Source organism: Cryptomeria japonica, chromosome 1 (genome assembly GCF_030272615.1).
Source record: "Cryptomeria japonica chromosome 1, Sugi_1.0, whole genome shotgun sequence".
Classification (NCBI taxonomy): domain Eukaryota; kingdom Viridiplantae; phylum Streptophyta; class Pinopsida; order Cupressales; family Cupressaceae; genus Cryptomeria; species Cryptomeria japonica.
The window spans coordinates 69025332-69097420 of record NC_081405.1 but is presented as its reverse complement, the minus strand read 5'-3'; the positions used below and the strand labels follow the sequence as shown (position 1 = coordinate 69097420).

The following is a 72089-nucleotide window of genomic DNA, read 5'->3' as shown; positions in this document are numbered from 1 at the left end:
TAATTTAAGTGTAAAGTGATGAGTTGATTACTTCCCCATTAAAGCACACCAATCAAGATAAGACTGAAGAAGCTAAGGCTCATAGACATTACCCATGTTAAATGGTATCAAAGAGATATAATGTTGTGCACCTTTCCACAATGAAAAGTAGCTAAAATCTTTAAGGAGTGCATAAAAAATAGATTATAGGAGACTATGTGTCCTTGGAATGGAAAACAACACTAGGAGAAGAAATATGGATGATTGGAGACCACAAAAGACAAATGCCAAACTATAGAATTTTTTTTTGCATGCAGGAGACCAATCAATTTTTGGAGAGAATTATTCTTTGTAGTTACAAACATCTGATACTTAAGAATAGACCTACCAGACACAATCATGTCTAGAATTGCTTCTAAATGGATGTTGAATAATTGCAAATTGATGCAAAAGCAAAGATGCTAGCTCTATTTGTCTGTAGGAAGATGATCTCTCAAATGTAGCACCCCTATTTTTTTCGAACCAATGATTTCAGAAAAGAATGTAATAATATCAAAAGCATATTGGTACCTGTTGTCATTTTATGACACCTTGGTCCATCGGCAAGAACCGATCAGAGATACATTCTATGGACTAGCATTGCTCCAAAATTGGTCAAGAGAGGACGATGGAATCATGAGGTTTGAAGTGTTGCCTTGTCAGAAGTTACTAGGCCCTCTTTTTCTCTTCCCCCAAAACTCCGGAGCCCCAAGGTTCCGAAGTTTTTTGCCCTTGTCTCCTTGCTTTCCTTCCTTTCCCAAAACTTTGGAACACCGAGGTTCCGAAGTTCTTTTCCCTTGTCTCCTTGTTTTCCTTCCTTTCTCGGAACTCCGGAACCCCGAGGTTTCAAAGTTATTTACCTTAGCCACTTTATTTTCTGCTCCGGAAATCCGGAACCCTAAGGTTCTGAAGTTCCCTTCCTTCCCTTAGCTTTTCTCCAATTTCTCCATAACTCCGAAACCCCAAGGTTCCAAATTTATTCTTCCTTCCCCTTTCCTTCCCTTGCCTCCCTCGGGACTCTAGAACCTGAGGTTCTGAAGTTCCCTCCTAGCCTTTCTTCCTTCTTTTCTTCGAAACCCCAAGGTTCTGAAGTCTTTCCCTTGTCTTCCTCACTTTGGGAGTCCAAGCTTTCGAGATCCCTGAACTTCCTTCCGACTGGCAACACTTCTGGATGGCATGATCGACACTCAAGGCTTTAAATGCTCTGACAGTTTTGGTGACTTGAGCACTTCTTGTGTGGAGCCACAATGGTACATTTAATATTTTTGGCAGGATTTCCATCAAGGGAGGTACGAGGCCATACTTGGTGACTTGTGTCATGACTACATACTCTGACTTTGGAAGGTCAGTCAACCCACCTTGTCAGGATTGCCACTTGTGGGTATGGCTAGGTTGCTTTCATGTACAAGTCAAGTGCATGTACTTCCCTGCACTTCCAGACTAACATGCAGAGGTCATGATCACCCTTGTAACCATTTTTTCTATATAAAGGCTATTAAGCCTTATTGTAAAACGTTCTCTCCTTACTGCCTTGAGCTTTCCTATGCTCTTTCTCTTCTCTTGAAGATTTGTAATTATTTTTCCATTTCTACAACTGTAAGTTTGGCCTTTGTCATTTGAATGAATTGAAATTACATTCCTTACCTTCATCATAAGTGTATGTTTTGTGGCTCTTCTCTCCATATATAGTGTGTTAACTTGTTTTTCTGAGTGTGACTTGTGGTAATCCTTCTCTCCTCTTGACACTTAGAAAATTCTAACCTCCATACATGTGTTTGGGTCACTCATGCAACTGAAGTTTGTGCATCTCTTGGGTATTTTAGTTGACTCCCCGTGCCATTTCGGGTGGGGAGAGGAACAATCTCTTATCTTGGTGCATCACCTCCTTTCATTTTAAGCATTTCTCTCTTCTCATTTCCTCTGCAAGTTGTTAGGATAGGTTTAGAAGTAAGATTTGGAGTATTGAGTTGGTTCAACACCTGCACTTGGATTGAGAAGGAAGTGAACCTTCTCCGAAGATTCAACCCCCTTGCACAAGGTCCCACACTTTGGGGTTGTTTCCATGTTTCACAATGTTGCTAAGTTGATAGCTCAACAAGGGTGCAAGCTTTTGTGACAACAATACCTAATTGTATTGAGTCCTAACCATGTAAATGAACACCTTGAAGCTTTGTGTAAGTTAACATTATCTATATTTGATGGATCTAATAAGAGTATTGCTTATGCATGGGTGTAGAAACTAGATACATACCTGTCATTGAAACCAATGATCGAGGATGATGCCATCAAATTTACAACCTTACAATATGAAGGGAAAGCATACATGGTGGTACTTCTTGTCATTTCATGCCCTCTTCCATTTCTCATCAATTCCATATAAGAAATTCTAAATGGGCCATCTTGCTTAAAATTGTTCCTTTGTATGTTTTATTAATCCTCCTTTCATGTTTTGGCTAAATACCCATGTTGAAAAAACCAAAATTGGTAAAGTGTTGAGTTTTTCAGGATTTCAAAATTTTGGGCTTTGTTCATATCTTCATACCTTGCCTTCTAATCCCAACTCTTTGCTCCAATCCTTTCAAAAATTGGCTAGGTGTTTTTAATTACGAGAAAAAAAGGTTTTGAAGGGATCCCGAAACCCTTTACAAAAGATCCTTAAAAGATAATAGCATTAAGAAATAAGAAAAGACATTCTGCAAAAAAACTAGCACAGTTCTGGGAAAAAACCAGCATAAAAGCCCAACAAAACTAGCAACATCCAGCCATAATAGAAAAAAGACAAAAGACAAATTACTTAATGTTTTTAAGGGCATTAGCCAAATTTCCGCTAATCCCTTGCAAATCTTTAATATTATCTTTGAGCATAGGGATTTCCTTGGAAGAGGCCAAAGCAACTTTTTTCATACTCACCCTAGTCATTTTTGTCGCACCACCAGGAGTACTTTCCACATTCCCTGCCTCAATAGCATCCTCGTCAACATCTAGGTCCACAACAGGTTTGGAAGTGCTGGTGCCATCAAGGAACTTGGCAATTTCCTCCATATTCCTGGTCACAGAGGTAAGGATATCTAGAATCATAACCAAAAAGTTCTTCATGGTTATTTTTCCTTCCTCCAATTTACTAATTTGAGCTTCCAGCTTCTCCACTTTTTCCTCCATAACCTTTTTCCACTACTCCTGGTTATTTTCATCTTTCTTTCCCCGCTCTTCCTGTTGCTTATCAATTTTTTCCAGATTCTTGATTCTTTCATAGACCCACCTATCAAAACACATTCGAGCCTCATATTGGTTTTTGATTTTATCTAGAATAATCCCATCTCCATCTTTACCTTGTTCCCTACTCGTTTCCTCCTTATCCTTCTCCCACTCAGTTTCCATTTCCCTTTCCTCCTTATTAATCTGATTATCCTACTCCTCCATAGGTTGGCTGTTAACATTACCAATACCCACGCTGTGGGTAGGGCTATTCTGATCAGAAACATCCTCTGCTCCTCCTTCCTCTTCCCCCACTTCCTCTTCTTTCCATCTCTCCTCTTCGTCAGACTCATCGATCTCCATCTCACTTCCATCTTTTCCCATGTCCTCAGAATCAACCTCTGTATCCTTTTGTTTACCCATGTCCTCTTGAATTTTCTCCACAGTGGCTTTTTTACCCTTTTTTCTCTATATCAACTAATCCTTATTGGGCCCACATTCCTCAATCTTCCTCTTTCCTTTCCCCGATGACACCGACAACCTCTTGTTTTCCTAGATAGCCAGAATCTTGCAAAGCTCATAAATGAGCAAAATAAGGCCGTAATGAAGCACAGGTGAAGAAGGGCTCTTGCTATGCTTGTTCAGAGACCGCGACAGAGACATGAAAAGGTAATAGGGCAGAGAAATCCTCTTCTCATGTCTAAAGTGATTTAGAAGCACAAAATGGTATGTGTGGACCCTGGTGAAATGACCCTCCACAGTAATATATTCCATAATTGCAGTAATATATTTCAAAATTGGCTAGGTGTTGTTTTGTCAAAGTGTTAGAGTTTTGGAGGTATCCATCCTTACATGCCTTTCCTATCACTCTTAAAACCTCGCTTAGAAGCCTTGCAAAATTTCCTATGTGTTATGTTTGTTGGCTTTTTGGACTATCGGGGTATACTTCCCATGCACAACCTTTTTTTTAGTCATTCCCAAGCCTTGAAGCTTGAAAGCCTTTAAAATCCTAAGTCCTTTGCATTCATTGGACTTATTCATCCATCAATCCTTTGGTACCTATTTCCCTAAATCCTTGATTACCTGGAGCTCTGATCTTTTGCATGCCATATGAGTTTCTCTTTGATCCTCGAAGCTAAAAAGTCTTAAAATGCTTACGTCCTTTATCTATCATAATTTCCTCATCCATCCATCCCTATCAGACTTGTCATCCTGGTTGCCCCTTCTTTAAAAGTCCAATTTCTTGTCATTTTCTTTAGTCCACTCCAAAATTCATTTGTCTTTTAGACTTTTATCCATTCCCCATTTTGACATCTCTTTCCATCCATCCCCAAAAGCTCAAAAATTAACTTGTTGAGTGCATTAACTTGCCCACCTACTTGTGTCTATTTGCCTTCCAACTTGCCCCTCCTTTTTTTGAGCGGAATTAATGCTAGAGGCGATGCTTGTGGATGGAAAATGGTCTCTTATATTCCTTGGGAACACCAAACACATGATTCTTGATGACTCTAACAAGAATACATGGCCACTATTTGTAGTTGCAGAAGATTGCTTATTATCAAGGCCCTTTGTGCTAGTTTGCACATTTCCTTTTCTGGGCACTTGCAAAATGCTATATAGATTTTCTCTCTTTTTCTGATCAGCAAAGTACTGTACACTCAGCATGTATATAGGGAAATTTTTTTTTGGGTATTTTTGTTGATGAAAACCGACATTGTAATAAAACCCTAAAAAGGTCGACTTTATTTGTTGCCCTAAAAATGCATGTTATAAGCGGTTGAGATGCTTAAGGCATTGTAAGGTTGATGTACTATTTTTGCTGGATAATAAGAAAGATTGGATGGTTGTGTATGGTGGACGTAACCCATTCTAGGTGAACCACGTTAAATCTCTATGTTATCTGTGTCCTATTTTATTTCTTTATCTTTTGTATTTAAATCTGCATATAATTGTTAGTTCATATTTGCTTCGGATCTGCTTGAAACCCTAACAGTTTGCACATTTCCTTTTCTGGGCACTTGCAAAATGCTATATAGAGTTTTTCTCTTTTTTTTTAAAATGGGGTTCCTTCTCAATTTATTTTTAGATACTTGCATCCTCTTCAACTATGCTGCAGTAAATAGGCTCAACGCTTTTGAATCAATAAAATTGCTTCTTTCACCTATTCTTAGTTTTGATATGTTTTATAAATTTTGTTTACTTTCATGTTTGAATGAGTTTTGTTGGATTTTTGGAGATATGTGATATGCAACAATGGTTTTCACGAACTATCAATGGGTTATCTCTTTCCTCGTAGTGAGTGTTGAATCCCTTACCTCGATATCTACTTGTAGGAGCTGCTAAAAGGAGATTTGTGTGACTTTTGGTGATTTTGTTGGCCCTCTGCACTGTTGTGAGCAAGGAGGAAACTCATTAAATCTTTGTGCATTACCTTTTTACCCTTTGTTGCTTTCTTTCTCCCCACTTTCTTTGTCAAATCAGTAGAATAGGATTAGATTTAGGTTTTATTTGTGTTGATATGGATCAACATATTGCATCTAGGTTTGAAATGAACTAGTCTTCTCTAGAAGTTTGATTCAATTTCAAGTGACAATTGTACCTTGGTTTGGCTACCTAAGGTCATAAACTAATAAAATGCTTGCAGCTTGAAACACTTTCGGATGGTGTGATCGACACTCAAAGCTTTAAATGCTCCGACAACTTTGGTGACTTATGTACCTTCTTTTGTGGAGCCATAGGGGTGCATTTAATGTTTTTGGCAGGATTTCCATCAAGGGAGGTACGAGGCCATGCTTGTCGTGGTGACTTATGTCATGTCTACATACTCTAACTATGGAAGGTCAGTCAATCCACCCTTCTTAGAATTTCCTTTTGTGGGTATGGCTAGGTTGCTTGCATGTACAAGTCAAGTGCATGCACTTCCCTACACTCCCAAACTAACATACATGGGTCATGATCACTCTTGAAACTATTTTTCTATATAAGGTTGTTAAGCCTCATTGTAAAGGGTTCTCTCCCTGTTGGCTTGAGCTATTCCATGTTCTCCCACTTCTCTTGTATTTATCTTGCATTTGTGCAACTGTAAGTTTGGCCATTGGCCTTATAATTAATTGAAATCACCATTCTTGCCTACTTTCAACTTATGTATGTTGTGTATGTTTCCTTATCTTCATCATAGGTGTATGTTTTGTGGTTCTTCTCTCGTATATGTTGTGCTAAACTTATTTATGAGTGTGACTTGTGGGAAACCTTCTCCCCTCTTGGCATTCAGTGAATTCTAACCTTCATACATGCATTGGGATCACTCATACAATTGAAGTTTGTGCATCTCTTGGGTGTTTAAGTTGATTTTTTGTGTCATTTCGAGTAGGGAGAGGAACAATATCTTCTTGGTGCATCACCTCCTTTTATTTCAAGCATTTATCTCTTCCCTTTACCTCTGCAATTTGTTAGGATAGGCCTAGGAGTTAGTTTTAAAGTGTTGAGTTGGTTCAACACCTACACCTGGATTGATAAGGAAGTCGGCCTTCTCCGGAGATTCAACCCCCTTGCGCAAGGTTCCACACTTCAGGGTTGTTTTCCGTGTTTCTCAAGGTTGTTGAGTTGATAGCTTAGCAAGGGTGCAAACTTTTGTGATAACATAACCCAAGGATGAAGAGGATTCAAGCAAGGTCAGCAAGCCTCCCCCCTTCCATCTCTCCTTAATCATAGGAGATAACTTGGTTCACAACTGCATGATAGATTCAGGAGCTAGTAGCTCAGTCATGCCTAATAAGGTATCTGATCTTCTTGGCATAGAATATGAACCTGTAACTAAAGGGGTGGTCCAATTGGATGACACTTCTATTAAGATAGTTGGGGTTGTTAAAAATTTAAAGTTGACCTTGCATGCATGCCCTGGTTGCACTGTCCTGCAAGACGTATCAATCATCGACCTCCCTGTTTTCTTTGCCATCTTCCTGTCTAGAGACTTCACCGCCAAAATAAGTGGGTGCCTGTCTTGTGATTGGTCCCACATGCTATTTTGAACAAGATATGGTACCAAGGTTACCATAAGGGCAGAGCCCATTGCCCAAAACCATATTGAACCCTACACCCCCAGCCCTATAAACATGAACTGCACTTTGCACGAAGAGGGGGAGGAGTGTATTGTCCATGAACCTACTACTCTTTTGCAAGAGGTCCCTGATTGCTTGTTGGACGAATTGGCCAATGCTTTTCAGTTTGATCCATTAGCTGAGACTGAAGAGACTGGGCTTGGCACCTATTGTATCCATGAAGAGGATACTCATATCCCTAACCTCATCAAGGCACAAGGAGACTCAGAGGGGTTATGGAGAATATCTTTTAATGGTTCAAGAAACAAGAATGGTGTAGGTGTTGATGTGATGCTTGTTTTTCCTAAGCAGGAGAAATATTTCTTCTCTTTTAGGATTCAATTTGGTTGCACCAACAATGTCGTTGAGTATGAAGCCTTGATCCAAGGTCTCTAATTTGCACAAAGCAGAAAGATCATATCCTTGCAAGTATTTGGAGATAGTGAGTTGGTTGTTAGCCACATCGGAGCTCAAAGTGTAGCAAAAAACAACCTACTCAAATCATACAAACACAGGGTTTGGGATTTGATTGAAGGATTTGAGGCCTTCAATATCTAGAACATTCCTAGAGGTTAGAACAAGCATGATGATAGACTTACAACGGTTGGTGCTCAATTCGACATACCAACGCATGTTGCAAATGAGAAGGAGCAACACATCAGGCTTGTTATGAGGCCTGTTGTCCCAGACAATCAGGTAAGTTGGCAAGTGTTCGAAAGTGATCAACAAATCATCAACTTCTTGCAAAATGAAGCAAATTTTTTTGCTTAAAATCAATCTAAGCTGCAAGACCAGTATAGAGATCAAATCATGCAACTCAACTCCAACAAGGTGCCCAAAGGACTAGTTACCTTGGAAGGCATTTTCAACTCGGATGATCAGTTGAAGAAGAAGATGAACTTGGCTGCAAAGAGGGGTGATTACAATCCAGTTGTTGTCGCTAAGAGTAGGTCTCTAAACTTGGGCAAGGTGTGTTCCTCAATCGAACAAGAGGCCTTTGTTGAGGTTTGCCAAAAATATGATGACATAGTTGCTTGGACATATGAAGACTTGAAGGGTTTTGACCCTAGCTTAGCCCAACATACCATAGAGCTAAACTCGGATGCAAAGCCAGTTAGACAAAAGCAAAGGCCAATAAACCCCAAGATTGAGCCCACTAATGAGGAAGGAGTTGACCAAGCTCATAGAAGCCAATATCATCTTCCATGTCAAGCACTCCTCCTTGGTGGCCAACCTTGACTCTGTAAGAAAGAAGAATGGGGAAATTAGACCATGTGTTGACTTCAGGGATCTCAATAGAGCCTCCCACAAGGATCACTATCCCCTTCCCTCTATGGAGCAGATTCTCCAAAAGGTCAGTGACTCGAAAAGATTTTCATACTTGGATGGGTATTCAGGCTACAATCAGATTTTGGTCCAAGAATCAGACCAATACAAGATTGCATTTACTACTGAGTGGGGTACCTATGCTTATTGAAAAATTCCCTTTGGGCTAACCAATGTAGGTGTCACGTTTCAAAGAGCAATGGACATCCTAACTATGAAAGGGATTTTATCCTCTATACCTTTGGAGGAGAATCCACCATCTCAGCTGTCCTAACACAGTTGAATGATGATAATTTGGAACAACCTATTGCTTTCTTTAGTGAGGGGTTGAAGGACTATGAGCTTAAGTATAGCTATGTAGAGAAGTAAGTCCTCACTGTTGTAAGGGCATTAAAAAAGTTTAGACACGTGTTGTCTAACAACAAGATCCAACTCTTAGTGCCACATGTAAGTGTTAAAGATTTCCTTCTAAACAAGGACATCGGTGAGAAAAAGGTTGGGTGGATAACCAAGGTCATGGAATATGACATCAACATCAAGATCACCAAGCTTGTGAGAGGCAGGGGCCTATGTGAACAACTTGTCTCATCTTCTGAGACTACTTCAAAGGTCGCCCTTGTGTTACAAGAGGATCAACCAACTGACAACAACACTCAATTCAGTTGGGTAAGTGACATGACCACCTTCTTGATGGAAGGTAGATACCCCCGAGGTTTGGACCAAACCAAAAGAAGGCATTTCAGGTTGTAGTCCATTCCCTATGTCTTAGTGAATGACACTCTTTTTCAAAAAGAATCCAATGGAGTCTTACTAAGATATATCGAGCAAAACCAAGTCAACAGATTGTTAGAGGAATTTCATGATGGCTCTTTAAGGAGCCACTTCTCTGTGAGGACTACGACTATCAAAATAATGAGGGTTGGTTATTACTGGCCATCCTTATTCAGTGACTCACATAGATGGGTGAAGAATTGCAAGAAATGTGCTCTCTTCTCTGGGAAGCAAAGACTAGCTGCCCTACCTCTTCACCCCATCCAAGTAGATCAATAGTTCACCCAATGGGGTTTAGACTTCATTGGCATGATAAACTGACCTTCTAGTGTTTTCCATAAGTGGATCTTGGTTGCAACAAATTACTTCACTAGGTGGACAGAGGCAGTTGCATTAAGGTGTGCCTTAGTGTTGGAATTCCTTGAGGGAATTGTGACAACATTTAGTGTCCCTTCCACCATCATATCAGACAACGTCAGGGCATTTGTTGGAACCCAAATTAGTTCTTGGGCAGTTAAGCATGGTGTATAGTTGAAGACATCATCCAACTATTACCCTCAGGGTAATGGCTTAGCTGAATCTTCCAACAAGAACCTCATCAGGATAATTAAAAGGATGATTGAAGACAATCAGAGGGCATGGCATACTAAGTTGAGGACAACCTTATGGGTTGACAGGATCACACCCAAGAGGGTGATTGGTAACTCCCCTTTCATGCTAGTATATGGGAAGGAAGCAAGACTCCCAACTTCCCTGGAGTTACCCTCTCTTGAACTAGCATATCAACTAGAATTGATAGAGAATGATGCCATGACAGTAAGGCTAGCTGAGCTGATGGAGCTGGAAGAGGTTAGAAGTCAGGCTATGCATACACTTGAGACTCATCAAGAGCAGGTCAAGAAAGTTTTTGACAAAAAGGGGACTAATAGAGTCTTCAAAGAGGGAGACCTAGTTCTAAAGTGGGATGCAGAAAGAGCCAAGGCTAGGTGACACTCCAAATTTGATGCTATTTGGAGTGGTCCATATGTCATCACTAGTTGCAAGAAGGCCAATTCATTTCATCTCTCCAGGCTTGATGATGAAGTTCTTCCAATCCCAGTGAATGGGATTCATCTCAAGCCCTGCTTCTGAAGAGGGTGTTGATGACTATGTAAATATTAGACTAGAAGTTGTTTTGATTTCATAAGTGCTGGTGCACCTACAACATTTTTCTTAAGAGGGTGTGCATTCTAGTTTCTAGTTTTCCTCCAAGGTATGGAGCACACATGTTTTGGGTCTTTCAATGACTAAGTGCCCAATGGATGCTCAAGGCTTCTGGACTTCATGCTGAGCAGGCAAGCATCCTGCAGAAATTGACAAAAATGTTGTCATTTTATGACACCCTTAGTCCATCAATAAGAACCGATCAAAGATATGATCCATGGACCAACACTACCCTAGTTGATCAAAGAGAAAGTAGAAGAATCATGAAGTGTGAGTTGTTGCCTTGTCCAGAGGAAGTTCCTCCCTTAGAATTTTCTTCCTTCCCCGGAACTCCGGAACCCCGAGGTTCCAAAGTTCCTTCTCTTTGCCATCTCTCATTTTCCTTCTTCCGAAGTTCCCTCTTCATTTTCTTCTTTCCCGGAACTCCGGAATCCTGAGGTTTTCGAAGTTCCTCCCTTTCTTTCCCCTCCTCTTCTGTTCCCCGGAACTCTGGAATGCTGAGCATATGAAGTTCCTTTCTCTTCTTCTTCCCTTTCTTGGAACTCCGGGGTTCCGAGGTTCCTTTTCTAAGTCCCGCCTTTCTCTTGCCTCCTTCTCAGTTCCGCAGAACTCTAGAACCCCGAGGTTCCAAAGTTCCTTTCCCTTGCTTTCTTTGGAACCCTGGAACCCCGGAACCCCAAGGTTCTGAAGTTCCCTCCTAGTCTTTCTTCCTTCCTTTCTCCGAAACTCCGAAACCTTGAGGTTATGAAGTTCTCTTCCTTTGCTTCCCTTCTTCTTTCCCAAAACTCCGGAACCCTGAGGTTCTGAAGTTCCTTCCTTAGCCCTTTTTTTTAGTTCTTCGGACTCTGGAACCCCGAGGTTCCAAAGTTCCCTGCTTCTCTCCCTTCTCCTTCCCGGAACCCTAGAATACCAAGGTTCCAAAGTTCTTTCCTTGTCTTCCCCACTTCAGGAAACCCGAGTTTTCAAAGTGCCCAGACTTCTTTCCAATTGACAACACTTCTGGATGGCATGATCAACACTCAAAGATTTAAATACTCTGACAACTTTTGTGACTTATGCACCTTCTTTTGTGGAGCCACAAGGGTGCATTTAATGTTTTTGGCAGGATTTCCACCAGGACAGGTAAGAGGCCATGCTTGTTGCGGTGACTTATGTCATGTCTGCATGCTCTAACTTTGGAAGGTCATTCAATCCACCCTTCTTAGGGTTGCCTTTTCAGAGTATGGCAAGGTTGCTAGCATGTGCATAAGTTAAGTGCATGCACTTCCCTGCACTCCCAGACTGACATACAGGGGTCATGATCACTCTTGTAACCATTTTTCTATATAAAGGTTGTTAAGCCTCATTATAAAGGGTTGTCTCCTTGTTGGCTTGAGCTATTCTATGCTCTCTCACTTCTCTTGTATTCTTCTGTATTTTGCAACTGTAAGTTGGCCATTGGCCTTATAATTAATTGAAATCACTATTCTTGCCTTCTTTCAACTTATGTATGTTGTGTATGTTTCCTTACCTTCATCATAGGTGTATGTTTCGTGGTTCTTCTCTCATATATGTTGTGTTAAATTTATTTCTGAGTGTGACTTGTGGGAAACCTTCTCCCCTCTTGACATTCAGCGAATTCTAACCTCCATACATGCATTGGGGTCACTCATACAACTGAAGTTTGTGCATCTCTTGGGTGTTTTAGTTGATTCTTTGTGTCATTTCGGGTAGGGAGAGAAAAAATCTCTTCTTGGTGCATCACCTCCTTTTACTTTAAGCATTTCTCCCTTCCCTTTACCTCTGCAAGTTGTTAGAATAGGCTTAGGAGTAAGTTTTGGAGTGTTGAGTTGGTTCAACACCTGCACATAGATTGAGAAGGAAGCCAACCTTCTCTGAAGATTCAAACCCCTTGCACAAGGTCCCACACTTCAGGTTTGTTTCCATCTTCCACAAGGTTGCTGAGTTGATAGCTCAGCAAGGGTGCGAGCTTTTGTGATAATAGTAAGATTTGCCAATAAATGCTCCTCCAATTTTCTGTTAGGTCTTTAGTAAATATGCTCAATAAATTCTTTTCCAATACCCGACAACAAACTGAAATCTCTGAACACATAACTCTAGCATAGTTTCTAAATGAAACCACTAGCAAACCCACTGGGAAAGATCTTTCACTTTCGAAGTGGATGTCCCTTATGAAGGTTTTCCTCCTCAAAATCTCTTGGAAGAACTTTTCCAAAACATGAATACTAAAAATGAGCTCAAAAGGTCTATCTAATTCCTCTCCAAATCCCATGCCAAGCTTGGGAAGAAGAAACTTTATTTTATTATTTATAATTCCCTTACGTTTCCAATGTAGACGTCCCCCTTAAAAGGCCATTTCAATTTACTCTTAAAATGTTTCCTTATGTCCCCTAGATGCCATTAATAAAGTCACTAAAATATATTAAATAATGTTAAGTTAAATATTTAACTTACTTAAAACATTGACATTATTTAAAAATAATTCTCTTGATCACCAAATATTGCCAATAAAAATCAACATTAAATGTAACCACCAACCAACCAAAGTGTAACCACTGCAAACTGACCAAGTTGATGCCCAACCTATCATTTAATAAAATAGTAAAAATGAACAAATTATTTGAAACTGCTCTAGAAAGTGTTAGAATGCGAATCATACAAATTGAGCTCACAACAACACCTGTTAATGCCAAATTTGCTAGATTGAATGGTCTCCAAGTGCCCAAAAGTTCCCTAACCAAAACTCGTTAGTCTACGTGAACCGATTGAACAGGCTAACAGTCACCAAGCTGTCAGTGCTTAGGAAGGGGACATTACATGCAAAGTGAAGAAGTTGGTAGATTGAGTCACTCCAATTGCACAAGCTCCTTGCCATTCAACTGTTCTCCCATCAAACAGATGTCCTAGGTATGGTGGTAGATAAATTTAGTAATTTTTCTAGCATTTTAAATTATATTTTTGACCCATTTAATCTTTCCAATGTCTTCAAGTGTCAAATCCAAGCAAATGTGCAACAAAAGGACTCCAACAAATAGTGGGATGCTATATTTACAATAAGTTTCCCCGCTGCAAAATATGATGTTCCCTTGTTTGTGACTATTTGGACATTTTCTATCCAACCTCTTGGATCACCCCTCCAACATCTTTGATTTCATGTGAATACCAATGTGCTGCTTGAAGCTATTAAAAAGTTAAAGAGAATCATCATTTTCTTGTAATCTGCCTATCCATCTCATAAAATATTCTAGCTTGTTCTTTGCCATACTTTCCTTTGATCATCAATTACAAGCTGTCCATTTTTTATGGCTTCCTCTAGCAATTACATACCTTTGTCAAATGTACTCTAAACTCAATTCTATCTTCAAATATGCTTTCCAATCACTATTCTTAGCTTGTTTTGTACATTTGGGAGACCCAATTAGTAAAAAAAGGTGAATCATTTCACTATCTGGGTGTGTAGCTTTATGTTTTTCATGCAACTGAGTTTGACTTAAAAAATTTCTAGTCCAATTGAGAAACTTAGGTGCATTTTTTACGAAACTCAATGAAGTTGCGTTGAGTATACAAAACTGACAAGAGGTGTGAGTCTTTGTAATGTCCCCCTTTTTGTCGACCTTTGAAATTAATGAAATAATTAAATTACAGTTGTCGAAAATTAATAAATATTAATGATGACTTAATTTAATTATTTAACAAGGTAGAAAAAGTGACTTTAATATCAATTTAAAAATTAAAAGGGTCACTTTATTGATATTATTTCCCATTTGCAAAGGTTAAAGTATTATGTGACTTGAGCGGCTTCCTTAGGAAGGCAATATAATTAATTTATGCAATTATAAAGAAGTTAATGAAGCCTGACTTATACTTAATAGGGAGCAACGATTTTAACATGGAAATATTTTTATTATAAGATGCTTGCCCTTCACGGCAAGTGGTGGGTACAATTTCATTAATATTAAATGTTGTGCATAGATCTCATTAATTTTTTAGGGTTAAAAAAACATTACCTTGCATTTAGTATTTGTTGCTCTAAAGAAGATTTGGTTGAAAGCATTCCTGTAATCAGGCACTCTGGAAACAACATTGTAGAGAGGGAAACGAATTGATTTATCCAGGCGAGTTTCTAGAAAATTTCATGGTCTTAAGATGAAATGTTATCTGCAATTTTTCTCTCTATTTTCTGATGATCCAAATTCGCAGTGTTGCTTGAGTTTGTTTGTTTTGACCACAATTTTGTCCATTGTACCTTGCATCCGTTTGCTGACAAACAAACCTGTGAGGGCAGACTAATCCTAGTTTGCAATAGTTCCATGGCGGCGTGGATAAGCGGGAAACTCAAAATTAAAGAGGGGTCACAGCCAAAATATCTGACAAAAAGGGCTACTGTCGAATCTTCCGCAGCTATTCTGCCAAGAATAAAGTTTAAGGGCTAACTATATAATAGCATTGGAAAATCCTGAATGTATGCAGGGTCTTAAAAAACCATGTAATAACAAAGCAAAAAGGCGTAGGAACATAGAATCTGTGAAATAGAAAGTCGTTGTTGAACATCCAGAATGGACCGGGCGGACTTCATGAGACTAAGGTTCTCCTCCTCTGTCAAGTGGATATTAACAACACCTAGCACACGTCCTCTTCCCAGTTGCGTAGGTAGGATAAGAAGACCTCTTCTTCAATACTATGAAAACCCTTGGTCAGAACAGAAATCGGGTGGCTCTTTCTCTGGTTACGCAGCAAACTCCTGGCCAAATTAGTCATCGAGTACATTACAGTATCTGAATTTTTAGGGTGAAGGTGTATTAAATTCAATATGCAATGGTGGTTTATTTTTATTAGCTGGCTATGTTTTTCAATTTATAAAATGCCCAAGGAGAATGCCTGTATGGAATTTAGGATTTTAATTACTCTTTATTGTATTCTATACATTGGCTAAGCAGATTACTATAAGAAAATAAGACTCTTTTATTGACAAGAACTTCACAGGTCCAGATGTTCATTTTTATCCCTTTAAAGTGTCTTTGAGTTTACATGATTCATTTGTCATTTTCTGAATGCCTTTCCAGATTATTTAAAATAAATCTATTCTGTGCATATACTACAATCATCGCAGTTTATGAGTAATATTTCTTGGCGGCATTCTATCAAACAGTTCACTGTGCCCTGAGGCAGGGAGGATGTTGGCAAAGGTTGTGCAATTTGGCTTTACACCTGCCGATTGCATTTTCTTGAAATTTTCTAAAGAGTTTTCAAGGAATGCATTATGTGCGTATCGTGCGATCATGGCATTCCATAAGACCACATTTCTTTTAGGCATTTTGTCAAACAGTTAGCATTCAGAAGGCTACACTTAATTTCTCTCCAGAATCTCTTCTGGGGCCTGATTGGCCTTGTCGTGGTTTGCTCACAATGTCAGAAGCTGCGAATATTATTTCCAATATCTTGCTTCTGCACTCACGCATCATTTATAGTTCAATTAGGGGTCCATATTGATGGATATGGCATCTCTGAATGACACATTTACTGAAGTTTATAGAATGGTTAGGGGAATCTGTGTTTTCATTTTAAAGATAGTTTTTTTGTCTTCTTAGCAAAACATTTCTTCTGACGGATGAGTTCAGTATAATTTATCACTATTTTCCTTTTCTGATAATTTCACATCCCAGAAAAAGTATTGCATTGTAAAACTTTAAATCTTTTTTATAAATATCACTTATGTTATTCTTCATTGAAAAATTTGGGAGTAACACTTATTAATTATTTTAGACAAGCCTATATCAGGTAAGAACCTGATAAAGAAAGTGGTATGAATACAATTGTTTTGATGTTTTCAATTATATATTTATCAAAATTATGAACTTCTGAAAAGAATTCAAATAAATCTTAACACTTATTTTTTTGGAAAAGTTATCATGATTAGATTTTTGTATTGTATTGAAATTCCAGTATTGTGCTTGTAATGATTATTTTTCTTTTGTTGAGATCCTAGCTTGCATTTGAGGTTATAAGTATTTTAACAATAACTGAGACAACAGAGAGAAAAGGATGACTTAATAGTCAAATGTTTCATTACAATTTCCATAGATGCAAAACTTAAGTCTCTTAATCCATGATCATAGATTACCCATTTGTCCATGCTGATTACTTCATCGATTAATTTATCACTCCTATTCAACACTTTCTTCATGTACATTGGTAGCAGCTTACAGGGCCTTCATCTTAGTAGTTGCGCACGTGACAGAGATGGATTTCTATGCATTCAAAGCTTTGGTGGAAATTTGACTGCAACGTTTTTTTTGTTTTTGAGTCAAATTATATGTGTGATATGAATACTAGATCAATATTTGTCAATTAGGAAATTTTCATTCATCATGGAAACAAGTTTTTGAAATCATTTGAGATAAATGTTTCATAAATTTGGATGATTCAGGTCTAATATAACAGTAATTCATTATATTTTTGCATAATTTAATGGTGACCTAACATCACAGAAGCAACAATCATTCAAACCATCGTCAAGTTCAGAATTTCGCTCATTATGGACTATATTTTTAGAAACGAGTGAATGCTCTAATACTGAGCTTAAATAGTACCATTATGAAAAAAAAACTTCCAAAAGAAGGATTACAGAAGCAAACATTTGAGTTCATGAAATGCACTAACCATGCATTTGTTTGCTTGTAGAACAGAAAATATATGCTTCAAAATCATTCTTGATCCCTAATCAAACTCAAACAGGTAATATTGAGAAGAACCACTTTCCCTAGCTGCCAAATTGGTGGGGTATCCTCTCTTACTCTTCATCCATCATTTGCTGCTATATATGGATCATTTTGAATAATATGATGTTTTATATATGCTTGCATGTCTGCAATCTCCCTAGGTTATCATATCCTAGTTCCTCTGTATTCCTGTTAGCTGCATTTCTTATAAAAAAAGAACATTCAAGTTATAACCTTTTCAATTTCCTTCCAAATAAGATCTCAAAATCATAAGTGTCTTCCTTTCTTCCCATCTTGATTCTTTGGTTGGTAGAATAAAATTCTAACCTTGCATCTAAATCATTTGACAAAGGCAAAAAGGGACATGCTAGATAATTTTATAAATTTCAAGTAACAGAATACTTAATAATTTTAACAAACACATTTGGGATGATAAATAAGTCACATTATTTTGATTCAACTTTCAATAGTTTTACTTCAATATTATTGAATTATGATTGTGTTTTTAAGCATTTATTTAGTTAAAAAAATTATAATGTTGATTTGAGTTGTAATTGTATAATATAAATATAAGATAATTAATTAAAAATGAAAATATTATTTTTTTTTCAAGAAAATAATCAAATATGAGAGCTAGTTCTTTAATTTAATCTTTTATATTTTATATCTTGAAAGGGTGTTTTAAATAACTAAATTTATGCATATACTTCTATCTATTTAGTGTTTTACTGTTTTATAAGTTTTATTAGCATTTCATGTTCACATGAAAATGAATAAAATAACATCTTGTATAGAATTTAAGTTGTTTTGAATTTTATAGGTTTGTTTTTTATTTTACTTAATTTTTGAGGGTGCTGTTGAAAAGGATTTTAGAAATTTGTTGTGTTAACTGGGAAGATTTGAAATTCTGATTTTTAAGCAAAAACAAATATTTTAAGATGAATTGACAATGTAATTGTGCTTCTGTTTTGCAGGCTATCTTTTGCACAGGGCAACGTTCAAGTTTCCACACACTTATTGCTCAAGGTGAGTAATGAATTCTTAAAGTTGTTCCTTGTTTAGTTCTTCAAACATAACTGCTTTGTTCTTTGTGCATCCATCTGTGGGCTTTCTTGCTCATCTTCATCTCCTTTGATTGCGATTGTCACATTCAACCTATTCAAAAGAGCTATATTTCCGCTACTATATATGGATCATTTTGGGGAAGATTTGAAATTCTGATTTTTAAGTAAAAACAAATATTTCCAGATGGATTGACAATATAATTGTGCTTTTGTTTTGCAGGCTATCTTTTGCGCAGGGCAACGTTCTAGTTTCCACACACTTACTGCTCAAGGTGAGTAATGAATTCTTAAAGTTGTTCCTTGTTTATTTCTTCAAACATAATTGCTTTCCTCTTTGTGTACATTCCATATTTCTAAGTTGGCACTACTACAAATACAAAGTTTCTTAGATTGGTTAACTAGTTTAGTAAAATGCTTGCAAACACTAGTCCAAACAAACAAAATGCGTCAGATAACCCAATTATAGTAGAAACATACAAATCACATGACCAACAAAATATGATATCAATTGATGAGGCTTTAGACAAGGTACATTATTTTTGAATTGATTCATTAAACTACAAAGTTGGTGACTGCTTATTCGACACAATACATGTCTTGCTTCATTGTAGATATACACCTAATGAACTACGTAATGGTCTTGTGGACCATTTCTTACATTGTCTTCACGAAGGTTGTCCTGTAGCTTTGAAGTCTTTTAAACATGAATTACATCCAACAATACTATATGATTTGCATAATATACATGACAAAAATACATATCTATGTAGCATGAGGCTTTCGGCAACAGAAATCAATGCCAATGGTGAAATTGGACTTTGGGGTGACACATTTTGTGTCCACTGGTTAGCATGTTGGTTAAATATGCCCATATGCATTTGGTCCTTGAAACGCAAAAAAAGATATTTGTATTTCAATATCAATTCTTTTCCATGACACAAATCCAGCTGCTGGACATTATGAGCCTATCTTTTCAAGGATAAGCACATACAATTGCAAATTGCAGAGTGTATAAAATAAGTTTGCCATTTCCAACAAGATCTTCATTCACTACGCACTACTCCTCAAGGTAATGCTAACTTTCCCAAACACATCCATATATCTTGTACTCCTATCATCCTAATTTCTTTATATACCAAACTGAGTTATTTTATCAGTTTCTAATGAATTGCTCAATTGAATCGGTTTTTTTCTACTCATCTTATAACAATGTTATTACGATATTTTATATTTCTCATTGCCATGTCTCAAAGAATTTAGTTCTACCATGGGTATAGCAATACAGAAACTACTGCTTGATACTTTTTACACCGCCATGACGTATGCAAATGTACATATATTTCTGCAAGCTATTGTTTTATGTGTCTTAAAATGTGATTTTCTGAAATTCTCTCTTGTACTACAGCTCATAGCATTTACAACATGATTGTCCACGATGATTCTAATCAAAGAGATAGGTGCATAACAAGACTCAAAATTTTTACTTTACAGACTTATAAAACAGTTTATTAACTTTCTTTTTGATGCTTCAACTATTAATACGATGCTGATTTCAATTTTCAAAGCTGGTACATGGTTCCATAATCAGAAGAGCTAAATTTTCTTATATGACTTGTGTTGACATGGCAGAAAATACTTACATAGATTAATACTGTTATTTTGTTCATCTTGCTAACCATAAAATAGACATTTCATGCTGAAGAACAGAACTGCAACGTCATTTTTGTTCCTTCAATTTAGTTTGAACAGCTCCATCCAACTCCTTATTGTCATGATAATTAGAAGGGAAAGCGAGAGGATTAATCTTCAATAAGCTTCTTGAATCCCTTTTCGACAATGTACACATCAGATTGAAGTTCTGTTGGAAGGAATAATATAAATTTTATATTTTTAGAGGATTATTTCTGTATATGCTTAATGATTCTTATTGTTTTGCTTTATGGTATTTTCAATCGGAAGGGTTTGATAAAATAATGTAATGTAACTTGACATAGGAATAATGTCTACAATGCATATTAAAAATAAATAAAAAAATATCTACAATGCATATGTGATATCAGCATTGTTCATGTACATTTGCACATTTCACTTGCTCTCCAACTTTAATAATTAATATCTTTATTTTGTTAATTTTACAGGTTCCTGTTGTGACGTATTCACACATCGCCCCATTGCAAATGGTGACCCCTACTTTTTTTGCTTTCTAGGGTTTGTTTTCTAGGTCTTTTAGGGTTTTGTCTGTTAGCCTTTGCAGGATGAGTGCCGTCGAGGGGATCGTTGGATTACAGGCTTTGCTTGAGCCAGGGTGAGTCCGCAGGGTCCCAAAATTAGGGTTTCCTTGAGAATCTTCCTTAGGGCCTGGTTTTGCTCTTGTTGTTAATTGTGTCTTGCTTGGTGAGTGAGTATCGTTCTTGGAGGTCCGAGCTAGGTCAAGCTGGTGAGTGATAAAGTCTGGAATGTCATCCCGATCTTCAAATGCCCTGAAATTTGGCTAAGTCTGGAATGTCCTGATCCTGAAATTTGACTAAGTCTGGAAAACCGAAGAATCCTCCAAAAAATAGATTTTGCAATATAACTCCTGGAGGTCCAAAACCACTCTCAAACATCGTGAAAGTATATATGGAATATAACTTAAAGTATGTCACTTATACTTAAATGTTATATTTCATAAAATGATCCTGACGGAGAGTTCAAAAAGTCAAATTTCGCTCCTAACCCTTTCAAAGGGTCCAAAGCGAATTTCGCTCCTGACCCTTCCAAAGGGTCCAGAGCGAAATTTTCCATAGGACATTCTACTTTGACCAAAACCTAGAGCTAATGCATTCCCAGGCTTGAATGAAGGTAAAAAACGCTTGTTTGAATGAAGAAATGTGAAAATGAAGTCAGGATCTTGGCCAAGAAAGAATTTTGGTTCCTGACCCTTCCAAAGGGTCCAGAGCGAAAATCTTTATAACTCTTGTTTTCCTCCTTATTTTGGCTAGGCGTTGGCTTGATGGGAGATGAATGGGTATGTTTTGCCTTGAGAGGGAGTTTGATTGATTTTGAAGAACAAGATTTTGGCCAAGAAAGAATTTTCGCTCCTGACCCTTCCAAAGGGTCCTGGGCGAAATTCCCAAAAGGCTCTTATTTTGCAATGAAGAAGGTCAAGTTTTTGACATGAAGGGAAGAAGAATCGCTTGTTTTTGCCTCCTAAAGAAGTTTCAACTTTGAAGGATGAAGGATTTTGCTTAAAACCTAATTTTCGCTCCTGACCCTTCCAAAGGGTCCAGAGCGAAAATCTCTATGAGGGATATTTCTTGCCTTGTTTGGTCAAATTGAGGAGTCTAAGGCATCATGAAAGGAAGAATGAGCATATTCAAACCCTTAGGCATGTTTAGAAGTCATGAAAATGAAGGATTCTGGCCAGGAAAGGCAATTTCGCTCTTGACCCTTCCAAAGGGTCCAGAGCGAAATTCCTTATAAACACATTTTTGAGCCTTTCTTGGACATGAAATTCTATTCCTAGCACAATGAAAGATGAAATCCCACTTGGCAAAGAGGTTTCAAGGTGAAAAATGAAGGATTTTGGTCAAGATGGTGAATTTTGCTCCTGACCCTTCCAAAGGGTCCAGAGCGAAATTCCTAAAAGCACCTATTTCCTTGCAAGGTCAAAGCAAATTTTTAGTTTTTATGGCTTGGATGGGTGTGAGGAAGAGTGTTTTGCATTTTGAAGATAATTGAAATTGTCAAGAAGAAGCAATCAAGACTAGAACATGATTTTCGCTCCTGACCCTTCCAGAGGGTCTAGGGTGGAAATCCTAAAACCTATCTTTTCTTCCAAAGATTGGACTAGACCAAGCTTAGACATGGGTGTGAGAAGACATTTGAATTGCCTTGAAGTGGAATTGGAATGCTAAGAATGCAAATGTTGAAGCCAAGAGGGAAATTCACTCCTGACCCTTCCAGAGGGTCCAGGGTGAAATTCTTGAAAACACCTATTATTCACCTTGTTTAGGCTAAGTTGAAGGCAAAATGCAAAATTGTGATGGCAAACCTAGGTTGTGAAGATTTTGATTCATGAAGCAAACTAGCCTAGATGAGAATTCAAACAAGTCTTGAAATAATTTAGGCCTTCATCACTTTGGATATTTAAGTGCCTAAGAAGCAAAGAGCCTTCATTAAGCCTTGATCAAACCTTGATATTCCTCAATTTTCACTAAATTAGCCAAATTCAAGACATTTGGGGAGTCTAAATCAAGTTCGCATGAATTAAGGCATTTGCAATTTAATTAATTAAATTCTAGGCCTTGAAATAATTTAAAAAATCTACCTTTGAGCTTTGGAATTAATTTAAAAATTAAAAAATTATGCTTGAGCGCTCAAAAATCATTATTGTGCCTCTACAAACCATAGTTGAAAAACTCGGACTCGCCACGGACTCGGAAAACCAAAAATTTGGACTCGGACTCGGACTCGTGAAAGACTCGTGAAAGACTCGGCAAGGACTCGGCAAAAAAAAAAAACCGTAGTTTTACAAAAAAACATAAAGAAATTAATGCATTTAGAGAACATAAGAGCCATAATTGAAACATTACACATGTCACATACTCATAGTTTCAAACTTCCAACTCTAAAATGTATAATACCAAGATTTCTTCAATGCTAATTATGCTTTTATATGGAACCTAATCAGACTCGGAGGTTAAATTTTCCCTACTTCCATCGGCGCAATTTCCCCCTATATTTTTTGACGGGGGTTTGGGGGCAACGCCCCCAAGTTGGGGTCAAGGGGCATCGCCAAAGGATCCTGAAATTTGACTAAGTCTGGAAAATTGAAGAATCCTCCAAAAACTAGATTTTGCATTATAACTCCTGGAGGTCCGAAACCACTCTCAAACATCCTGACAGTATATATGGAATATAACTTAAAGTTTGGAATGTCATCCTGATCTTCAAATGCCCTGAAATTTGGCTAAGTCTAGAATGTCTTCCTGATCCTGAAATGTGACTAAGTCTGGAAAATTGAAGAATCCTCCAAAAACTAGATTTTGCATTATAACTCCTGGAGGTCCGAAACCACTCTCAAACATCCTGACAGTATATATATGGAGTATAACTTAAAGTATAAGTTTCTTCTTTCTTATACTTAAATGTTATATTCCATATATGAATCCTGACGGAGAGACCAAATTTTTTCACATGTTAAACTCAATTTTAAAGCTTGCATGACATTTTTTCTGGGTCGCACGAGTCCATTTGAAAGACTCGCGAGTCCTTGCAAAAGACTCGCGAGTCTTTCAGATGGACTCGCCAGGACTCGCCTCGCGAGTCCTTGGCGAGTCGACTCGTGGCTCCCATGGACTCGCGAGTCCGTGGCGAGTCCGTGAGTTTTAAAACTATGCTACAAACAAGTCGGCCATCTTTTGAGCGAGTCTTGGCGAGTCGACTCGTGGCTCCCATGGACTCGCGAGTCCGTGGCGAGTCCGCGAGTTTTAAAACTATGCTACAAACAAGTCGGCCATCTTTTGAGAGGAGTTTTATTTTATTTTATTCCCTATTTGCCAAGTCGGCCTTGAGGGAAATCAAGGTGAGCGCCCTATATAAGGGAGGTGTATTGTAGCATATTCAAATCATTCTTTCATTATCTCTCATGCGAACTTGAAGAGCATATTTGGAGGTGCGAAATTGAGCAAGTTGGAGGATAATTTCCAGATTTTGGAAGGTGTTTGAAGGCGAATTTCCAGATTTTGAGAAACTAGTGGAAGGCGAAGCTTTTTGAAGGCTAATTGAGGCGTAATTCATCCAAAGGAAGACCACAATTCAATCCTTATCCAGCAAAATCTGATCTTCTTTCTTCATTTTTCAAGGTTCATAGTTAGGCTTTCAAAGGAGAAGGTATGAAGAATCCTTTTTGAAGTTCTTATTCAAGACTTGTTTTGATTTCATAGCAGTCTTTTAAAATCTAATTTCTATTCATAATTAATTTGAAAATTTAGAACTTTTGAATTTATTTTGTCAATTTCAAATTAAAGTCTAATATGCTCCCTTGAAAGGTCTTAGATCCTATGCTATAAAATATTATACTCAAAGACTAACTTTAATCTTTTGTGTAGGCATCAAATGATGACCCCCAAAGCCGGAGGATCAACTACTTGGCAGACCCTCATCAAAGAAGATCAAGTCAGGACAAGGACGATCTCCCCCAGTCCAACATCATTAAGGACGACCTTCTCTATCTATCTTCCAGTCCAGCATTTCAAGGAAGGCATTACCAAATTGGCATCAACCAAGTGTTTGACAAGGTGGCATCCCAATCATCACTCCTCCATTCGGATTGGTCCACCTCAGCGTGTCCAGATTCAATGTACCCGATTCATCAAGAGATGGCACTAACTTCGATGTACCTACCCCGACTATCCATTGGTCGAATATTCCAGAGAAGACATGTGTCCAAATAATGCAATTATTTTATTGGTCAGAATTAAGTTTGTTGTAACAAACCCTAATTAGGGTTTTCATTGTAAAATCTCGGTCATTGATCTCAAGTTGATCTGAGCCATTGAATTGTATTGAGGGCACTATATAAGCCCTAGCTCTTCATTTGTAAAGGCTAATAGTTAGTCAATAGTCAGGGACTAGTTAGTCAATAGTCATAGAATAGTTAGTCAATAGTTGATAGGAGGTGAATAGTTAGAAATAGTGAATAGTCAATTGATAGAATAGCAATTAGAGTAGAATAGAAAGAGAAGGCAAAGATTGTTGCCAAGATGTTGTTGTAAAAGGCTTGTAAAACTTCATTGAAGAAATGGTGAAATCTATGGGTCGATTCAACAATTTGCATGGTCTCTATATTTCTCAGATTTGATTTCATGTTATTAGATGAGTGGAAGAAATGTGTTTGATTGATGGTGAAATTTGTATATCCATACTACTAGCAGTTTGTTGATTGCAGACTTGCCTTGTGTAGTCAACTGGAATCATTCAGCTTGAGCTTAACTTCAATTGTCGCTTCTTCATTGACATGCATTAGCCTGATGGTGTCTATGCCTGTAGTGATGATTTGAACATCATAAAGCTTTCCTCCAAAGATCGCACTAACCTTGTGGAGATGGTCCTGGGATGTCAAAACAAGACTTAGTTAGAATTTCATCAAAGGTCATTCATTGCTCTTACATTCTTAGTGTCAGAATTAGATCCTTTCCTCGCCCTCATCCTTTTTTCTTTTTTCAAAATCTAGGCTAGTGAAATCCTGTGTTCCAGCAATATTCAAAGCAAATCAGACGTTTAGGTCGTCAAGTGTAAGTCCCCTTGTGATTCCAGCAAAATCACATCATACCACAAAGAGCTTATCCACGAGTAGAGATCCTACATAACAGGAACCTTGAAGCTTCATCAACAGTTCCCAAATGATTGCTACAAACATTTGACGCCATGCTTGCTTTTTGTAAGTATAAATCTTGTCCAATCTTTACCTGTATCTAGAACAGGCACAACATTGCCTATGATACTTTTCAAATTGCCATTTAATAGTACTTTTCAAGACTCGTTCATAGCAAACTACAACTAGTTATCATTTTTGTACCCAGTATCCACTTTCAACTATTTTCCAAATTATAATATATAAATACAAAAACCTTTACGATGTCAAATCCATAGCTTGTTTTAATACTATATAATTTATGTTACAGATTATGCATGTATACTCTATTCTTTTAATATTTCAAATGTTTACTGTGCAATTTATTGTTTCACTTTTCTCCACTGTATAATGTTCACTTAATGATTTAAGATTTGGCGAAATGTTCACTATATTTGAATTTGACACACGCAATTCTTAGTTTTGACCATCTCTAGCACCTCTGGGTGCTGTCAGCTATAAAATTCTAATAAATAATAAACTGAACACATTCAGAACATGCACAAAATACCTGTACGCTACCCCTAAGTAATTAATATTACATTTTATAAATCAGTGATTGTGTATTGTAAGTTTCATTGAACTCCAATATCCCTATATCAAAGACTTAATTGAACCACAAAATGCACATTATTGCCTTTATTTTCCACTCTCTCCTGCAAAGTCTTTACTCTCCATTCTCTATCTTCCATTCTCAAATCCTTTTTAAACATTTTGATCAGCCAAACATAAAAAATGTCCAGTGAACAAATATACATTTCAAGTACACGACACATAAACATGATAATTTTTTTCTTTTCATGATATAATATAATTTCAAAAACAGTTTACAAGTGAAATTCGTTGTAAAAATGATAAGTGGTTGTAGTGCTCTAAGAACGGGTTTTCAAAACTAGCATAAAGTGATAGTTTGGAAAATATGTTTGTCTAATACAATGTTTGTTCTGAATGTATCTGAAGAGTGCACAAAATTTGCATTTTCAAAAAGAAAGGATAATATCGAATGTTTGTTGTAAAAGACAGTTAACTAATTATTTAAAAAACAAAAATAAGATCAAAAATTATAGGTATGTGAATAGTATTTCAAGCTGTCTAGTAGTTGAACCCGCTTTTGATTGTTTTCAACTTCTCTTTTATGAACCTGTAGAATAAAGAAAATTAAAATGTTAATTATAGAAGTTTGAGAGTAGTGTAAGGAAATGATGAGGAAAAATCCAGAAAAAGAAAAATAGAATTAAAAAAAATAGGAATGACATTTAATTGACAACTTGTAAATGCAATTAAGGTACCCTCCTATTAGTTGGGATCAAATTGAGATAAAGTGATCACTGCCTCAAACTATTATTAATAACAATGTGATTAAAATTAAAATTAAAAAATTCAATCAAAAACAACCTGTAGTTGGCTTATTTCTTCTGCGATTTAAATAAATTCAAAGATCAAGCTCTGAATGCTTTATTCCTTTACTAAACTAAACTTGAATTCAGATACATAAGAAGAAAGTACATGTAATTTAAAGTAAATTGCTATTGAACTTGTGCAGAAAAGTTATTATTAAATAGTCTTCAAACATTTTACATGAGTCGCAAACAAACATTACAATAGGTGTTAAGCTATTAACTATTTACCTAACCAACAAACTTTGGTTTACAGAGGTGTTTATTGAAATTAATATCTAACTCCTAACTTATTTACTAAGAGGGTGTCTTGACCAGAAGCATCACCTTGCAAAATTTTATTGCTAGCTTTATATATTCTGATTTCTGTTATCCAAATTGACTTGTGTTGATCTATCTATTGCATTGCTAACATAGTTTGCACTCACCAAGATTTTTTAGGGCTGAGTTTTTGTGAGTTTAACTCCTTGATTTTTGTGCCAAGTTTTTGATAGAGTTTGGTGAGTTTTCTGGTAAGTACTTGTTGAGTTTTCACCAAGTTCAAAAGTTTAACTTGTGCCACAAATATGCCGCAAATGCGAAAAGAAAAGGTGGAAAAACACATAGAAATGTGGAGTTTATCCTTTATGAGCCCTATTAGGCCATGTTGAACACACAACACAACATTAGAGCATTCTATAGCAAATTGGAAGGATTTTATAGGCGATTTGAAGAAATATATTATGGAATTTTGGATTTGCACTAGGTTAAGCATCATATAAATTTCATTGATAAGTTGAATTGAAGATCAAGATCTATGAGATTTCTTTCAGCTGCAAGGCAACTAATATAACTGTCTTGTACAAGACTGCTTAACTAGAAAATACCAATCTACATAAATTACATTTGAGTGCTGATCTGAAAAACTATTGTGTTAATGTTTACATCTTTTTGAAGAATTCAGGTGCTCCAAATAAAGAGCTTTCATACAAATAGATTTTGACATTGAAATAGTTGCATAATACTCTAATTTCATGACATTAGTGGTGAAGATTAAGTATTCATGTCCCTTTGTTGTGCCAGTTATTCATGTCCCTTTGTATAGGATATGTCATGCTAATTATCAAGCTATCTTTAACAAGTGAATTCTCAAACAAACCTGATGAAATCAATTACCCCTTACAAGAAGATGAGTCCATCCAAAATATTACAAAATGAGAATGTTGATGGTTTTGAAAAGTGGCAAATATTTGAGGAGCATATAGGAGTTTTACAAGAAAATTATTTTAGGCATCGGGACTCTTAGAACATATTAGTACAAAATGTTATTATTACTTGATTTGGTTCGATGAAAGTAAAGGCCAAATATAAGATGATATCGGGGGTTTTTGGAAGGCTTTCTTCATTCACATTATTTTCTTTTTACCGAGATTACTCCTGAAGCGTGACCTGCGTATTTCTCCTAACCCTAGGACGACACCCCTTGGGAACACAAAGGTGCTGCGTTGAAGAGACTTCAGTGAAGGAATCGTGGAAGAGAGAAGGCTCAACGCAGGTTACATTGCCGAGTATTCGTATCTGTGCGTGGGCATATACAACCATTGTGAAGTAGTTAAAAAAGCTACGAGATGAGTTTAGTCATCACAGCTTGGCATTGACAGCAGAGTGAATGGCGAATGTGGCATCATCATTCAGCTACCACGGCATGGAATGAGATTATGCATTACTTAGGTATCAAGTATTCTGTGAGCAAGGGTTTTTCCAAGAGAGAAGACTGATATCGAACAGCCAAGAGGAGATAGACGAGCTTACCAGGTTCAAAAATTTTAATCCTTATCGCTGTTAATTTGTGCCACTTTATGTCCCTGTATAGGCCATTTATGATGGGGATTTCACGTATTCAATCAGCTTTAGTGGGAGGAGTAAACTTGGATGTTGGAAGCAGCTATTATTGTTTTAATTTCTGATCTGGGTTTGCCTTCTCTTGATATTCAAGCTGTATAATTTATATATATTAGCAAACTGAGACTCATTGGATTGTACACCAAGTGTTTGACATAATTACCATAGGAAATGAATAATAAGTTAACACATTACCTGTGTACTGGCTGCTTTAAGAGGTCAGGAACTCTCATTACACGCCCTATGAATTATTATATGCAATTGTATTTAAGGATTAAATATGCAGTTACAGTTGTGTGCATGTGATGTACTTTTCTCTTGCTATTTCAGTCTGAAAACGTTTATATCAGACCCGGAAACGAATGTACCCAGATCTGATTAGAAGTAATCAAATGGTCTCTCATTGAAATAAGTTGTTGTACATGTTTATGCAATATTGCTCTTTCACTTGTATGCTCCTATCAACATTTGCATCAAAACATAAACCCTCAAACCCCCAATCAGAACTCAGAAAACAAATTCAGACTTTGCGTACAAACTGTTTGACGAAATGCCGATGGGTTAAAACTGAAAAATTTAAGGCAGAATAGGAAGGGGACATTACAGTCTTGGAGGCTTATGCATTGCAAATTCGGACTTGTGAGTCACGTTGAATTGTGGCAAGTCAGTGTGGGCTTTCCAACTATGCATTGAAGTATATTTACAATGCTTTATCAAAGGTTGAAATTATTGGTCTATGATTCTCAACTTCAAAAAAAATAATGCATGGAACAGCAAAAAGACAATTAGAATGTAAGCTAGTGATTCCTGACTATTAAAATCTTGGCTAGTTGGCCCCAGTTATGACAGAAATTGGATTCCAATCTGGCATTACTATATTTGCTTGCAACTTTCCCAATATCAAATTATGCTAAGGATTTCTTCTTGGTTTGTATATGTACTTTTCTAAATCAGTTTGTGAACATTTGTTTGCAAAGCCCATTGTCAAAGCAAATGTCACTCAGACGTTTGGGGCTGGGATCTCAAACATCTCAGGAGTTGATTTGCATGCTCTCTTGGGAAATGGCACAAAGAAGTGGTGAAATACAATGTATTGAATGGGGAATAATACCTTGGTGAATATTTCCAATACCTTTGTTCTCTAAAGATGAATAGAGAACAAACTATACCCATAGGAGGTTGTGCATCTACAACTACGCATCAGATTGGCATTTATTGAAAGATGTTTTCAACAGAAGAGCGCTTTTCAGAAAATGCTTCAAAGCATTCACATTTCCTGCTTTATTTTTTCTTTTTACAATTGGTGCTATAGTTCTTCATGAAAACAGACAATTTGTATCATGGAAAAGTCCACAGATTGAAAAATACAAATTGCTTTTCCAACACTAGATTTCAGAACTGAAGTAAATTTTATGGTATAATCCCAATTTGAGGGATTGGATTTAACGATTGAAAATCTCTTCATTCAGAAGTATCATTTTCCTAATTTATGATGTTATTAGAGGTTTGCATTTATTCCTTGGAACGAGAATGACGAGAATCTGACAAGATGGATGTCTCAGATCTTGAGACAAATGAACAACGTAATTAACGAAGTTGGCTGGCTTGAAATTAGGAATGAATTGTTTATAAATTGTGGAGTTTCAAGATGAAGAATACTGGCACTTCATCCACACTGTGCTGCTTTCTTTCAGATTCTTTGCTGCCAGATTAATGTGTTCGGCTTTGTTTTTGTTGATAACTCAGCCTTTACATCTGTTTTATATCTTTTCCTCTACATCTATGTTATAACTAAACTTTTAGATCTATGTTGATAAAAAGACATAACAGATGAGTCTAGTGCTCTGTTAGGTGACAGATTTAATCAATATTGATTGGGTAGTCTATGGAGATTATTTCAGTAAAGTATATAATAGCATCTGAAAAAAGGGTGCATTATTTTTTGTCATTTAGTAGGAAGAAAGTGAAAGCCAACGCGTAGATCCAATGAACCAAAAGAAACCAAACCAACAGTCAAGGCAGTTTGAAACCAAATCTAGCCAAAGGGCTCTGATGAGGAGCAGGACTGGAATGAATAGTTCTACCGTTTTTTTTTAAGCTTCTGATTTATTTTTTCATTGCAAGGGGAACCACAAACCACAATGGAGTATACCCCCACAGTGGTTTCCATCACCTTCTCACTAGGAGGAGGGTGGTTTCCATCACCTTCTCACTAGGAGGAGGGTGCAACCGAACATGCACCTTGACCTCAAAGGATAGCCCAGGGGCATCCAAAACCTTTCCTTCTTGCCACAACTTGGAGTGCTCTTCAGTCGACGAAGAGGACTCAGAATTGTTTTCATGTTCCCACCATAAACACTCTCACTTCCATAAGCAAGAAGGGAATAACACAATAAATAAAGCCAGAAATTGATTTCTATTGTTGGAAAAATTGTCTTACCAGTAAGACTTCACAATTTTTATAATAGTGAAGCCCAAATTAGGAAGCACTAAGCCAACACCCAGACGATCATTACAAAAGATTCAAGGGAAGAGATAACCTTTACAAGATGAAATTGCAGCCTTTAAAGGTCACTTTGTGGTATTTATATTGATTAAAGACTAAGTTGCCGGTTCAGATATGGGTTCAGGTTTGGGTTAGAGAACCCAGTTTGTTGGTACGGCAAAATTTTGAAAAGGGGTTTGGGTTTGTAGTACAAAAGAAATGTAAAAATTATATATATATTGAGCCTATAAGCATGACTTAAGATTAGAATGTCACATAGCATCATATAAACAACAAAACCACCATAAACTTGTAATCATAGCATCATGATCATACCATCATAGCATTATATACAACAATTTCAATATCTAGATAATAATATCGAGTTCAAGTATAGGATTAACTTGTGTTGACACCTCCTATGCCTTGTGTTACAGCCTTTTCTATGGTCATCTGGCACTACCATTCTGATTTGAATGTTCTTCACCCCAATGTAGTTCTCTGATCATTGTACCGGTAGATTGATGCCCATTCACATTGATTAATAATGCTCCAGTTTGGGATCTTGAGGATATTTTAAAGCCCTTGGTGGTACTCTTTTAACATTTTGGAGTCTCCTCTGTCACTTTTTGTTATATAGTAAGGCAAAGCCGAAAACATGTTATTTGCTTTTGGAGGAATGAGGGTATACAAGATTAACTATAAACCCTGTGGTAAGGAGCAATAAGGTTGTTTTTGTATAAGGGTGCATGTTAATGGTACCCAACACCTTGATCAAACTGTGTGTTTTGTAACTTAAATAGGCAGTTTGCACTTGAACATGATTATGCATGCATCCTTTACAATCCAATCCTCACCACAAATTTAATGCTATCAGTCAAGTCAGAGACATATTTGTAAGATTTTGTGTTACCAATAGATTTCAAGTGGCAGATTGCAAAAAAACAAATGTTTTTGGGCACCCATGCATCCTGGTTCGCCTTGGGTTCTTCCCAGACAAACCGGCTTGCCCAGGCATGAACCATGGTCGAACCCATAGGCGAACCGGATCAGTACCTAAACCGAACCAGACCAGTACTAGGCCCTCAGACCAGCGAACTCTGCAACTTAGATTAAAGATTTAAGAGATAAGATCAGAAGTAGAAGGGTCGACTAAGACTAATTGACCAAGATTCATTGAACAACCAATGCATGAGGGGCCGACTAAGGTTATATAAACTACAAGTTAATCAAGGGGCATCGAGTACTACACTAAACATAATTAATTGCATCGATTCATTAATGAAAGGGCAGCAAGACAAGATGCCACTTCTAAAAGGGTTGTGACCAAATAAAAGACACAACCCTTCACTCCCTCTTGAGGGTTATAAAAACCAGATCAGCGTTTCAAGTAAGGCATCAAGAAACCAAGGAATTTGGATCAGATCATCTCTGATATAAGTAACCTGCATTTTCATACAGCAATCTGGTGTGATAGCAAATATTGTGGTATGCAATATGATAGTATATTTAATACATATATTTTGGTATAGGCAATAATATGAAATGCTATTCAAACTTATTCATAACTTATTCATTAAGTTACTTATTCTCCTACAAACAATCATCTCGAGGTTAGTTAGGATTAGGAAATACAAGGAGGGAGAGCAGAGATGGGATCCCTTTCTAAGTAGACCACCCCATGTTGGAGGCACAAATTTACTACCACTTGTGGGCCAAGGGGTGTTGTATCTTGCCCTTGGGCTTAGATAAGAGGAATCTTCTGGGTGCCCTATTGCGATTTCCTCTCCAACCTCTACAATAGTTGATTGCGGGAAATGAATTAAGAATAGACACAATCATAGGTGGGTTAATAAGGTGACATGATTAAGGAGGGCATAGATGGGCTCCCCCACTAAGTAGACCACCACATGTTGGATGGATGAGGTGCTTGCCACTTGTGGGCCAAGGGGTGTTGTATCTTGCTCTTGGGCTTAGTGTGGGGGATGTTTTGGGCACCCCATAGTGCTCCCCTCCATCAACCCCTATTATGGTTGAATTCTAGAAATGAATTGTAGATTTAAGTATGTGATGTTAATTGCTTATTCACTTTTAAGTTCAGTGGACATTATATGATTTAATTATGGAATGCTATTTAAATTAAGGGATATTGCAAATGATTATATGTGAACATTTGTATACTATCAGATCCCTAATTGGTCTTATGAATTACATTTCAAATATTGGCTAACATTATTGCAGGTTTTACACTATAGTTTATGTTGGAAAGGAAATTGTTAACTAGCAAGTTTGCCTTGAATTTTTTTGATTTTTTGGGCAAAGGTAGTGTTGACGTGTATTTTATACACAATCATACACAGAATAAAATACCAATAGGCATCTTATCCTCTCTTGAGAAAATAGTCTCTAACTGCTGAAGATCTGCAAAAAGGATCAGTTAGATGGACTCCAAGGTTCTTTTAGTGGGGTCTCCACGTGTGGACAAGCTTTTTAGTGGTATGATGTGATTTGCTGTTTCCTCCAAGGCGTCTTACGGATTCCAAAGGCTCGAAGATTCTACTAAACTAAAAAGGAACTTTCAAAAATAGCAAAAGGACAGGGTTTAAGGAAGTCTAATCTAGCCTAACCCTATGAACGACTTAGCATGAATGAGATTTGGCAAGACTCAACCAACTTCAATTTTGCCATAAGATAACAACTCAATTGAAATTAGTGCGATCTTCTAAGGTAATAATGATGTTCAATGCATCAAAGACCAAGGACACTACTACGAAGGTACATATCCTAGATACGAAAATGCTTGAAGGTTAAGGACTCAAAATGTTCTCCAGTCGACCACGCAAGGCGTTCCTACAATCAGCAAGAAGCTAGTGGTTTGGATTGCGAATCCCACCAAATATCAAATCTCACACTTAGTCTTTCAAATTAACAAACTACTTTGATTGAGCGTGATTCAAGTACATCCAACAACCATGAAGATAACTTAAGAAATTTGCAACAAAACACCATAACTTCAATATTTTATTGATTTCCAAGTCATCATATACAACAATTGCTTGAATTTCTCTCTTCAAGACTCAATCTTGCTACAAAATAAAAATTGCTTCTAACTCTAATCTCTCTATTTCACTCTTATCTGACTATTCGACTATTAACTATTATATAATGAAATGAAAAATGGGGGTATAAATAGCATCCCTAGTTACAATGAAAGGTCCAGATTGAAAGTAAATCAACGGACAAGATCATGACACCTAAACCCTAATTAGGGTTTGTTACAAATGACCTCCTTTTTACTGAACAATATTAAATACATAGCCAAATATTAAATTTGGCACAAAAATCTAGGAGGTATCAACCAATGAGAAATAAGATGTCATGTCATCTGTAACAACCTTTCATCTAGAATCTTATTCCCTTTCCAATTCTCTTTCTTAGCATATGCAATGAATTTTGTCACGATTCCTTCGATTTCTGTGATTGGAATCTCGGGAAGATTCTTGATACTCTCTTCTAAGTGGATGACCTGATCGAATGCATCTAGAAGAGCTGCGTCCCAAGTAGGTTCAAGTTCCTTCGTTCTATCAATCAGGAGCATGGTGGCATACATCTGATCATACTGCTCATCTGTAACATCTGCGTCCTTGCGAAAGATGATCTTGATTCTATCCTCAAATTCTTGTATGTCCACATCTGTCTCGACCTCGATCCTTCTGCCAAGAATGGTACGAAGTACCTCAAATACTCTGTCCTGGATCGGATTGATCACCTCCTCAACTTGACCACATCTAACACTGATGTCCTCGAAGAGAACACTCTTTATACGGAGTAAGGTTGACCACTGAAACAAACTGTGAGAATCACCTTCCAAGATCCTCTCCTGCGCTAAAATTCTTCTGGATGTATGTCTTATTACTTTCAAGACAGGAATGACAACGTCCTTGGTATGGGCAAATGCAGCTACTGTTGCCATCAATCTGTGGATTATCTCAAGAACTTGGATAGCCTGATGAATGATCTTCGACGTCCTTGTAACAAATTCTATGGCCACTGTATGAGATCTATCCATCCAACTACATGTACGCTGGACCAGGTTCCTGAATCTTTCTGCTTCATTGATCGATTGAAGGGGCAATGCCTGCACTGGTGACCTAACTGGATCCTGACGTCCCAAAGTTTCATTGATGTGACTGAAATATGTCCTCCATGCACCGACCTCTCTCTCAAGCTTTCTATTCTTTTCCACTTCTTCTCTAAACTTGTCCTTCAATGCCTCAAATGTGTCGGTGGCATCATCTAAAGTCTGCTCTGCTGTGGATGGTCCTAACTCAAAAGTCTGTATATCATAATCCTCTGCTAGGATCTCACCCTCATATTTATCTGCTACCGGTGTAGCTATCTGCAGTTTTCTGAATCCAGTCTCATCTCGAATCATCTTGGACATCTTTGTAGCCTTCTTCTTCTTTGTTATCACATGTGAACGTCCAACAAGGCTCTCTAAATCAATTGCACTGTCCTCGTCCTCAATTACGATCACCTTAGTCAATCTTTCCTTCAACCAATCTGGGATATTTGATCTTGTCTCTTGAACTTGAATTTCTTTATGTACTATTTCTTCTTGTCTGAGAGGAGATGTCATTTCATTATCATTATCTAAATCATAGTCTTGAAGAGATCCATCTGATGAAACATGCTGTGCCTGTCCTTCCTCCTGTCTGTCATTCTGTACCATCGACTCCATGGACTCTTCCACTCGAACTGTTCTATTCTCTGGTCTAGAAGAAGTACCCGGTGTTTGATCTTTGTTGGCACCTTGCTTTTTCTTGGAAGACTCTTTCTTCTCTGATCTTTCTTTTCTCTTCGAACCTCTCGAATGGAGATTGCCCTCACTGGCACATCGAAGGTTACCTTCACCTGAATTCCTAGGATTAGGATTGCCTTCACTAACACTTGCTCCACCTTCGGCTGGCTTTTCTTCCAAAGTAAAAGACATAGCTATGCCTTGTTCTCTCAACTTCTGATGCTGAACGTCTACCCATCTGCGAGTACAAGACAAAACTGGTGCCATTAAATCATCTAAATCCACGGCCTCGGGCTCATTCCAATCCAACCTTATTGTTTTGCTTTCTCTATCATAGGAAGACTGGATGTGCCTGTCGTTGTCCTGAGCTTGGTCGGCCACTCTGTAAATCCTACATTTCCTGATGAAATCCAAAGGCAATCTAGAATGTATCTTTCGTTTCACTTCGAGATCATCTAGGAGATTCATCATAAAATCTTCAATTTGGTGCTCATGTCTAAATCTTCTACCGACCGTCTCCTCTAAATGTCCATATGGATCAAAGCTCTCTCTCCAAGCAAAAGATGAAAAAGAATACAAGGCTAACTCCTTCTCTGCGTCATCCATGGCTAAGACATTAGGACATACCTCAACTGAATTACCCAAAATAATAGGTACCTGGACTCCATTCTGATGCCTGTGTCTGAATGCCTTCACATATGCTGCCAACTGCCTTGTTACTTCAAGTAACACAATTCTGTCTGTCGGGTACCTCGGCAACATGTATGGAGGTAAAGGACATCCATGCACTCTAATGTAAGTGAACTTGGGAAACTGAATGAACCAAGCACCGTACCTCTTGATGAACTCCTGGGCATCCTGAGATAATCTGTTGTGAATTCCACCTTGCAACGTCCTTGTGATGTTCATCGTGAAAGTATCATTGACTAACTTGTAGTTTTTCCCTGGTGGATGATGCAAGTAGGTATAGGATTCACAAGCTCTGACCTCGCCGGGTCCTCTTCCAATCACTCCTCTGTGAGGTAGTCCTGCGTACTCAACGCTCCTGATCAAAGCATAGATGACGTATGAACTCATGTGGAAGGACTTAGTAGCCCTGAGTCTCCTCAACTGTACGTCTAAGCAATGGCTAATTATCCTAGCCCAATGTATTGTGCCCTTTCCTTGAACAATCACCTGGATGAAGTAAAACATCCATTTCTCAAAATAGAAGGCATGAGGTGCTCCTGTAACTCTGTTGAGCATGGTAATCAAATCTCTGTACTCCTCCTAGAAATCAATCCTGTGCGGTGTGTTCGGTACTTTGCTCAGACGGGGACGACTCTTAAGTAGCCAGTTCTTGTTAATTATGCTTAGGCAAGCATCTGGATCATCATCGTACATTGATCTGGCTCCTTCAATGCTCTTGTATATCATGTCCCTGTGCTCTGGAAGATGGAAAGCTTCACTTATGGCTTCCTCTGAAAGGTACACCAAAGTGTTTCCCTCATTGGACACAATTGTCCTGGACTGTGGATTATAGTGACGGGCACACTCGATCATCAACTCGTGGCACTGAATAGCTGGAGGAAAACCGGCCGCCTTGATGATGCCACTCTCTATTATTCTCCGGGCGACAGGTGATGGCTTGCCGATGTAAGGGACCTCTCGGAACTTCTTCGTGCTAAAGTTCCCCAAGTTGGTATCTCCAATGTTGCTCCACTTCGATACGATCTTGGTCTCCACTTCTTCGGTCTTCTGATCTTCTTTCATGAGAGCCGAGCGGCTGGTGGATGCTCCCGCCTTTGGGGTCGCCATACCTACACAACATTTCATTATAAGAAATAGATTTTGCAATAAATAACGTTGATTAGAGAGATAAGGTTTTTAGGAAACCTCATGATAAGTCTCTAGAGTTATCATTTCCTAAAAAACAACGATTGAGCTGAGAAATTCAAAATTCAAAATTTCAAAATTTGAAATACGACGATGAATGAATAAAGCAATAATAATTAAATCGCCATACCTCGATAGGGAGCTAACTCTAGAATGCAAAAACAAAATTCGCCTAGGCAAAATTGGAGGAATAAAGTAGTCTTCAACGTGGTCTCCTCAAAATCGACTTCGCCACCTTTGGAGTGAACGTGATCTTCAAGTATCGCCTTTGACCTTGTCTTAAATGGATCTTCAAATTCGCCCTTGACAAATCGCTCAAACAAATCCTCCAAGTCTTTAGCAAATTCGCCTTAATGTATCCTCAAGTTCACATTTGGTGTGGTCTTCAAATTCGCACCACCTTTTGATAACTAAGCGTCACCCTTGGTTTGAATTCGCACCACCTTCGAACACACTTCGCACTATATTCGTCTCTCCTCAATATCGTATGAAGGATAAAAATAATGATGTGAAAATGAACATTTCACTCCCCTTATATATATAGCGCTCACACCTTTTCATCCCCTAGGCCGACTTGATAAATAAAACCATTTTTAAAAATGATTTTAAATGATTTGCAATAAAATAACAAGGCCGACTTGCTTAATTGAGCGCTCCAAATCGATTTTTATTAATTAATTAATTAATTATTAATGCCTTGCGTTTTTTAAATGTGAATTTCGATAAAGGCAAAAAATAATTAATAAAAGATAACGCCATATTAAATGCTAAATAAAAATGGATTCTCAATTTTTTAATCGATTTAGCATTTAAGGAAATTTAAATTTGTTTATTTGGCGCCAAAATTGGAAGACAAAGGGACGTACCTCATCGCTCTGGTCCCTTGGAGAGGGACAGGAGCGATTCAACATTTTTGTCCTGATTTTGCATTTTTTCACGATCAACTCCTTCATCTCCACGTTAAAAATCGATCATCTTGATAGGTTCTTCGCATTTGATCATCTTGCATGTGTGCTTAAGTGCCTTTTGAGTGTACATCGCCCTGGTCCTTGTCCAAAGGACAGGAGCGATCTTCTTGTTTCTACGTCCATCTTGCATCTTTTAACTTCGATCTTTTATTGTTGGCGAATAACATCCTTTGTTCGTGTCTTTTGCGCTTATTCCATTTGCTCGCATGAAGTTTTGGGTGTATTAAAGGGATCATCGCCCTTGTCCCTAGGAGAGGGACAGGAGCGATCCATGTCCTTTTCCTTGACCTTGGCAACTTTACACTTTGATCTCCTTTGCAATGTCCTCTAGACGCCGTCCTTCGCTCTTCCTAACCTCTCTTTGCTTTGATCTTGAAGGAATATGCGTGCTTTGATAAGATCGCCCTGGTCCTTGTCCAAAGGACAGGAGCGATGGGAGCTTTTCACCTTGATTGGCGATGTTTGGACGTTGAAAACCCTTGCGAATTATCTTCATACGATGCCTTGGACCTTCTAAAACATTGCGAAGTCTTGTCCTTACGTAAATATTGCACAAAATGACCAATGCATCTAACATCGCCCTGGTCCCTTGGAGAGGGACAGGAGCGATCTATGTCCTAGGATGCGAATTTCATCATTGCGACGACCTTTTAATGTTTGTGCTTGCTAAAAAAGTCTTGAAGTGTCCCTCGCCACCTTGACTTAACTTGGATCGTCTTGAACTTGCATAGGAAGTAACATCACCATTGTATCGCCCTGGTCCCTTGGAGAGGGACAGGAGCGATCCTCCTTCTGTAGCCTTTATCTCACCTTGCCAGGTTCCAAGTCTATATTCAACGGATTCGTCTTTCTTCACTCCATTCGTTCATGCCTTGACATTGTTTGTAATTTTGCAAGAAAATCAATTATATCAAAAATCGCTCTGGTCCCTTCCTGAGGGACAGGAGCGAACTAGACATTTAGGACCTTTGTGGACGTCCAAAAAATCTTCATTTTGTATTCAATGCGTCCATCTCATGTTCTTCCTTGCTTTTGAACGTACACTTGTCTTGACATTTGCCTGGATTCTGTCTAATGAAGGAAATCGCTCTGGTCCCTGGGAGAGGGACGAGAGCCACAAGGTACCTCGCCCTAGTCCCTTGGAGAGGGACAGGAGCGATTTGGTCAATATAGGTCATTCTCCTTCGTTTTTGCATCTCAAATTATATTCATTTGGCAAAGCATCTTCCTTTGGACATCCTCAAATCATTAAGTCTTCGAAATCTTGCAAGGACAAGGCGAAATTTGAATTGTAGCTCCGGTCCTTCACTGAGGGACAGGAGCGATTTTCCTCCTGGAGGCATTTCTGTGCTCATGAAAATCTTCAATTTATATTCAATGGAAAGATATCGCCGTTCTCCATCACTTCCAACTTGAAATTTGTCTGGACTCTGCAGGGATGATGAGATATTTGAAAATGAGCTCCCGTCCTTCACTGAGGGACAGGAGCGATTTTGCTCCTACAGGCCAAAATAACATGATTTTTCACATTTTAACACTTCACGAGGCGAAAACAAATCAATTCCAATGCCTAGGATAAAAATAAAAAAAAGTCAAAATTTGGTCAAAATATTCAATCGGACAAAAATTCACATTGACTGTCAACACTTAGACAAATTTAAGCTCTGCATTAACATTCCTATTGAAAATTAGACCATTTTGGCGAATTCATTGCATTCAAAATTTGCATCCTAGAAAAGGAAGCTCGAAAGCTCTCAAAAACGACTGGATTTTGGCTTGAAAAGGCAAAATTAAAAAAACCCTAAGGCTTGGCCCTAAATCCAGACGACTAACTGACTAACAAAATCCTAAAAACGAAAGCAAAAACGAACGAAAACAAGCGAAAAGAGGGGGTCCCCATTTGCGATGGGGCGATGTGTGAAATGGTCACAACAGGTAGGAAATCTCCCAAGAGGGAACATTACAATTGGTATCAAAGCATCATTCCTGCCAGCCTACAAGATGAAAGATTGTTGATGCAACTAAGCCAAAGAGCTCAAAGTGCATTGGAGAGGGAAAGGAGACGACTTACAACAAATAATAACCCCAGTTGAAGAAATAAAATGGGTGAATAATTAGAATATGAAATGAGGGCCTTCATGGAACACAATGAAAGAACAACTCGAACCCTCCTCCAAACCCTACAAAATTTAAATAAAACAATTAATACCCTTAGAACCAATCAAACAAATAGAAGGGATTTAAACTCTTATCATCCAAAAAATGACAACATACCACCAAGGGGATCAACCCCTAGATTAACAAGACCTTTCATAGGGGAGAACACACAATACAGGAAGAAAGAAACAATCCACCCATTAATAATGTTGACGAAATTACTGAAGCATATTCAAGACTAGATCACCAAGTTAGGAGAAATGTTTCCTTTAAGGATTATTATGAGGCTAAAACACAAAATACCCCTAGTAGGGGAAGAAGACAACCCAACAAAGATTTAAGACAAAGGGTAAGTAAAATGACCTTTCCCAACTTTGATGGATTTGGAAGAGTCGCGGTGCATTGATGGGTCCAAAAGATGGACAACTATCTCTCACTTAGTCCCATGACAAAGGAAGATGCTATTAAATTCACAATACTACACTTGGAAGGAACTGCCCATGATTGGTGGCATCATGGCCTTATTACCCAATGTCACCTAAACATAATAACTTATGATGAGTTCATCTACAGGTTTATCAAAATATATGATCAAAGCATCCTAAAAGATACTGAAAAGGAAATAGCACAATTGAAACAAGGAATTATAGAGCACTATGTAATGGAGTTCCAAAAAATTTCAGTCATGGTACCTTGGGTTTAGGAAAGTAGACTAACATACCTATTCATTGAAGGGTTAAAGGAATCAATCCAAGGTTTGGTAAGTGTCCTTGATTGTACAACACTTGAAGATTCATTTCAAAAAGCATCAAGGTTGGAAACCACTTCATCAAAAGATAAACCCTACCACCCTACCCAAAGAATCTATAACATCAAACACACATACTAAACCCCTGTATAAAAAAATTGGCATCAAAAGGAATTTTCTCCTAGAAATGACCTCGAAGAACTTCAAGAAGGAAAATTACGTTTCCATTGTAAGGAAAAGTGAAAGTATGGGCATGTTTGTAATCGAGAAGACCTTAAAAGGCAACAAGGAGACCTTAAAAATAAAAAATTGTGCTACGAGTGCAAGGAAAAATGGGGGCCAGGACACGTGGAAAAAGAAGCCAAGCACGTAATATAGAGGCAATGCTCGATGAAGAAGAGTGGGAAGAGGAAAAGGATAACCCAAGTAAGAAAATAAGATGCAATGAAGAAGAACATGGAACCCTAGCTGCCATCTCTAGAGAATCCAAGCATAATCCTTTCCAAATTAGAAGTTTTATAAAGGGACAAAAAGTAACCACCCTTGTGGATAGTGGGGCAACCCACAACTTTATTGATGAGGGCCTGGTTGCAAAAATGAAATTAGAAACAAAGGATTTTAAGGGCTTTAAAGTAGCCTTGGCTGATGGTTCCACTTCCCCATGTACGAAAAAAATTCCACAACTATGCATCACCTTGGTAAAGCATCCAACCCAAGAAGATCTTTATGTTGTAAATTTGGGAGATACTGATGTAATCTTTGGCACCCCATGGTTGCACTCTTTGGGATGTCTCTACCTAGACTTCCCAAAATTAGAACATTGTTTTAAACATAATGGGCAAGAAGTCCTTTTACGAGGGCAAGCTGATGGATCACCAAGAGCAGTTTCATGCAAGAGGATGGAAAAGAGTCTTCAGACATGGACAAGGGGAATGGGCTGCTCAATGCATGATTCTTGACAAAACCTCTTCTCAAGGGAAAACTATACACATTGATATCCAATCAATGTTAAAGAAACACAAGAATGTATTTGGGAGAGGTTTTGAACATACCATAGAACTTGAAGAAGGGGCCAGGCCCGTAATCACTACACCTTATAGGCACCCGTGAAAGTTCAAAGATGAAATAGAGAAAACTATTAAAGAGCTTCTTGAATTGGGTCACATTTAGACTAGTTCTACTCCCTTTGCTTCCTCTATGGTGCTAGTAAAAAAGGACAACACTATGAGAATGTGCATAGATTATAGAGCTTTGAACAAGAAAACCATAAAGAACCGTTATCCCATTCCTAGAGTTGATGAACTAATCAATGAACTTCATGGAGCAGTTTACTGCTCAAAAATTGACCTATGTACAGGATACCATCATATTAGGTTGAGAAAAGATGTCCCCAAAACAATTTTTAGATGCTATTTTGGACACTTTGAGCTTTTGGTCTTACCTTTTGGACTAACAAACGCCTTTGTTACTTTCCAATCATGTATGAACCACATTTTCAGGAATCAACTAAGGAAATTTCTGTTAGTCTTCTTTGATGATATTTTAATCTATAACAAAACTTAAGAGGAACATCTAAGACACAGGTGAAGTGCTGGGCATACTTGAACAGCAATCATTATTTGCCAAATTATCCAAGTGTGAATTTGGATTCGAGGAAATTTTATATGTGGGAGACAAAATTAGTGCTCAAGGTGTCAGTATTGATGAGAAGATTGAAGCCACAAGGAGTTGGCCGAAACCAAGGACCTTAGCACACCTTGCACCAATACTTACAATAGAGACGAATAATAAATTGGACCCACCAATATTTTTGCTGATATCACACTCAGAAATAAATAATCATTATTTGAATTGTTCTTAATAACAATATGTGCCTTGACTATATAATATAAATCACCAATATTGAAATAGCCACATATATTAAAACTCACTGCAATATTATAATTCAAAAATTAGCCTATTGACTCCCATAATGATATCTCTTGGCATAAATGTAGACTCCATCACGATTCCACTCCGAGGAAGAGTTAGGGTTTAATCAACTGAAGGTTTCTGCCCTCAGCTTCTGATAAACCATCATATCAAATCAAAAGCATGCTTTACTTCTCCCAGTCAGCCTCCTTATAAAGAGCTCCAGGAAACATCTATAAGATTAAGCCGACTTGAATATTGGAGAATTTTATTTAAAAAAGTGTTTTATTTTATTTTCACTATATTTGATAGTTAAATTAATTAATATATGACATCCGTTAGAAAATAAATTAATTTTTTGGACAACTCAATCAATTAACTCAGTTAAGCCACTTTATATAAATTTGGGGACATTACAAAAGCATATCGATGGTAGAATATTACACTCTTAGTGAGTTGAAAGCCAAAAGCATACTGCTTGAATACATTATTATTGTCTATGTGACAAACATTTATCCCTGAATTAAATTAGAATTGCATAACTACCAGTTAAGCATTAGGCATATGACCTTTATCCACTAATTTTCAGGTGGAAGTGGAAGTAGAAAGTCCATTTATGTGAATGTTCATATCATCAAATGCTGCCACGATTAGAAGAAGCAGGGAGGCTTAAATCATAGTCAACATCATTTGTAAGACATTTTTTCTTAAAACAATAAAGCTCAGTTATTAAGCAGAAGAAGAACAAAAAGATTAGAAATGAGGATAAAAGCATAAAGCCTTTGATATCTCAGAAAAAGCTTATCGTTTGTGCAGAATTAACCTATTCCTCATCCTTTGCATCTTTTTGTTAAGTGAACATCACTGGGACCAAACCATTTATAGTGACGAACAAGCCCTAGTCCTAGATGTGTTAACATATATGCATTTCTTCAAGTTGTGGAGATCCAATATTGTGATATCACTTTTTGAACTGCTATGACTCTTGTTATGAAAATGCCACTTAACCATTTCAAGTACAACACAACGCTTTTCATTTTTTCTGGAGATTTTCTCTAGGATTAATTTGTAATGCCTTCTTATTAAAACAAATTGTGACTCAAAAGATGGTAATATTTCTTACCATCCCTAGGTTTTCTGTGGCATGAAAGGAAACCAATGTTTCCATTTTCATTTTAGGTGAAGGGATGCAACTTTTTGTTTTTTGCTACCTTAGACCAACAGTATGATGATTACTATTGAATACTTTCAAGCAGAAAAGATAGTATTTTGTGAATTAAGTGGAGATAGAATAAAGATTTATCATAGGATGCAAGTATCCAAAATACTGCTTGTCAGGCTCGTTATAGGCTTAGAGTTGTGTATATTTAAGAAATGTTGTATCTCGTAAGAATTTGAGGCACAACAAACAAATGTCACTTGGAAAAATAAAATCCTTGAATTGCAGCTACATTCATTAAACTTTTGTGGGGAAAGTTTATGTATCCAAAACTTGTTCTGGTTCTCGAAAAAAAATAGATGTGATGAAAGCAGAGACTGCACTAATCTCCTTGACAAGTGGTCAGTAGTAGGAAATACACTAATTTAATTTTAATCATGACTTGTCCAAACATTTGATCTCCTGTAGTTTTGAAATTGCTAAATGCCAACCAAACTTGTTTTGTTGCTGTATTCTCTCCCCTCTCGATAGTACACATAACCTGTTTCTTTTGTTTTATGCCAAGAGTTCCTTTGTTTTGACGAGAACTTGTTGGCAATTCCAGGTCAAGCTTTGTAGCCTTTATACCCTGAACTTGTATTTCAATTTTTGATGTTGAGTGGCATTGACACTGCATTATGCCATACAACCTGTTGGTCTAAAGTCAGTTTTGGTGCACCCTTAGATTGGTGCTTTGGACATGATAAAGCACATGCTAGTGAACTTACGTAATGGGCACCACTGAAGTAGAGATCAATTTAGATTATGTATTGAGGATTGTGAAGTATCTGCCTGTTCTGAAGTTTTTTGAGGTGGATGCTTATTGTACAATAGTTTAGAAATTTGTTGATGTTGAATGGTATGATAGAAGTTTGTGACTTTATATAGTCTGCGAAATTGAGTAGAAGATTGCCAATCTTGCTAAAAGTTCAGTCATCACAAAGTAATCTTTTCCTCTCAGTCAATAAAGTGTGATGCATGGAGTCAACACCATCCAATATTTTTATATTGGAAATTATCTACTCCTTTTGTTAATTAATCCCACTTCACAATAATTTTGGACATCAGAGGCTTGAGGTCTAAGAAAATTCAACAATTGGAGGTTACCCTTGGTAGACACAAGATGTGAGACGACTTCTATGTTGTGGGCATAGTAGAAACTGATGTGGTCTTAGAAGTGCAATGACTACACTCTGTGGTAGAGTTTACACAAAATTATTAGGTGATGGAATCAAGGTTCAAATCAGAGGGTAAAGATGTAGTGTTACAAGACATTATTGGAGGAGCTCCTAAAGTTATAACAGCAAAGAGAATGGGAAGATGTTTTAGGATTGGACAAGTAGCATGAGAAGCACAATGTTTAGTAACATCTACAACCACTTGAAGAAGGAGAGCTTTAGGAAGTCAAACTATTCGTTTGTTAAAACTACCACCATTGAATGATGAAGGAAAATTGATTCTAATCCCCAAGGCCATTATAAATTTTAGAGAAAGAAAGCTGAGAAATAAAACCATGACATAATATTTGATTTGATGGAAAGATCTTCCTGAAGAAGCTGCAACATGGGAAACCCTCCAGCATCCTAATTTACGATTGCTTGAGGACAAGCAATCTTGGGAAGGGTGCATTGTAATGGCCCAGCCTAACATTATAACAATAGATATAATCATATTCATAAGCTGCCAAGGATAATAAAAGCTCCTAAGGAAAGATAATTAATATTATAAAATTGAAATTAAGCAAGGATTAGACTTAATAATGGTCAAAATGCATTTGTCTCATGAAAGGATAAGGTATATAAGGAAGATCAATCAAGGATAAGGTGAGGGCAATTGGGAAGACATTATTATATTATTATCCCTTGCCAAACATGAACCATTCGGCAACCTGTGAACAAAATCCCTCAATGTCTGAAATTAAAGAATGAAAACCCCTTAATTTCCATCACCAAGTTAGTGGAAGAAAACCCTTGATTTAGGCAGACTCTAAGACATGTCAAAGTTATTTAAATAAAAATAGATCACTGCAGATTGGACAAAGATTTACAGAAGATAAGAAGGTAAGCTATATATTTTCTGAGATACATTCTAAGCATTAAATCTGATTTATATAATAAACTGTTAAGCTACAATTTCTTGGTTAATGTCATACTTATAATTAATTGTGTAACTATTATTGGGAGTTAGGGTTTATTATATCTACAGAAACAAGGACAATCTCAACAGGGACATCACGATTTCAGAGAATTTGTCTTTGCTGCCTGTTGCAGCTGGTGATTTTGCAATAGAGCCAAAAGCTTTAGTTGATAGTATTTCGTCTCCCTCTAGAGCATGAATATGGATGTCTCATATCGCCCTGCACATTCTCCAACTTCCAAGAGTCTGTCCTCCATTACAAAACCTTTCCAGAACATGCTATAAAGGTCAAAAACTGATCCTTTAATGGAACAATAGCAACCAAGTATCCTCAGCATTCCTTATGGGAACATGATGTCACACTCAAAAATGAAATCATATCAGCCCTTGGCTAGGTGTATCATTGGATACTCTGCTGCCCACAAACACCATCACCACTTGAGTCCATATCTACAACACTTACTGCTGCAACACCTATCTGCATAGTCATGACTCCCTTTATCCTATGAATGGATTCATCCATCTGTACCTGACAGTAATCCAAGCTATTGATTACAGCATTGATTAAGGTAAATGTAACTTTCCCATTATGTATCTGCACCATATTGTTCACTCCGGGAAGCAAATCACTATATGGTTTTTTTCTCTAAGTAATAACAAGCTTGCAAGTTGGAATTTTAAGAATATAATTCCCCAAATCAGAAACAAAATTCTCTACTAAATAATCCTATGGTCTCTTAACATTTTTTGAAGGAAATAATTTGATTGGGAGGACCTTTCTTACCAATTTATCACTTTAGTCAAGAAAGATTGAAATGTGGATCAAATCTCGATGGCTGTGACAAGTCTGTATAGGTCCACCTGTGCAACACCTATCTGCATAGTCATGACTCCCTTTATCCTATGAATGGATTCATCCATCTGTACCTGACAGTAATCCAAGCTATTGATTACAGCATTGATTAAGGTAAATGTAACTTTCCCATTATGTATCTGCACCATATTGTTCACTCCGGGAAGCAAATCACTATATGGTTTTTTTCTCTAAGTAATAACAAGCTTGCAAGTTGGAATTTTAAGAATATAATTCCCCAAATCAGAAACAAAATTCTCTACTAAATAATCCTATGGTCTCTTAACATTTTTTGAAGGAAATAATTTGATTGGGAGGACCTTTCTTACCAATTTATCACTTTAGTCAAGAAAGATTGAAATGTGGATCAAATCTCGATGGCTGTGACAAGTCTGTATAGGTCCACCTGTGCATGTGCTGTTAGAGCGCCACCTGTGGCACTGCTATGACCCATTTACTGGCTTTGAGTTTCAGTTGAAGTCTGCTAGTCTTTTGCACTAGATGTTTCCCTCATGAGCTACATTTAACGCAAAACATTCTTCATGACACTTGCATATATCAATGTGGCCTCTCAATGATGAAAGTCTAGAACTGTAGACAAGAGATCTACTCCAAAGTTGGTGATGAAGTCAGCAGTCTCATTGACTTCTCATGCTGGCAGTTCCTGAACCGAATAGCAGAGAAGTGGCTCATTAGGGAGAATGCCTGCTTTAGACACATACAAGATATGTGCTTGGACTGCATTGCCTTGGTAATTAATTGGGTGTTGGACTTAACAGGAATGATTTTAAAGTTATTTTGCAGTTCACATCAAAGTCTCAACACTAGGGTCATAGCCTTCCCTTTATCGTTGATGCTTTGAGAATACCAACAATAAAATCTGTGAGAAAGGTTCCCTCACTCTCCTATTATGCTTCCTTCAGTTACCATTATTGAATTACCTCTCATTTCCTAATTGAAGCTTAGTTTTGCCAGTGTGGAGCATGGGCTATTGAAGCTTAGTTTTGCCAATGTGGACCACGGGTTATTGATCTTTCTTCCCTTCTTTGGGATTCTGTTACTCAATCCACAATGGCATCGGGGGGATATAAATCCCAGGCTAGCAACTGAGGATCTCTTTGTTCGCTGCTGAACGATTCTGTTAGCTTAGGTTGAACTATGGCCTTGATGAGCTCAGAGAGTGCCACTTTGAATTTGATTAGGATGTACTAAAGCCTGAGTGACCTGTTCCTGAAAATATTGGCATTTCCCTCTTTCCAGTAAAGGCAGGTAAAAATGGACAGGGCAACTTCTTATATAGAATTTTAAGCCACTCTGATGGCAGAATATTTCAGGATTAAAGGTGGACCAAAGGTTTTGGAGGGGCCCAAGATGTTGAGTTTTCCACATAACATTTCTAGAGATGATGGAGGACATATTGAAATAAAAACAACAATGATCATTGTTTCCTTTCTACTGGCATCAAAGGATGTTATAGAATAATCGGAGAAGCATGCCCTGCTAAGACTGTTGTCTAGTCTTCTTTTTCTTGGGAGGGTAGCTACATGAAGGTATTGGCTATTCAAACTTTGTCCATATCTGCTTGAAATGTGAAGGCTGGACTGTAAACTGCCTTGCCGGTTCCATAGTTTAATCCTCAGCTGAGTTCAAGGGTCCAGATGACAATGCGGGACTATACAATCAGATTGACTGTAGATGTTTGTGTGAGAATATATTATTAGTGGTAGATTGCTTTTGAGGTTATGATATTGCGGGATGAGACAGGAAAAATAAGATGGATGAGCCAAGCTGAGATGAGAGAATCTTGTTGGTTGAAGATGAGAATGGTTGTTTTTCTCACGTGCTTACTGAAAATGTGCTAAGTGAGGGACAAATCATATTATCCCTACAATTAAAAGACCGAATAATTGGAAATTTTATGTGCTAAGTGAGGGACAAATCATATTATCCCTACAATTAAAAGACCGAATAATTGGAAATTTTGTGTACTGAGCTAAGGGACATTCTGGCATGTAAAAATGATTGCTGTATCCTTATGGAATAACTGTGCAGATGTATAATTTACTCTAAGTCTAATCACAACACATCTTTTGACAGGCATTTCTGATTTGTGTAAGTGAATAGCCTTTCTGCCAACTTAGAGGACCTGACATTCCAATATATTAATTGATGGCACAATTTTTGGTCCTGTCATTCAGCTCATTTCTATAGAAGTTTGGTATATATTTTCAGTCCTAACATCTAGATAACAATCACATGTTTAGATGGTAAAAACTTTTAAATTGGATTCATTCTTGTCATATGTAATACGGGATAAGTAAATTGACAAAATGAAATTAAAAAATGGATTTTGTACAGTATTTATTTGAGACACTTAAGCTTTGGTCTTTAATTGATGTTCTATGATCAAATCTGGATACCCTTGTAAGCCGAGGTTCTCAGTAGCCAGTGGAGGTGTGAAGATAGAGTGTTTCCAGGTTTGGAAGCTATACCTCATGTATGGTTTCCTTTGCCACCCAACTAACTAACCATAAAAATATAGTTATTGCAAGCAGAGGTAGGTCTAATGTCAAACACAAATGTTATTGAATTTCGCAGACATTTTTAGTTGAACTTGTATAAAACTTTGATACAGGTGTGACCAGTAATGGGTAACATAGGCATTATTTAAATTTTGTTTCAAGATATTTATTTCAAGCCTCAGGAGTAAAAATGTAAAAGCTGCTGTAAGCAATAATGATTAAAGTCAAGGCTTGGTGAGACAATGGCAAGGTATCATCTTGCATATAAAGTGTATTTGGTTCTAGTATTAATAGTTTTGGTATCATCTACACTTGCTTTTTGTAGCACGTATTTTTATGGCATAGGTACTTTTTGTTTAAGTTATTCCTTTCAAAATTAAACTAGAAACTGTAGTTTGACCTTTTATTTTAATCTCTTCTCCTGGTAAATGATGCCTAATGAATCTAAGATCTAACTACTTGTAGGGAATACGGAGCTGACTGGTATATCAGAAGCTAGCTAGTCAAGGCTTAAAAGGAAACAGAAAGCAGTGTTAGTTTGTGCGGCCATTAATTGTTGGAAGCTGTTATTTGAGTTTATAACAAGATCATGAGAGGAGGTAGGAAAAACTTGAAGAAAGAAGCTCTCCAAGGTTGCCTTGAACCACAGGCAGGCCAAACTATAATGCAAGTAGTTTCCCTTCGAGGGTCCAATCTCATTGAGGTAACTTCCAGGATTTTTAATGTATTTTGACTTTTTGTTTCACACTAACACATTTCTTATACATGAAATTTGTCTTCAATATGGAACATATTGTAGACTGGCAATTCAATATGTTTGTTTTGGATGTGGTGCATGTAGTTGTTAAGGCATATGTTACAGTTTCTGAGTTCTGATTGAATGATAGCATTTTGGAGTGCTACGATATAAAGCCATTTTATGTGGCATTTGTTTTCTTTTTGAGTTGTTGGTATTTATGAGAAACTTTTTAAGTCCTTCCTTGAGGCACTAATAACTTATCGGCTAAACTTTCAATCTGTAGGTGGCCATCCTTATCTAGCTGTTTATTGAACTTAGCTATAGGCGTATACCTTTATGTGAGTGAGGCAACTACTTAGAATTCTCTGATGAAATTACAAACATGACTAAACATAAGATAGCTCCTAGAGAAAAGTTTCTGTATATAAATTTGGAGTTCATGTTGTAAATGGTTATAGAGTATGTAATTGTGTGTGTGGCAGCTACTTTCCCAAAGCAAAATTTAGAATAATGTAACCTTGCAATTTGTTTGCACTAAACTACTGTGACCGTATCCAGATTGATAGCATATTTGGTATGCTCTAGGTAATCTTGGCCAAGGTATCCAAGCTGTTAAAGGGAACTTGGATCATTAAAATTTCCTTTGAAATAAGGTTATTACATGAAGAGTATGCTACTCCAAATGAAAGAATAAAGAACACTCCTGATGTCATGTAGAAGGAAATCAAAATATTTTGGCTTGTAAATCCCTAATGCTTAGAGGTACCTGTGTGTGGTTCCCATGCCTTGTAACTATTACTGACATGTGTGGAAATAATAAATCATTAGTGTAAATGACTACTTATGGGGGTCATCTTGAGATGACTTAACTATGCGCGGTCAACTCGTACAAAAATCAAAACTCTAATTAAAAGTGTTCCATACTCACTTGTATATCCAGTTTGAGAGTAGTAATTATAGAGGAAGGCTGGCATACACTTTGGAGCTTTATAGTGTCACTCCAACACCAATTTTGGACCATGTGGCTGGCTGCTGACCTGAATTATGGGGCAAGGTGAATTACTTTAAAGGTGTAACTACCCCATTTTGGTGGCCATTGATCAAATTTTTTGGTGCATGTTTTGATTGAGATTTTGTGCCCTGTTACAGAGAAGCATGATGATTTTCTAGATATGAGGAACTCAGTCTTAGTAATCTTTATATTTGACTTCTTTGAATAATAAATTATAATAAATACTAAAATCAGGAATTTTCAATTTTATCATGAGGACAGAAAAGACATTTATACTTTAGATGCTTTGCTGAGATACCTCTTTTTAAGGGTTTTAACAATTAACTTACTTTCCAGGGGCGACCCTTTTACTGTTTTCCCACTATCTTTTTACTTGTGATTATGTTAAAATGTTGCAGAAATTCCATCCATTAAGCATTATAATGAAAATTTGGGAGATTATTTTGTCATGCTATATTTTTGGGGTTGTGGTTTGTAGCTCAGAGACTACTCGTAGTTTTGTTTATTTTGGTTTCTGCCAAGGCGTGTATCTTGTTTTGACTCTATTCTGGGTTGTTGCCCATTAATTATTGGGGTTGTAGCTTTAGAGAATTCATGTGATTATTATAATATTCCAAGACACAGTTGTAGCTATTATGTTTGTCACCTAATAGCTCAATAGAATCATAGATATAACAACTGTTGAAGTTATCATTTAGCGAGTCAATGTCCCTGAAAGAAATTGGATTACACAGGCTGGGGTTTGTACCCATCCTAGAAGGTTCCTTCTTTGGTGGGGGTTATACTTGTCCTCCCATTTTCTTCTTGAAACATCAAAAGCTATTGTTCCTGCTTTGGTGGGGGTTATACCTGTTCTCCCATTTTCTCCTTCAAACATCAAAAGCTGTTTGATACTGTTATTTTCATAACACTTGAGTAGATGTATAGACTGCTTATTACTTATATGTGTTTTTCATTGCATTCTTATCTTGTTAAGCTAACATTGATTTCAATTGGCTTGTCTCTTACACCATTTTATTGATGTATTCATGTGTATATTATATATTACAATAATGTAATGTTCTATAATGGTCATCTTAGTTAGTTTGGTTAGTTTCTAATTCTGGCTTCAGTTTATGATTGTTTCATAAATAGAAACATCGTCTTGTAATTTGTTATAAATAGAGCCTTTCGTCTCTATGTAAAGATCAGTTTAATACAACATAATTCATAATTGTATTACCATTACATTATATACAAGAACAAGTTTTATAAGAAATTGATGACATACTTGAGATATTATACCCTGTAGGTTGTGATGGTAAGAGTAGGATGCAGGTGATAGCTATATTTTCTGCCATTGACCTGAACAACCCCAGTATGGCTCTTAGCTCAATGAAACTTGAACCTACCAATACTGATCTTGCTATCTTAAGTTCTAGGTGCACTTTTTGTGTGTTGGAAGTGTGTATGATGGAAAGATAATCTTACGTTGATTCTCCTTTTGTGATTTTTTTACAAAGTGATGCAGTCAAGACCTGGTGCCCAGTGAAAGGCAGCCAAGGTCTTGCAGCTCCACACAAGAAACAAACTAGAACAGCAGAATAAAATAAAATAAATTCTGAATTTATGTTGTAATTTCCTCATAGGCACACAGCCCAGCAGCGGTTTATTTCAAGGGACAACATAGAAACAAGAATCAACTCAGAAATCATAAATCAGAAAACACACTACAGTTTGTTTCAGGCACACAGCCTAGTGACAGGGCAGTGCCAAAACTCAAAAATTCCCTGATTTCTATGCACACGCCAGCAGGAAAAATGATTCTCACAGTCCAAAACACTGGCAATAGGGATGACTCGGGCCCTTCCTTATGGTTACCCCTGCTGTTTTGTACGTTTTCTTTTCATGTACCGTATGTTAACACACACATGTATTGTTCTTATAAAGAGTATCCCAAAAAAGCTGCAGCAAAAGGAACTGCCGCCAGTCAAAGTTGCTTGGACCAAGAATAAGGGAGGTGATTAAAACACAGCAGAAGCCTGTCTGCACAGTAACCACCACTACAGTATCTGCTTGTCAGAGAATATCATTGCTGCTGCTGAGCAAATGTAACTGTTGCTGCAGGCAAATAAACTCTCATGACCTCAAAAAAGAGGCTGTCAGAATCTCAAGGGAATGAATTCCATGACTTCTACAAAGCCACCTGTTGACATGTTTTTTATGACAGCATCGAACACAAAATAAAGTTGCCTAACGGTCACTTCACTCTCTCTTGATCAAAGTGCGATTGCATGCTAAGATTGCAAGAAGTTCAAACAATCGACTCCAAGGTTCTTTTATGCTACGGACGCGACTCAGCTGGTTGATGTGATTGCTGGTAATCCAAGGGGCCTTACGTTTGCATCATTCTTTCACTTCTTTGCTGTGGCTGGAACTCCATCATCAAATATAGCTATTTGGTGATGCTTTTGCTTCAAACGGACTAAAATGAACTGAAAATAAAGGGGAAAAGGGTTTAGAAGGATCTAAATCTACTTCTAAGGGCAGTGATATCAAGAGTTAATGCTTCGGTGGACAAATTCCAAATAAACCAAGCTCTGCTTTGCCAAGTTTAACTACAACTCTGCAAGAACCGGTGCGATCTTCTGAGGATGTTGAAGGATTTTCAAATCAAGAAAGTGCATTTGAATACCCAAAACGACGCAATCCAAACGACTATCCACAATCGAACTTAGCACAAGTTTAATGGCTCAGGCTAACTTTACACTGCAACTTACAATCAACAAGATGCAAAAAGTATGAACCATGGAAATTCATTAGACACCATTACTTTCTCCATTGAAATCAAAACACTTTATCTAACAACTGAGAAAATAAAATTCTACTCTAAGTGAGGAAGGTGAAACCATGCAAGTCTTGAAAAAATAACTTAAGTGGACACCATCAGAGAACAATGTTTCACTGTTATTATCTCAAAACTTATCGCAACAATTTCATACAAGTCTCCCTTCTTTACAAATGAGGGGGGTCACCCCTTTCTATAGGCCTCAGATCATGATTACATGCAAAAACATATTTAGGGTTTCACCCTAGAAGATTCCCCACTCAAGATGCAACAAGGTGGGAATCAGTAATAAATACCCCATAAAGCCCATATACAATTAATTACAATCCTTCCAAAAATGGCATCCATAAAGCATTAATTAACCATTACATTCAAAAAGTGCCCACTATGCAATGAATGTACCCTCATGCAAAAATCGCCCATGATGCCATAAATGCACCATCATCTTTTGAACGTGACGGTTGCATGCAGAAGAATCTGCCATAATGCCATAAATGTGACGGCTGCATGCAAAGAGATGCGTCATTAATTCAGCGTGTGTTGACTCGATTGCCACTTGGCGAGAAAACCTTGGAGAGAGAAAACTTCAGGAGAGAAGAATTTGATCCATGGAGAATTTTCTTGAAGTTTCTCGAACTTTCCTTGCTATGGAGGAGATTTTTAATGATTTTCCACCATCTCCTATTTTTTAGGAATTTTCCACAAATTAGGGTTCCATAGTCCATGAGAGAAAATTCCCTCACGACTCCAAGTCTACCATCATTTTCAATTTCAGATGATTCTTGATGCCTGAGAATGGATTTTTCAATTTTTTCCCTAGGGGGGGGGGGAATTTTTTGTTCAATTCATCCTTGATTTCTTCCTTGCCTTATAAATTGTTTTTTCCACCTTCAATTCATGTGCAGAGGAATTCACACTTTGTTTGGAATCTTCCATCACTTCCTTGTTTTGGTGCCTTCACCATGCCTTGGGCCGAATTTCACTGTGGAGGAGGAATTTCATCAAATGCTGAATCTTCCATGACCCCTCCATTTTGGCGCCCTGTTGAGTGCTTGGGCGGATTTTGGCCATGAAGGTGGAATTTGATGTTTTCTACCAATTCAGGACATGTACATATATGAAATATAACATTTATCTTCAATATGTCTTTTTCCTTTCTTATACTTTAAGTTATATTTCATATGTATTGTTAGGATGTTTGAGAGTGGTTTCAGGTCCCTAGGAATCATAACGAAAATTTTGGATTTTGGAAGATCTTTCAAATTTTCAGACTTAGCCAATTTTAGGCCATTTTCGGATCAGGATGACATTGGTGGATTGATGTGAATTTCTAGACTTGGATGATTTTGCATGCTTTCCTCTTCTGGAATAGGAGTTCCAAACTTAACCATTTTTTTTTTGATCCAACTTGTCTGCCTTCTAACTCTTCTGGATTTGGAAATGATCTTTAGGAGCGTTCAGTCTTCAACATCTTCAGGGATGTTCAATTTTCAGTGTTTTCCTATGAAGAACTTGCCAAAAATAGGTTAGGAAAACACTTACTAAAAATAGTAAGTTTGATTTTTGGCAAAATTAGACCAATCCGGGAGGCAGTGAAACTTACTAAAAATAGTAAGTGCTCAAAATTTGCTCAAATTTTATTGGGAGGTTCTTTGAAGGGTCCTGATTCTAGTTCTAAGTTCAGTTTTTCCAAAACCCTAAAAGAAACCCCCTAAAATCTAGGACTGAAGACATAAACCCTAAAATTGATGTAATATGCCCTAGACTTCACCAAATTCGCTCAAACAAAAAGCAAATTTAATCAATATGACCCCCAAACACTTGCAAAGCAGAGAGACTGACAAGACTGCTGCAAAAAGACCCAAAAAACAAAGCCAAAAGATCGGAAGGGCCTAAAAAGAAGGGGGTCTCCATTTGCAATGGGGCGATGTGTGAAAATGTCACAACACCACCCAGCAAAGGGTGAAACACCTAGGTCAAGTATGAAGTCAAAGTGAAATGCCCAGGAAGGAAGAAGTCAGAAATGAATGCTCAGATATAGATGACTCCTACTCTTGCCTTATAGTCTGTGATGATAATCACAACAGTTGCCTTGTATGAGCTTGAGACTTGAAGTGTTGCAATGTCTTCCTTGGGCCCTTGTCTTTGCCTATGTGGTGAACTCTTGATGTTGTATGTGAGCTGATGAGCTCTCATCTTGTAGCTGATCCTCAGCACTCTTTGCTAAGTTCTTCCATATTTTGGATCTCTCTCTCTAGCTTGCCTTAAGTATGTTGAGGTGTGGATGTTGTTCATCTTCACTTTGCTGTCCTCTTGGTATCTACTTCCTCGGGTTTTGACACCATGAGCTGATCTTCAGCAGATCCTCATTTCCCCCAAGTGATGAAGTTCCTTCTTCCTTGCCCTGTAGTGCTTCATGTTGATGATCCTATCCTTGTGTTGTCCTTGCCACCTGATTCACCCTCTTGCATGTAAGTGTGATTTTGCTTCCATGCCCTGAAGTCTTGACTTTCTTCATGTTCCTTTGCATGTTCGCCCCCCTTGCATCAAACCTGGAAACAAACATAATTTGAATCAAGACATTGCAAAAAGTACTTAATCGAGCTTCCCACTACATTCTCTAAAGCTGGAAATGAATATCTGATCATGAAACATCTAATTTTAAGTCTGATTTCCCTTCTTTTGACTGAATTCTTTATCAATTTGAGTCTGATTCTGTGTCTCAGACCTGATTTATATCTCATTTCTCACTTTTACATGCCTGATTGGATAGGTTTTAGGTCTGAGTCAGGCCCGATTTGCATTGGTTTCAGGTGGCAAAGGAAGTTCGTGGATCTCATAGGGCAAAGGAAGTGACTTTTTTCTTCCATTCTCAGCAACCTCACCAGTCTTAAGACAACAATCACTTCCAGAATCTTAAGCACTTTCTGCAACCAGCATTCAACTCACCAAAACAAGAACATGTCCTGCCTGATTGTACTTTTAGGGAGGCATTGACAGTGACCTCAAACTTGATCGCGGATCTGACTAGGCAAAGGAAGAGCTTGAGGGAAGGTTGTTGTTTTGGGAGGGCAGAGGAAATCCCTCAAAGGGAGTTTGCTGATTTGGAAGGGCAAAGGAAATTCACACTTTTGGGTGACCAAAGGAAGTTCGTGCTTTTGCAGATGCATTGGAAGTTAGGGGTGAAAGATCACACTTTAGCATAGGCATGGGAAGTGGCATGGTGAAAGATCGCGCTTTGAGGGAAGCGAAGGAAATGCTAAGGTGAATGTCGCACTTTTAGACCATCAAAGGAAGTCCGCATTTTTGGAGCATCATAGGAAGTGCCAAGGTAAAGTTTGTACTTTTGGAGCATCATAGGAAGTGCCAAGGTAAAGTTCGTGCTTGTGGAGCATCACAGGAAGTTCGCACATTTGAGGCTCTACTGGAAGTGGCCTCGAGATTACAACTTTGCTAACTTAATCATTTCATCTTAAGCCTTTTCATGATTACTCAGACTCTAGCGTGCCCTTCCTCCCAAGCATTTCCCTCTCTAAAACAATTTTCCTTCGCAAAGTTTAGCACTTCATCTCTGATTCAGCAAGTAGATGATCAAATGGAATGATCATCAAGAAAATGTTCATTTTGCAAGCCTTGAGAACTAATTGACTTCACTTCATCCTAGAGAGAGAGAGTTGACTTGATTACCTCCTGGCCACCTAAGACACTACACCTCTTCCAAGTGAAAGGCTAATAGCTAAAGACACTACCAGACGACTAAACTAAGATACCTAACCTAGAAAGTGGAAAAAGGGGGGGGCGCATGTTGAATTTTAAATGCTCGTTTAACCACGGGCAATGATTTGCCCTCCCAACCATAGACAATTCACAATTGTCTCCCCCGAGCATCCTGGTATGTCAATCTGCAATTGTATTCCATTGTTATTATCCTTGATTGAATGAGATCACATATCTCATTATCAAGGTTGCATGGGTACGGGGGTTCTTGGAGACGTCGGGTACTGGTACTAGTACTGGTACGGCTATTTTTTCAAAATAGGAGACGTGGGTACTTGGAGACTCCAATTTTTTTTTTTTAATATAATTTAATAATTTATAGAAAATCTGAAAATCTGATGACATTGGACTTTCAAAACAAGAAATAACATTAAGTATTAACTATTAACTATGAAGTTTAGGATCAAAATGCCATACAATCATTGTGTCATAGTTTCAAACTGATTAGTGATACTGATTACATATTGAAGATAGCTTGATAAACAGCAAGCTGATACGCAAACCAAAAACTGAAAGCAAAAATCAGAAATTTTATATTTATAATCTACTCTTCTTCGCCATGATCATCCATATCAAGGTCATCAGCTATGAGGCTCTCCAAATAGTCATCACTCTCGAATTCGGGTTCCTCTGATGGTAGAATAACAGGGGGTAAATCAGCTAGTCCATCTGCTTCAACCACTTCATCTACACTGGCTGCAATGTCTCCGTCAGGTGAAATTTGAGCCCATTTTGCCGAAGGACCCTCATTGTATCCAGGATCTACACGAGAGAGAAGACGAAGTGAGCTATGAATGTACACTAGGTTCTCTGCTTTCTTTGATCCTAATCGGTTCCTCTTCAGTGAATGAATGAACCCATAAGTGCTCCAATTTCTCTCACAAGATGAAGAGCTAGCCACTTGTGAGAGTAATCGTATTGCAAATGATTGCAATTCAGGGGCTTCACTTCCATGATTCCACCACCACTCTATAGGGTCTTTCTTTACTTTCATATCATATATAGCTTCCACAGAAGCAAAATCACCTTGCCCACGTGAAAACTTATTCCATTGAGTCCTCATAACTGAAGCTTCCTCACCTCGGCCATAAATCTTTTTAACCGCAGCCCAAAAGCCCTTCATTACCTTTCTATCCTGATGTGGAGCTCTCTTTTTGGTCACTTCTATATCATACCATTTAGGATTAAGGGCATAGGCAGCACAATGAAGAGGTGTGTTAAGTTTGTTCCACCTTCCATGTAACTTTTCTTCTATCAAAGGATATAGAGAAATATATTTTGCATCAGTTATCTTCTTTACTCTTTCACACATGGAATCTATTGCTTCATAAACCTCTCCCAAACATGCCTTATCTGAATCTGCAAATTTGATCACCTCACATATGGGCTTAATAAAGTCCACAACAAACTTATCATCAACCCAAAAATGCTCATCAAGGACCATAGCTCTCACCTCAACTGCAATATCTGATGTAGATTGTTTCCAAGCTGCCCATGCATCACTAACAACCGTGGAACACAAAGCTCCTTTGACTTCACAAAGGCGGTCAAGAAGAATGAAGTAAGAAGCAAAACGTGTGTCAGCAGGTTTGAGAAGTTCCACCTTGGCAAATTTACGATAAATGGCTTGTGTGTGGTGATGGTTACATATGAACATTTGTTTCTTTCTGCCCTTCTCTATGAGATCTGAAATCCATTGGAACTTGCCAATATCCTTGATAGCATTATTTAATGAATGCACACAACATGGTGTCCAAAATATCTGCCTATACCTCTTTTGCACCAACATGCCTATTGCTTTACAAACAGGGGCAGCATCAGTAACAACTTGGACTACATGTGATGCCCCCACCTCCTCAATGCTATCACATAGCTGGCTATGAAGAAATTCTGCATTTTTTTCTTGCCCTGAACAATCTATTGCCTTCAAAAAATAAGGCCCTTTGCTATATGTTACCATGATATTAAGTAGTGGACGATTCCTAGCATCTGTCCACCCATCCATCACAATACCACATCCTTCTTGAGCCCACCCTCTTTTCAATGGTGCGGTTTGTTCCTCTAATCGACTTTTTTCTTTATCAACAAGAGTAGTGCGAAGCTTCTCATACCCAGGTGGTTTATAGCCTGCTGGTGCATTATTGATAGCACGAACCATCTCTTCATAGAATGGAGAGTGAGCCACATTGAATGATATTCCATTTGCATAAAAAAATCGTCCAATGGCTGCATCAACTGCTTCTCGTCCTTGCACATCAAACAATCTTCCAATGGGGTTTGTGCTGCCAATGTGTGGTCTTTTGGGAGCCGGTTCAGTTGCTAAACCTCTAAAAGTCGCATCCACCTCTGACTCTATATCATGACTGTAAGGTGTAGTAGCTGCCTCTGTTGTTGAAGCATGAGAGCTTCGCATAACAACTTTCCCATCAACCCTTTCCTGTTCTCTCACAGCATCATATCTTTCACACTCATTTGGACAACCTTCAACACCATTACATGGCAAGTGGAGGAAATGATCCTTCACCCTCGTGTAGGTACCTTTCCATCCCAAATTACAAAGTTTGCATTTGATAGTGGCTGTTCCACCTGATCCTTTCGGCCCTGGAACACGATCAACACACTTCCATAGTGGGTACAACCCTTGTCTTCCTCCACCTGACATTTTGAATGATGAATCTGAATAAAAAATAAAAAATAAAAATGTTAAAAACAAAAAAATAGCTGATGGACTACCTGATTTACCTGGTACCCCTGTTATTCTACCCAAAACGTGTATTTGCAGGTTTGAGTATATATTTTTTTTAGTAATTTTAAATTTACCAGAAATTATTTGTGTTTGCATTGCATTTGTGGATAGAATTATTCTGTTTCTCAATGTATTTGGATGGTTGCTTAACAGTTTTGTTTGTACATTCTTCATTGACATATAGATGTTGTATTGTATTTTTGTCACAGTGTTATTGATCTCTGGACATTTGACAGTTGAATCTACATTTAAGAGATGCAGTGCATTTCTGCTTGAGTTGTTCTATTTTTGAGTGTATTTGGATGGTTGCTTAACAACTCTAGAGATTTTGCATGAACTAATTTTTTTAGTATTTTTTAGTAATTTTGAGTATACAATTTTTTTAGTAATTTTAAATTTAATAATTTAACAGTAATTTCTGGTAAAAAATTTTTACTCAAAATTAAATTAGAAGTATAACTGTATACACTATACTGTCTTATTTTATCACAATTTAATAAATTGTGATAAAATAAGATAATATAGTGTATACACTATACACTATACAGTTATACTTATAATTTAATTCACGGTATATAATTTTATAAACTGTGAAATCTGAATGTATCGATACATTCACAGTTAAAACTTAATAATAAAATTAAATATACTGTGAATCACACCAGAGGTCTTTTGTCCTCTTTTGCCCTCATTATCGAAATTAAAAAAAACGGTGAAAACCTATTAAATTCACTAGCCAAAATGGAATGCGAAATTAAAAAAACAGTGAAAACCTATTAATTTCGAAATCAGTCCATACGTGGAAATCAGTCCATGATATCTGCTGTGTTAATCATTGATGATATATATGCTATATATATATAACCGGCAAACCTAAATATTCAGTTTGCATACATTGTTGAAAGCCTGTGACTAGAAGGTAGTGTGTAGGTCTTCAATCAGATCAATATCCTCAGCATATCAGATATATTTATTGAATTATATCATGGATATAATTCTTATACTTCTGATTTTTTTTTTTTAAACCTCTAATCCAAAACTTAACAAGAGTCACCTCCTGTACTCAGCTTCCTGCATCCGATTCTTGTGCAAGGTTGCCTCCATTACAGCCAGCCATTCCACTTCGTTGTTGGAACAGACACCCATAAAAAATGAACCACCTTTCACAAAGGTACCTTGGTCATTCCTTATAACTGTACCGGCATCTGTTGAGCCAGGATTGCCCTTTGACACATCATCAAAGATAAGTTTAAGCAAACCATCAAGAGGCTTTGATCACTAAAAAGTTAACCTTATTGCAGGGATATTTGATCCTTAAATGTTGGTAATGGTCAGTGAGTGAAAATTTTCCACTGCTCACCAATTTTTGAAATTCATTCTTTTTACTTTGCATTCTCCAACTGTTTTCTCTAGGTTGATCACCTTCATGCAATTGCTGACTGTTACTGTTATCATTGATTTCCAACTAAATCTTGTGCATTTTTCTTGCATCATTGTTGGATATTTTTAAAATTAATTTATAATGTGATTATCATGTTTTTAAATTGTGCCAAGGATTTATGATACATTTTTGCTAAAATCTATTTATCCAAAGAGGCATGTTAGTCAACCCTGGTGATCAAGGTGGTGTTTTTTTTTTTAGTTTGAAATTGTGATTACATAAACTTAAGTTTGAAATGATTGGGCAACTTATAGGTGATGGACAGTATGGGTTCAAAAACTTTGGCATTGTTCCCAGCCAAATTTCACAAGAGTCTTTGGATAAAGCGAGGTTTGGAGCTTTCCTTGTATGTTATGTTGGCACATAAATTTTCCGTAATAATGCCATGCAGATGTGAATCTTTCACATTTTAACTTGTTTTGATCAGCTATGTGCATCATAGTTGTTCTTTTTCTTTCAAGTTTGTATATCATCTGATATACTTACAATTATAGAGAAGTGTTATTATCATATGTCCCATTAGCATATATGTTTGGAATTGGATTTAGCCTTGATTATAAGTTAAGTATTTTCTCTTTCATGCAGGAAGCTATGTATTGATAGAAGGAAGTGATAGAGAAAAAGCTATGGAAGCAGGTAGTAAGGTGACTTGCATGATTGTACAAGTTCTTTTTGATGAGAATGTGCGCATACTTCGGAAGTCTCATCACTGGTAGTGTGCTTATTAATATATACTTTTTCCATAATGTTTTTCCACAAATGTTTGATTATGTGATGTGAATGGAACTTACAGCTGCAATTCCCTAAACTAACAATATGAAGGGCATCCTCTTACATGTAATAGAATACTCAACATTGATGTGTAGGCCTGAAGGCTTTGATGCTGATAAACAACACTCAATTTCTACTGCAAAGAATGATGTGCTGCATGAAAAGGAACAAGAGAATTGCAGAAGTGAAGAATCTAGTGATGATGGTCTGCCCCCACTTGAAGCCAATTGCAATAGGCGTGGACCTCAACAGTTGCAATCACTATCTAATGAAGAAGAAACATCAGATTCTGATTCATGATCAAGATCATTATTGCTCAGATTCATTACATAAAAGCTTTATTCCTTCAGGAAGCTTTTGTATTTATCCTTGCATTTATTTTCAAAATTTAATTATCATTTATGAGTTAGATGTTCATCAGTCCACCATTACCAGTGGGAACCTCGATAATTAATTTCACTTGTCATGCAGAGTTATTTTTAGCATATTGCTCCAAATGCAGAGAGAGGTAGTGTCCTGGTCTAGTTTGAGTTCAGTTGTTTGTTCCTAATTTCTTTATATTTTTCTGGATTTTAAAGCATTTATTCGATGTTCCATGATTTGAATATTTATGTGACGTTGTAATTTTTGCCAACACTTGCCCCCCCTAAAGGCTGATGCCAAGGGAGTCTTGACTATTGAGTAAATCATATGTTGCAAGGGCTCTAATTGTTTTCTTTAGAAGCTCTTGAAATCCTTCACGAACAAATCTAACTGGTCTTCCCAACATAATTATTTGTACAGTTATAAATTGCAAGGTCACGATAGGCTTTCACTTTTTTAGAGTTTTCCCCCTTCATCACTGGTAATGTGCTTATTTTGTTTTCCGATAACTTCTGGTATATATTAGATGTAAAGAAACTTGAAAATCTCAAATTATGCTCTATTTTCAACTAATTTTGATGATGATGTACCAATAAAAAATTCTCAAGGTATTAGAGTTTTGGTGGCTTTTTGTAGTTCTGTTAGTCGGGAAAGTTCTAGATTCTGTTGGATATTAATTTATGGAAAAAGTAACTAAAAGAGTTAAGGGACACTAGTAACAGTTCATCTATCCATATGCAAAAGATACCAAGTAAAAAGAGTCATATATATAAGGAAAAAATAACTTTATGTATTGCGGTTTTATAGGTCATTTTTAGGACCTCTACACATTAGAGTTAAGGCCATTTCTTATTTTCTTACAATTTCATTTCATGCTATTAATAGTGCCTATTGTGGATACTTTTATGAATATCCACAACCTATACTAGATTAGAGCAAGTCTTTGTTGTTGTGTTAGTCATCTCTTTTCATGCACGTTCGCCCTTTTCTGCATGCACGTTCTCCTAATTGATTCTAATTTTGACGAGGAGAGTTTTCTTCACCTCTATCTTCTCTTTGTTAGCAAATACAGGATGGCATTGCACAATAGTTCATGTTGTTGATTGATAGAGTATTAACATGATACATCTATTTGTTTCACCTTATCTGTCTTGAGTCTTAGTGAACTGTGGAAGGATTGTGACTTCATGAGTAAGGTGGATCCTAGTTCAGTTTGATGAAATTGTATTAAGGTTAATTGTTAAACATGGTATTAGAGCATAGAACTTGTTGCTCTTCGTCCCCTCCAGTCCTCCAGTTGTTCTTGGTGCGATGTAGTTGTTCTGGCTCTTCCAAGAGGATGCTGCATATTCAAGGTCTGAGGAGCTTCATGTGCCAATTTTTTGACTGCAAAACTGCATCAAAAACGATAAAAAAGTCCTTGATTTGAATTTTGTTACATGGAAATAGAGTTCCGATGCAGAAAATTAGCCTCAAACAACTGCATGGGTAAATTTGTGGATTCAAAAGCTTGTTATAAATCACTTTTTTCAAAACAAAATTTTGGTTAAGGGTTCAGGCTACGTGTCCAAAAGAAATTTGGTTTGAGATCTTTTATTTGTATTGTTTGCAGTTTCTAGATTTGGTTGTGTGAGATTTCTAATCATCAATGTTTCGGATCACACTCCGTGATCCATCATCAAGATGAATGAGAATTCAAAGAGATGTAACATAGTTAATTGCAGACCTAGTATATCAATAAAAAGAGGGGTGAAAGGATGGGAGGAGAGAGGAGGGGGCGAGCACAAGGACCAGGAATAGAATGAAAATAAAAACCAAAGATCTAATAAAATACAATAAAAATAAAAAAAACAAATGATCAAAAAAAGAAAACACTATATGACTACTACCTATTGGAAAGCTAAGAACCAAAGAGACAGAAGGAAATAAGCAAATCTAATTTAAAAAACCAAAAAATTCTAAGAAAAAAAGCAAACTGTGAAAAAGAGAGTATACATGAGTAAAATAATAAATAAAATAACTCATCAGGAATACAAACCCAGTTGTTACCTATAAACAAGAAAGACCAAGAATTAGAATTATAAGAAAGAATAAAATTTTAACAAGGAAAGAAACATAAGATGTTTTAATATTAAAGTGGAGTTAATTTGGACTGTACTTTAATTAGTTAACAAAATATAGAAAGTGAGGTGCTCATAAGTCTCAACACAATATATAGAACTCCAATGCCATTGATAATTCATATACATGTATGCAGGGCCTCCACCTTACTATATCCTTGTATCTCCGTAAATTATATTCTATATCTATCTATATATTCTTCTCCCAATACATATCATCCTCTGTTACATTACATCTTTACCCATATAATTATCTATCTAATGGGACATGACCCATTTATACTAGTTTAGATGGCGTCTCTTCGATTTGGGGCTCTACAAGCTCGTTGTAGTAAATTGCAGTATGATCTGCCTTGACTAATCATGCCCTGCCTCTATACTGTCAACACCAAACATTTCTTTGAAAAAAAAGCATCCTGTGATGATTGAGTGCATTTTTGTTGGAAGTCAAAATGGACCAATTGTTTGGCTTATTGTTTAAAAGGCACATGTCAAGATTAGTCACCTTGAGAGGTCTTTAGTTCAAGTCCCATCTCTCTTTAAAAACAACTATTTCCTATTTATACTTTAATTGTTGAGAGTTTTTGAGTTTGAGCTCCTACAACAATTTTTGAAGCTGCAGAAAAGTTAAATTAAAGCTTCTAGAAGTTACCATTTATTTGCATTTCAACAATAACTTGGCATACACTTGTAGATGGAGATTGATATATACTTTTTCCATAATGATTTTCCACAAATGTTTGATTATGTGATGTGAATGAAACTTACAGCTGCAATTTGCTAAACTATAATATGAAGGGCATCCTCTTACATGTAATGGAATACTCAACTTTGATGTGTAGGCTTGAAGGCTTTGATGCTGATAAATAGCACTCGATTTTTACTGCACAAAATGATGTGCAACATGAAAAGGAACAAGAGAATTGCAGAAGTGAAGAATCTAGTAACGATGGTCTGCTCCCACTTGAAGCCAGCTGCAATAGGCGTGGACCACAACAGTTGCAATCACCATCTAATGAAAAAGAAACATCAGATTTTAATTCATGATCAAGATCATTATTGCTCAAATTCATTACATAAAAGCTTTATTCCTTCAGGAAGCTTTTGTATTTATCTTTGTATTTATTTTCAAAATTCAATTATCATTTATGAGTTAGATGTTCATCAGTCCACCACCATTAACAGTGGGAACCTAGATAATTCATTTGACCTGTCATGTAGAGTTATTTTTAGCATATTTCTCCAAATGCAGAGAGAGGTAGTGTCCTGGTCTAGTTTGAGTTCAGTTGTTTCCTCTTAATTTCTTTATATTTTTTTTGGATTTTAAAGCATTTATTTAATGTTCCATGATTTGCATACTTGTGTGACATCATAATTTTCGCCAACACTTGCCCCCCTAAAGGCTGATGCCAAGGGAGTCTTGACTCTTGAGTAAATAATGTGTTGCAAGGGCTCTAACTTGTCTTCCCAACATAATTATTTGTACAGTTATAAATTGCAAGGTTACGTACGATAGGCTTTCACTTTTTTAGAGTTTTTTTCCCTTCATTGTCTTGAGTTTTCCATTAGTTGCCTTTTTCTTGTCCCATTGTTAACACCTAAAACATCATATTTGGGGTAAGTCTTCTGGTGACTAGATTTAATTTTCTTGCATTTAGCATCAAAAGGATCCATTACACTCCTTCGAAACAAACTTTTTCTGTTAAATAGTGTTCACGCTATACATGAAATTGCCACGTAAATTGTCTGAATTTGCTTCTTTCGTCTTTTGTTTAGCAGTCCCAAAGCAACATTATTAAGACGCATATAACCAAAACATTTTCCAATTGAAGATTTACTGGTGGATGTTTGCAATACTCTTTTGTACAAGTGTTGTATTTATGTCAAGTTTTCATCCCGCGTTCTTGAATGCCTTTTGCTGTAGTTCTTGAAGAGTTGCCCCATTCTTCAGTTGACTACTTTGGTTTGGCTGCTTGTTTGGGGAAGGAAAGCGGTGGAACTTTTTAATTTGATGTCTGTCGATACCGCATTTTGGTCCAAATTTTTCCTAAGAACTTTGAATTTCAACATGAAACAATGGATCCAGGTAAGCTGAAATGAACACAAACATTAGTGCAAATCACCCTGCATTCTTATGGCCTTTCTTTTAATAGAATGATGACAGATGCTTTACTGAACTGATTACTTTCACATATAGGTTTAGGACCCAAGTAGGGTGAAAGTTTATGGACCCACGACCATTGTATCATGATCTATATGATGTAATGGAGTAGCCAGCTTGTGGTATACATGACTTACGTTTAATTATATGGGTCTAATGTTTAAGTATCAGAGATCAATCAGGAGCAGTTATTGGAAAATGGCAAAGCCAATTCCCCCAGACACCAATAATATAGCAAAATTCATTGCCTTGCTACTTGGCTTGAAGGATTGCATCAACCATGGCCTAAGAAATGTCTCAGTGGAAGAAGACTTGGAGATAGCAATAAATGCAATAAGGAAAAAAAAACCTCGAATTGGAGACTTAAAGCAATTTTAGAAAAAATCTTAGAAAATTTGAACAGACTTGAGCATTTTGAGGCCAAACATATCTATAGGGAAGTGAATGCAGCGGCAGATGCCTTGCCAAAAATAGCAGCTCAAGGCTCTTTCATTCAGGTTATTGGTAATGCAGACCAGGGTTTTTTATCTAGCAAGTTTCGTCCTTCTAAAGTTTTGGGGACGCTCTCTATCAACCTGATTGAGGAATGCAGATTTTAAATTTGAATGTTTTTACCCGCTCTCCTTTGACAATTTACGTTAACGGCTAATTCTTTTATTTGAATTCAAGCTGCCACTTAAACATGGGGTTTATGTTGGGTACGGTTTAACTTTGCTAGCAGTCGGCTAAATCTATCTACATCTTCATCTAACTGGGCTTTTCGAAGCTCCAGCTGGCTCCGCCGTCATTTTGTACCTTTTGTATGAGTTGCCCATAGGTTGCTCTTTTTATCTGCGCTTGGGAAAATTTGGCTTGATCAGGACATTTATCCTCCGCCACCTTCGTGGGATCCTTTAATGCTCATTTGCTCCTCATTATTAGGTGTTGAGACGTGCGCCCGATTTTCCTGCCGAAGCTTTTTCTGCATGCAACCTTCATTTCTTCATGCATAATCTGCATTATTCTCTCTGGTTTCCTTTCTCACTTGTCTTCTTTTCTCTGATCATCATGTCTTCTGAACCACCGTCCAAATTCATCATGAGCGTCTACCCAAGGCCCCCCTCATGCTTTGGAGCAAACACTCCTATTTCTCTCAATGCCTCCACTCGTTAGGTTTCTTTTAGAAGGATCACGTATTTGAGACTAAAGCATTTCCTCATCCATGCAGACCCTCCAGTTCTGCTTGCAGTCAAAATGATCCTGGGTAGTGCCCATTTGAGTAGGGAAGAGTACCCGCGAGACAACACCAACATCTCCTCTAGGTTTGTGGCTTCTCTGTTGGACCAAAAGCTACTCAAGCAAGCTGTTCGGAACCTTACCAAGGAGCTTTTTCCTGAGGAAATTCTTCAGGAATTCCAAGAAATCTTGAATAAGGCCCTCCACGATTCTGGGGCACCTCGGCCAAGCGACCGAATCCTTTTCAATGCTCACGGAGAGCTCATTAAATACTACCCTTTCCTACTTGATCTGAAAGGAAAAGATTTGGATAGACACATAGTCTTTGTTGGAGTTGGTTTGAGCTATCTTAAATGGAGGTTTTTGGGAGACTATCTAGAGGCCCAAGGAAAAGAGGACCTCTTCCAGTTTGCAAAGTTGAATGGAATCCTGCCTATGAAAGCTGCAAAGGTAGAACCACAAGTTGAATAGAGTCGCAGAGGCGGTTCAAGCAGAGGCCGTAGGGGTGCGGGTTGTGGCCGGGGTCATCCAGCAGGAAGAGGCCGAGGAAGAGCAAGAATTGAGCTCCACCAACCCGATCCTTCCACTGCAAGCTAAGCTCTCTTTTGTTGCTGTGTCAATTTCCCTTCTCGATACTTAACATATAATTGCATAAAGTTTATTTTGGTTTCTTATTATTATGCTTAAACACTCTGGCTCTGGGTAGTTGGGAATCTGCCATAATCGTTCGTAGTTCCATTTTCTTCAGACTGTTTAATTTTGATGGCTCTGTTAAAATGGTTAAATCATAAGTTTAATGGTTTCCTGCCTCCTGAGGAAATCATGTTTGCTGGGATTGCTGAGAATAGGTTTTTAATGGTATGATTCTCAGCTAAGAAATTTCTGTATTTAATCTAAATCAATATAAATCTTGGCTCTGCCTTTACCGACAAAAAAAAAAGTATTAAGAATAACGGGTTCATCAAATGTGAAAGCTATAGGTTAAGAGTTACCTTGTCCTACAATTAAGTAATGAGCAATTTTTCCTTATAAGGCTCATACTTTAGTCAAGACATCATTGAACATGTATCATATACAATGGTGTAGCAGCTTTGACACTTCAAGCAAGACTTCTCTTGGAGTGGTTCCTTATGAAGGAATGCTCTCTGGTGCAACACTACTTCAGTGTATTCATATTTTTGTCTATATTGAAGAATATGACACATTGGCTAAACTCGTATCTAGTTGTGTTCTATTAATTGTATTTTTGTATGTTGGATATGTAAATGATGTTCAATTTACATTCAATATGCAAGTTATATTCTATTAAAATAATCTTGTTGTATATATTATTGACTTAATGTATGAATCTGACTATCTTCTTGTTTGTGGTAGGTGAGAGAGGAGGATTTAATATTTTCTATGTCCTATCTCACGAATGCCACTCAATATGAGTATATAACAAATGGGGTACGATCAAGCAATGCCTTGATCGGTCATGACCGATCAAGACATTACTTGATCATGCCTCTTTGTTTATACCAAACAAATGCATGTTCATTGTTAATACCAATCGGTGTGGAAGTATTTTAACAACCGACGACTATCGGTGTTTGCACAATGCTAACAACCGATAGTTATCGACATGTTAGCCTTAACAACCGATAACTATCGGTGTAGGCTTAACACCCGATAACTATCGATAACCTTTATTATTATGCCACTCGATATATCATATGCAACTCGATATTAATCTGTGTTTTTGATTAATCATTTATTTATCATTAATTATGTTAATCGATATAAATCGAAATGCAAGATTTAGAAATCGATGAACATAAACAAAATATATAGTATGCTTATCAATGAATAGGTTATTTATATGCAAATGTAGAATGGCTATCAAAGAGGAATTAATTGCTTGAAGGTTTTATCATAGTTATCGATATGATAAATGATTGAATGAGAGACTTCATTTATCTCTCATTCAATCATTTATCTTACCGAAGCTATCATGCATTAACATGATGGTTTTAGACAAGCGGTGATTCAAGAAAAGTGTGAAATAATTTATTTTGCAGCCATGGTGGGATTTCGTTGTTAAAAACATCATCCAAATTTTGAAAAAAATAGTTTCCTAGCAATTTTTTCAGACCTTAAAAATGTGTTTTGATAGCTTTATGAAAGTGACAACAATCAAATTTGTGGGTAGTATTG

General features: G+C 37.2%; 1 protein-coding gene across 5 annotated transcripts; it reads left to right on the top strand.

Moving 5' to 3' along the window:
- The first annotated feature begins 14525 nt into the window (after positions 1–14525).
- Positions 14526–64970, top strand: LOC131040349 (uncharacterized). Of its 5 annotated transcripts, none has more exons than XM_057973253.2 (8): positions 14732–15260; positions 18304–18355; positions 18614–18665; positions 28638–28980; positions 51187–51424; positions 63518–63593; positions 63849–63975; positions 64130–64970. In XM_057973253.2, exons 5-8 carry the CDS (start codon positions 51311–51313, stop codon positions 64332–64334), a joined length of 522 nt encoding a protein of 173 aa, XP_057829236.1. In that variant the 5' UTR covers positions 14732–15260; positions 18304–18355; positions 18614–18665; positions 28638–28980; positions 51187–51310; the 3' UTR covers positions 64335–64970. The 5 variants fall into 5 exon arrangements, with proteins under 5 accessions (XP_057829234.1, XP_057829236.1, XP_057829237.1 ...); XM_057973254.2 differs by lacking the exon at positions 28638–28980 and adding an exon at positions 19799–19850; XM_057973251.1 differs by lacking the exons at positions 14732–15260; positions 28638–28980 and adding an exon at positions 14526–14725.
- The last annotated feature ends 7119 nt before the right edge of the window (positions 64971–72089 follow it).

Excerpts from the sequence above, each read along its gene's own strand:
- LOC131040349 (XM_057973250.1), top strand. The coding sequence starts at position 15,167 with ATGGACCGGGCGGACTTCATGAGACTAAGGTTCTCCTCCTCTGTCAAG. Across the intron at positions 15,261-18,303 it reads TCCTCTTCCCAGTTGCGTAG|GCTATCTTTTGCACAGGGCA; the intron begins GTAGGATAAGAA and ends TCTGTTTTGCAG. Across the intron at positions 18,356-18,613 it reads CCACACACTTATTGCTCAAG|GCTATCTTTTGCGCAGGGCA; the intron begins GTGAGTAATGAA and ends TTTGTTTTGCAG.